Consider the following 70,569-nt stretch of genomic DNA (forward strand, 5'->3'; position numbering starts at 1 on the left):
TTTTCTTATCAAAAAATAGTAGGTTTGACATTAGTGACAAAACAATGATTGAAACACATAGTCTTCTCCAACAATCTCCCTCTTCCAATCTAGTTTCAACAATCTCTCAAAAATGATCTTTTCAATCTATTTTCAACACTTTAGTAATGCCATAATTAGAAAGCTGCAATCTAATGGAATTGAACTTAGAGAAAAAGTCTTGAATATTGTCAAAATCACATGGACTTAGATCTATAAGCTCATTCTCCAATTTGAATTTTCTTATTCTATTTGGTTTACTAAAGATCCCTTCCAATGTTGTCTAGCCATCATGTGGATGTGTGTAGGATGTAATATGATATATAGAATCATGAGAGATGGTAGATCTAAGAGATCCAAGTGCTTTATCCCTTCTATAAAACAATTTCATTCTTTTTGCAACACATGTAGTTGGTTCTACATCCTATCCAAGAAACATTCTAAGCAATCCAATACTCATCAATTAATTAGAAACTACTTGTTTCCATTCATGATAGTTATATGGAGTGAGCAATGAAACTTTTGAAAAATCCATAATGAAATCAAATGATATTGAAATAACCTAATAACTCCTTCAAATTATTGATTCAATTAAGAAAATTGAAATCCAAGTATTCACCAAGTGTAAATATAGCCAAAAAAACCTATTTCTGAAAGTGATATGTCAACTGCAAATCACTAAAATCTAATTACAAATCTAGAATGTAAAGGAAAAATCATGCACTTCCAAAAAACATTGCAAGTAAAAATATTATTACATGTGACCAAAGAAAGCCTTGAAAGGTGTAAAAAATGGGATTTGTGATTTTTAGAACAAATCAGAGATAGAGATCTAAACTCACCTACACCACTATGTAGATTGTGAAATTCTACCCTAAAACAAAAAAAAAATCTCAAAAAAAGGAGTCCATATGAGGGAGATATCATTTTTTAAAAATTGGCTTTGAAATAATTTTTACTCAATCAATGTTGCCACACCTTCAAAAATCAAATGGCTGTAGATTTGCCCTTAGATGTCTGATTGGATGAAACAAAATTTTATTTAGGGTTTTTTGGATCTCCTCTATATGATGCCAACCTCTGATTTGCACTAGTAAACTCCAATTTTTTCCTACAATAGAAGGTCACAAAATATGACTCCTAAAATCTCCTCCAAATTATGATGTCTAAATTACCAAATATGGCACCAACAATGCGTCAAGCTAGTATTTCACTTCTTAAGAAGAGGTCTTCACACAATGAAAGCTCTGATATCATGTTAGAGTTTTAGGTGACTCTACAACACCCCCATGCTCAAATGAAAGACAAAAATAACTTCCACAAGAGATTAGAAAGATAATTGCATGAAGATGCAATAATGCTATTATTGATAATAGACTTGATTCATATCTAATGGATTGATTTAAAACAAACAAAATAGGCCTCCTTATATAGGAGAGGTGATCAGAGACAAATATAAGGAGAAGATAAGCTATCACCCACATTAGGCGGAATCACATGTCCACCAAAGGTGGATCATCCTCCATTATTTAATGAAGTATATGCAATGATGAGGATGATAATGTGATATGTGCACTAAGGGTGGATTGAGATAACAACTATGACCACCTAGAGTGGAATTCTCCTAAACCATGTGTTTAATTAAGGTGAAAAATCCTAAGTGTCTCAATCACAAACTACTATGCAATGAATTATCCTAAGTAACCTTAAGTAAGTGTGATTAGTGAATATTTAATTACACCAACACAAACAAATGACAGTTCTTGGGTTAACCAAAATGTTCAAGGGGACAATCACATCAAATGGTTTGTTAAAGTAAACTATATGAGATGAGTTCATTAGTTAAACACTTTCACCCTAAAGTATTGAATATTTAAGAAAGATGGATTTCCAAACATCACTTTTAACATAACACAAGTTAGATTGATACCACCTAAGTGATAAGAAGGGATCCCAATACTTGTTCTAAACTATATCAACAAAGTAAGTCAATCCTATTTCATGCAATACTTCAATTGGCTTATTGAGTACTTAATTCAATTATAAAGACGACCTAGATCTAGATTTAATGCATAATAAAACAGAGATGTGAAATGATAAAGAAAAGGATAATTCCCTACCTCAATAAATTTAAGAGGAAATTCAACAAAATCTAGAATTTTAAAAACAACCACTATAAAAAATATAAACTAATCTAAAGATACAATTAAAAGGGAAAAAAAAAAAAAAAAACCTAGAAGCTCATTATATTGTGCATAGGTCAACTTATGACCTATACTATTATAGCTCAAATTGTAGGTTATAGGTTGATTTGGTAACGTATACCTAACTCCTGAAGCTCGATAGACTAGAAAGTTTTCCAAAAAGGGTAACCAATTTTGTTTTGCAATCTCTACTTGTAAAACCCAAAAATGTGTAATAAAGGTGTGTGTGAGAGGCTATATAAGGCATTCTCCTTAGTCAAACCCTTATTTTAGTAATTTTTACCTCCATACATGCCTATTAGAAATATTTTGTGTCACCTAGTTCTCATGAATCCTAGAGTGCAGATCTAGAATGTAAAGAGATACGACATTCTAAGAATATAACTCTACCAGTGAAAACCTTGCATGTAATTGTGCATATAAATGCTTAAAATATGAAGAGATAAATACAAGATCCAAAATTAGCATAGAAATCATGCAAAGAACCCAAGGATAAAGTATTCTCTCCATCCTCATGATTGTGTTGTAACTCCATAGTGTTCTTGAATCCATTGTTTGATGCTTGAATTAAAGAGTACAAAAGAAGATTTTCTTTAGCAATGAATGAATGAGACCAAGACCTTTAATTCCACCTTATATAATTACTCTAAGTCACATTGGGATGTCTAAGAATGCTTGTACCTTGCTTCTATTAATGCCAAATGAGGTAAATGATGCCTTTTATAGTATATTTCCATTACTACCCCTTCAAGAACAACTTTAGTGAGAAGGAAACCTTTGAAATCTAAACTTTAGAACCAAGGTGCATAATTCAAAACCCTAAAAGTAAAGATTGACCTATATTGGTATAGGTCAATAAAGTTGACTTATTCCCCAAGAAGGTTAAATTATAAGGAAATTCCCTAGCATTCTATAAATACAAAAGGTTTGGGTCTAATTGCTTTGGAGACTGAGATATTGTGAATAGCACCTAGAAGAGGATGATGCATACCTTAATTATTTCTTAAGAGGAAAAGTGAAATTAAGAAATTTGTATTAGGTACTCCCTCAATTTTACATAGGAGAGAGAAAGAAAAAAGCATAAGGTCCAAGTACAAGTGTATAATGAAAATCCACTAAAGAGAACCTAATAGTCATACATTGAAGAGATTCCAATTTAAGACACTACAAGTTCCATCCTCCAAGGATTTCCCATAATTTTTATTTTCCTCAATAACTAAGGGGAAATTATATTTCTATTTTACCTTTTCCTATTTCTTTGTCAGGGGATCTATAATTTGAAATTACAAGCCCTCATTTGGAACATCTTTGATAGAAAATGATAGAATTTTCATATAATAGTTCCTAGGTCTTTGTGTTGACAATTGGTTATATGTAGTGATGCAATTGTTGTCATTAATGGCAACACATGATGTACATACATGTAGTAAACCTTAAAAATAAAGATACTTAGCTTCTGGTACTCAGAAAATTGTCTAAGTGTGAAATTAGTTTACAATAGTAAATTTTTTATATGTAAAATGTTTTTGACATCATATTAAGGCTAGCTGTATATAACCTCGAACATCAGTAGCGACAACACGTAAAAGAGATATTCATCATTTACGAGTGAAACATAATAATGGAATTAAAGGTAAAAGAATTATTTTTTTAACAAAATAATTACTTGACCAATTGGTGCCGACATCCTAGATGTTTACTCTAAGTTGGAAAAGTATATTGTGGTAGTAGCTGACCTAGCAATTTTTTTTGAAAATGAATAGTATTTATGCAAAGGATTTCTTGCAAGATTAAGTGTGCTTTTTGATGTATGGTTTTGTGATATGAAAAGTGATATGCAAACTTTTTGTAAAGCAATAAATGCAAAGTTTTTGAAAACCTAATTTTGTGATCTGAGATCAAGTTGAGGTGAAAGATCAGCCAAGAAAGAAGATACGACACCTATATACCCAGGAACTAATTACTTGCTTGGGCAGTGAGCTCTTCCTATAATTGGGAGTGCATGTTTGGGCAGTAAGATCATCTTGTATCCATTGTACCACAACTTCTAATAGGGTTGGAATCTCCTAACAGGGATTCAAAGTCTCCTAACAGGGACACTTTATATTCAATTTTCTCATTGACTCCTAACAGGGTCCATCCTCTAACAAGGAATATATATATATATCATTTAGTGGGTATCATCCCTATCAAAGTTTTCCTTTGGCCAGGGTTTCCCTAGTTAACAAAATATAGTGTTATGAGTTCTCTTTACGCAAGGATATTATTTTTATTCAACATTACTTGTTTACTTTCTTATGCATGGTTCAAAGTAGTTAATAATATCTAGTTGGTGACAAAAGTTTGTAGAATACTGATTCACCCCCCACCCCCTCTCCTCAGTATTCCCTATTTCTAACAATTGGTATCAGAGCATAGTTACTTAGAAAAGGCCTAACAACTTGAGTAAAATCCCTATGGATATGGAACAGTTGATGAAGAACCTTGAAAAGGCACTTGAACAAATCGATCTCCTTAGTGAAGAAAGAGATAAATTGAAAGATAGATATGAAAACTCCAAAGTATGCATTGGACAATTGAAGGACATGATTGAACATCTTGAATTCAAGCCTAAATCTATCGAATATAAAACTAGTGATAATGAATATTCAAAATTGAAAACAAAGTACAAGATCCTAATGCATGAATTGAAGATTACCAATCTAAAGTTGAGTTTGAAGAATGATCCTAGAAAATTTGAATATGATTTGAAGACTAAAAATTTAGATCTTAGAGTGAGTCTAGCAAAGAAGACATCTAAATTCAAAACACTAAAATAAGATAATGAAGAACTTCATAAGTACAACACTATTGTGAAAGGTGAAATAAATTAATTCAAGGAACAACTCAAAAAACTTTATACTAGCAGAGAAAATCTTGATGAATCAATGTCAATATAGAACTACTTATGATAAGACTTGTCTTGGTTATTTATTTAACATGTCTGCAAAGAAACTTGAAAGAAAATTAGATTTGAAAGAGAAAGAGAAATCTTATAATAAAATTGAATCTAGTCAATCTTATATCAGATCTGAAAGAGAAAAATAAATCTAAGAATAAGAATAATATTGAATCTAGTCAATCTTATGAAAAATCCAAAGAAGTTGAACAAGAGAAGGAAACTGAGAAATTGGATGAACGCAAGAAAGTGAAACTCCTAAGGTAACTAAGTATGAATCTAGAGGTAATTTTTTTTCATGTAATGAAATAGGTCATATGAAAAGAGATTGTACAAATAAATCATTTAATAATGTTACAAAATTTTACTGTCATGGTATTGGTTATAATGCAATTGATTTTAGGAAACCTAAATATGACAATGATAGAAGAAATAGTAGAATGTCTTGAAAAACTAACCCTATTGATAGAAGAAAATCTAATGAAAGGACATCAAGAGAAAGTAGACCTGGTGAAGAAATAAAGAAAATCATGTGTTATAAGTGTGACAACTTTGGACGCATAGCCTAGAATTGTCAAGCACCTATTGATGAGGAGAATCCTAGAAACATAACCCAAGTATGTTAGTTATGTAACAAATTCTAACATAAATAAAGTACTATAGAATGGAAAAAAGCAATAATGAAAGGAAGTTCAGAAATGATAGAAGGAATAATAGAAGAAACTTTGGAAACAAAAGCAATAATGGAAGGAACTTCAGAAATGATAGAAGGAATCATGAAAGTAACTTTGGAACTAAGAAAAATAATGAGGAACAAAAAAATTTAATTAATGAACTTTGAGAAGAACTTAATTATGCATTTGTAAAGGGATTAGATATTTGAGAATAAAAGATAGATGATTCTGAGATAGGAAAATTGAAGTCAGTAATCAAGTTTGATTCAACCAGGTTGAATTAAGCTTGTTCACAACAAAAAAATTAGAAACTTCATTCAAAGATTGAGCTATGAGTAGCAAGGTTGAGAGAAGATGTGTTATTTAATATGTTTTGACTGTAGTTAAGCTCGCTTGTAGTTTGGAGCTTATTTGCACAAGTTAGGAAGGAAATAAGAGCTATAGTTATAATAGAGAAAGTTTACTTTGTGACAAAAGATTAAATCTATGTTTCTACAAAAAAATTCATGGAGTGAAGTTTTACAAAGCATTTTCATGATGAAAGAAAGCTATGGTGAACCTCAGATAGCATTAGAAGATCAGACAATTGATCTTGAGTAGATATTCAATTTTAGAAGTGAAATAAACAACTTTTTCAAGTTGGTGAAGTACATAATTAATTTGCAAGTTCTAGCTGAATAAATAGAGTAAGAACTTGACTATTTTTATATTGCAATCATCTCAAAAGCTAAGAGCACCCAGAAGTAGTTTGGAAAATTGATTTCATGCAAAACCTTACTCCAAAAAAGGTATTTTATCATTTTTTGTAGAAAAGTTCTTAGATATGTTTATTTTTGGTGTAATCATAAATATACCAATGGTTTAGAATGTTGAGAATATTAAGAGACCCAAAATAAAGGTTGTTCCTATGAAACCTCTAGATGGAAACTTTAATTCAGCCTTATCAATTACTTTGCACAATGCAGTTTTCTTGGAAGATGTAGAAAGCCACCTATGTAGTAAGTTCAAAACCATTAGAAGTGAGTTTATGAATAGAGATATGGAATTTTTTTTCAATCATGATATGAATATTAAGCTCGAATATGAGTATTTGAAAGACTTAGACTTAGTTAGATATCACTTCTACCATGAACTTGATATTGTAGAATGGACAGAGATCATATTAAGCAAAATTCATAACAAAAAGATTTGGATGGGAGGCAATATAGTTGACATCTTTGTGGACCTTATTCATGAGCTCACTGGTCTTAGTAAAATGGGTAGTGTACCTATTGGTGATAAACGAGTTAAGAAAAATGTTAAAAATTATACTAAGGCAGTCTACAATGGTAAAGCAATGGTGATCACCACTATCAGACAACATGATATGAGATTCTTGAGTAGAATCATTGCATATCCTATTTGTTCAAGTTCTAAAAGAGACAAGTTCCTAGTAGGCTTCATTTATATAGCTTATAAGATATATGTTAAGAAAGAACAATGAATTTATGTGAGATTCTAAGAATACAACTTCTTGAGAATTTGGAGAAAACTAATAAAACTAAGAATGATGTATTCAGCTTCTAGTCTCTAATTAATCACATTTTCTTTCATGTACTTAAAAGATTTCCATTTTTATTAGTTACCAATATTGTGAGAAGTGAAAGATGTACTATGGACAAGATAACAAATGTGTGCAGTAGACTTCCTGTAGAGAAAATCTTGGACAATAGAAATTTGATTATGAGGACATTTCAAAATGAGATGAAATAGAGATATAGAATTGCCCCTACACTTATTGATAGATTTAAGAATGATATATATTTTATGGTGGACACTGACCTAACCTATATTGAAGTAGTAGAACCTCAAGAAACATTTCTCGAGACCCTAGGTTATGAATTGAGTGATGATATAGCTAGTAGTTATATTTATTTGTTGTTGAAATCCAATATAGATCAAGCATCATACATATTTGGAATGTATGAGGAATTAACCCAGTCATCCTACTAGGCATGATTAGAAAAGGCATCTCATAAGAAGATTGCATCTATAATGAAGAAAATACTAATGAAGAAAATACTATTTGTGGCCGCTATGTCAGAAGAAGAGTCACAAGTAGTTAGACAAACAATCTCCAGAATGAAGCGAACTAGTGAACAAGGTGTAATGTATGTAACACCTTTTTTAGTTGGCCAAGCATTTGGTGTATCCATTGCAGTAAGTCCTATAAAACATGTAAGGAAAATTAGGTGTGGAAACAACTTCCTACACTAATCTCTTAAGGAAAGAATTGTGCAAATTCTTTTAAAATCCTTACAATTACAGATTCACTTTTGATAGAACAACAATATTGCAATCAACCATGAATATAAAAATAGATAGAGAAATAATGACACTTAAACACAAAGATATGCTAGTTGGGAAAAATCTTTTGGTAAAACAACCCCATCCCTCGAAAACTTGCATAATGTATTATCTTCAACACAAAGGTTACAATGCACTTGTAGTGAAAGCTCTTTCAAGACATGGAAGACCTATCCAGTAGCTACCAACAATACACTAGTGACACTCACAACTATCTATAGCCCTCAAAGTGCTTATATAATGTGCTTAGGGAATCTTCCAAAGATAGCTCTTACACATCATAGGAATCAGTAATAACTATTTTAGTTATGATTTCCTCACACATAATTAAATCTTCCAAAGATAGCTCTTACATGTCATAGGAATCCATCATAACCATTTTAGTCATGATCTCCTTACACACAATTAAATATTCCAAAGATAGCTCTTATGCATCATAGAAATCTGTCATAGGAATCCATTATAGGAATTCATCATAGTTCAAGATGCCGACACATGCAAGTGGAGTGACACATCAACATGCCAAATAGACATGTACACTCACACTTAATTACATTATTTGCAAAAAATACATTTACCAAAAAAATAATAAGAATAGGAATTATCAAAGGTTGAGACACCTTATTCCTAACAAAACAAAGTATGCCATATACCACTATATCAGCCAAGCAACCAAGTGGATCAAAAAGATAGTCTAAAAGAGTTAAGCAAAAAGCTATTGGACCAGAGAAAAGAGAGAAAATAGTGTTGACAATTGATGAATCAGAAGACAAGCAACTAGAGAAAGCCATTTTTTCCAAGCAGCCAACAAGCAAAACAAGGTAATCATAGAAAACTTAGATAGAGAAAATTAAGCAACCATTGTTAGTGAAGAAAACTTTGTGCAGATGAAAAAGTTCTATGATTTATACAATGACATTGAGAAGGAACAAATAGATATCTCTACTATGAGATATATGATTCTTAACAACTTGAAACTTGAGAGTATTAAAAGCATGATAAATCAAAAGGTTTATGACAAACTTTTAGCTAAAAAGGCACTAGTTCTTGAAGAAGCCATGGAACTTCTGAAGTCAATGCTAAGAACTATGTGCAAGATAGATAATGAAGATGAAATGAAGAAATTGATGAAGAAACTAGCACCTTACTTGTGAAGTAAGATGATGCCTTTTTTGTAAATGAGAGGAGAAAAGAATGTTATAAGAACTGAAATTGCAACAACCATCAAACAAATGATAAGTGAGTTAAAGGTAGAACCTACTACTACAGAGAAAACTTTGGAAGTATTAATAAGTGGTGATACTATGTAGATTGATTAGACAAATGTTACTATTAACATTAATGAAGATCTATTCAATTAGCTTGAGCCCCATTCTAAAAATATTCAAGATGAATTAAGATTGATTGAAGAACAGAAAAGATGGCTAGAAGAAGAAAAGAAGAAGAAAGGAGATGAAAAGAGGAAAGAAGAAGAAAAGGAAGAAAAGTTGGAAAAAGAAAAGAAAGAAAGAGAAAAGGAATAGATAGAAAATAAAGAAAGAGAAGAGAAGGAAGAAGAAGAGAGAAAATCTAAGAAAGCAATAGAGAAGAAACAAAAGGAAAATGAGATGAAAGCATCCAGCTCATCCTCTCTTATATCTCTTGCTACCCTTACAAGTGATGATGACGATCAATATAACTTGATTTCATCCTTGACAAAATTGCTTGAGAAGAACAAAAAGGTAAAAAGTCTACAAAGAGCATTAATGGAGGTGACTGATAGATTGAACAACACCCTCACATCCTAGCACACTAAAACAGATCATGAACATAGAGCTCAAGCAGTTGTAAAATCATTTGATGATGAATTCACAAATTTTTTGAATGTTGCTAAGTCTAAGGTTCAAATTTCACATGATGCTAATCTTTTTAGCACCATTTGTTAGAATATTCAAAATTATTTGCTGAGTCTTGATACTTGTATCAAGGAACGTTTAAGATGTCAATAAGTGGGCAAGATACTATACATAAAATGTACATTATCTCATTTTTTGACCAAGGATTTAGATAAAAGATTGAAGAGAAGCTGAGTGAGCTGGAAGGTCTAACCAATCAATTACAACAACCCTCTTGCAGAGTTGATGATCTTGAAGGACAAGTTGTTGGTGTTCACATAGACATCAAGAAACTAGAACTTGAAAAAGACCTAATTTTGATAAGACTATCAAAAGTCAAAGAATCTATTGCTTTGAATATATCAGTTGTTGAGAGATAGTTGGAAGAATGTGTCAAAGCAAAGGACATTTATGCAAACTTCACCTACTCTTACCTTAATGCAATTGAGATTGCATCATATGCCTTATGCATAATGCTCATCACTGTTGAAGCAACAAAGGACATTTGGGAGAAAGGTATGATTGCATGAAGATATTAGTAGCTTGAGGTAGGAAAAAAGTGTTGGATAGTAGACAAAAAACTTTTTTGACAATTTTTGGACTTTCTAACCTTTGTCATTGATGTCAAAGGGGGACAAGTTGTAGAAGAAAATTGTGTATTAAGTTATGGATGTAGCAATCATATCCAAAGGTGGAGTAATTAAGAAATTGAGCATTTATATTATGAAGTATATGTAATGTATTAGATGATAAATATTGTAAGTTTTTGTTAAGGTTTTATCACTTAGCCAATTTTTCTTACTTTGTTGCCATCAATGCCAAAGGGGGGGATCGTTAACAATTGGCTATATGTAGTGATGTAATTTTTGTCAATAATAGAAACACATGATGTCTATATTTTTAGTAAACCTCAAAAAAATTAGCTTTTGGTACTTAGAAAATTGTGTAATTATGAAATTGGTTTATAATAGTACATTGTTTTATACGGTGAATGTTTCTAATGTCATATTATGACTACTGAAGTTAGATGGAGATAGTATACATGTTGATGATGATATATATAACCTTAGACATTAGTAAATATAGTATGAAAAAGAGATATTCATGATTTACCAATGAAATAGAACAGTGAAATTAAAGGTAAAGGAATTATTTTGTTTACAAAATAATTACTTGACCAATTAAGGCTAACATCCTAGATGTTTACTCTAAGTTGGAAAAGTATATTGTGGTCTTAGCCAACCTAGTAGAAATTTGTGAAAAGGCATGGTATTTATGCAAAGGACATATTGCAAGATTAAGTGTGCTTTTTAATGTATGCTTTTGCGATATGAAAAGTGATATGTGAACTTTTTGTGAAGCGATATATTCAAAGTTTTTGAGAACCTTATTTTCTGATACCAAATAAATTTGAGGTTAGAGATCAAATAAGAAAGAAGATACAACACCTATATACCTAATGATTAATTACTTGTTTAGGTAGTGAGCTCTTCTTGTAATTGAGAGTGCATGTTTGGATAGTGAGCTCATCTTGCATCCATTGTACCACAACTCCTAACAAGGTTGGAATCTCCTAGTAGTGATTCAAAGTCTCCTAGCAAGGCCTCTTTATACTAAATTTTATCATTGATTCCTAATAGGGTCCATCCTCTAACAAGGAACATATATCAATATATCATCTAACACTTTGTACCCAACTTTGAGTTCTTTGCAATGAAATTTGGAAGGGTCTTATAGACAACAACATTTACATAGAATCAAAACAATAATAAACTTAATTTTTTCCTTCTTCACATAGTCTATATTTTCATAATTCTCAAGCATGGTTCTTATCCAATTAAATTTTTTTTGTCCAAAAAAAGAGCAAAACTTCCAATATCCAAACCTAGATGGGTGTAGTCTTATTGTCCCACTTTAGTTTCCACATTTGGAGGGAAAATTAATTTCATCCATATACGTTTAAGAAAAAAAAAAGAATTATTAGCAACTCCTCATCAAGAGTGAATTTGAACATGAAAAGGCCTCCATAAAGAGCATTGAAGGTCACACTCTCCTTCAATTTCCCTCTTTCCATTGGCCATCTCCTTGTTCTAGAATGATTTGAATAATTGAGAGGGTGGGGCTAAATCAATTATCATCAAATCTAGATGTACCAAGTCAACTTTTAACAACTAAATCAAAGTCATAAATCCACTCAACCAATATAACAATTCATCATTAATCCAACTTATTCATCTCATCACTAGCTATATGTTTAGTATATGCCAAATAATAGAAACATATAATAGTAAATAACATGAAACATGAAAATATAATTAAAAAATGTGTAATACTTGGATTTAACATGGAAACCCAATTTGGGAAAAACCACCAAGTAACATGCTAGAACTTTTCACTCTTCTCAAGTGAGCTTAGTTAAGAGCCAACCCGTTCAAGGTTACAAAAAACACTATTATGTGTGACCCTTTTAAATGATTTAATAACCCTATTAGGTGTGGCCTTATTATAGGTTTTTAGTTTATTCCATTAGAATTTTACCTTGATTAATGGATGTATAATATGATTGTTAGGTCAACCTTGATTAAAGGTTTCTATTGCCACAATGGTTAGAAAGTAAAAACTAGGTTTGATATGATTAACTACAACTCACTTTGAAAATTTAGATCTCAATTTAGCTTATTTCTAATTCATTGACTAGACCTCATCATGTTCTCCATCTCCAATCTTCTCAAAAACTCTTCAAGTAATCACACTTCATCAACTTCTCACTTTTCCTCTACAACTTTGTTCTTCACAATTTCTCCACAAATTTTCTAGTTTAATAACCAATAATCCAACATAAAACATGTTGTGTGCCTCCTCAAATAGATAGGTTTTATCTTTTTCCACTTAAACATACCCATATATCTTAGGGTTTGATTAGATTCATTAAATCTAACCATCATTTTGTCCTTCTGCATCTTTCTTGAAACTTCCCATTGAACCCTCACCCTAGATCACTTAAAAAACTCAATCCATGCATTAAATACACCATCTCATCAACCCTTGTCATTTCCACATTTTGAATCTTCTAATAAATTCAGCTCTATTATCCTCAAATCTTGATTCTTTCACAAACTATTAATTTACTATCGCTCGATCATTAGTATGTTCTTTAGCTTAGTCATTACTAAGTAGCTTGACCTCTATTGTTCTGTCTTGCTTAACTTACACTTTCTCGCTTGACCTTCACTATGTTTGGTCGATACTTATAGTTTCTCTTCATCTTGCTCAACCATTGCCATCACTTGGCTAATACTTAAGTTCCTTAATCTTTTTCTTCAGCTTTTTCAATGACCACATGATACTAGGTCAAACTTGTATTTTTCTCAACTATAATCATCACTTCTTCACTTCATTTAATGACCAACCAACACATTATCTTGTCAAATACTAATTGATCAAGTATCCATTCTAATTCCATCATAATTACTCCTTTTTAGTCAACACTTTACTAGTACATCTTGTTATCTTCTCTTTTCAAACCCTCTTCATCAATAAACTAATATGACACTCAACACTATTAGAAAATTTCTTATTAGTAAGATTTGACATCAATGAATACATAAAAATTGTTCAAATTGAATTTTTCAACACTCCTTTACTATAGTAATCATTGGATTGGATAAGAAAAAACTTCCAACTATTGTCTTATTTGTTAATGATACACTATAGTCTATCACTCGGTCTTTTTGATGCATTGAAGAATTTTGGATCCCAACATAAGATACTCCTAATATTTTTAATTACAAATATCACTAGGAGACACTCATGTAGAAGTGTGGAGATAGATCATAGACAAAACCTTTGTTCCACTACCATCTCATTATTGTGGTTGAGGTTTTTTGTAGGAAAATATTTCCTTTTTAATGAATAATGACTCTATTAATGAAAATTAAGTTGCATATTTGTTTTTGATTAAGAAAATTAGGTTTTACAGGGATCCTGAAACCCAAAAGTTCTTACATAAAAAAAGAAATACAAGTTAACAAAAGCTACCTAGCAATAGAATGATGGCTAATAGAAAGGCCAAAACAAAAGATAGGCACAAAGTCAAAAGAAAGAAACCTACAGAGACAACATAATCCAAAGACAAAACTTGAGAATTCTTCATTTACTTGCTTGCCTTTCTTTCAAGGTCATGGATGGTCTCTTTCACTTCATGGGTTCTCTGAATATCCTTTGTGAGGAGCTTCTGGTTATTCTCATAGCTCCGATCCATGTGGTTTTGGGTTATTTCTGTCATGGTTTCCTCTTCCATCTTGTCTTCATCATTTTCCTTGCCATCCTTCTTTGTGAGAAACCCCTTGGCTTTCAACTTGCCACTAAGATTGACACTGTTATCATTGAGAGAGTTCACGATAGTAAGCATCTAGTTAGCCATGCCATGGTTGAAGTTCTCCAATTTTTCATCCTTTCTTCAACCATCTTGATTCAATCCCCCTAGTCTATTGGGTTCCCTTGCTCATTCTTCTTCCCCTGGCTTTCCATCTATCTCATTCTTTCTTTTACCTCTTCCAACTCATGAAAGAGCCATTTTATAGATTAGAATTTATTTATCATACTATTTTCTTGCATTGTTGAGCAAATTCATACCCACCCCCCTCACATTGTTAGTGATGATCACTAGCGCTGGTTCTATTAGCTCTTCCAGTTGGATCTTGATCTCTTTTTCTTCAAAGATTTGGGGATTCATAGCTTCTCTAGCGATCCCCATTTTAGAGGTTCTAGCATTTAAGTTCTTCCAAATCATATGCTTGTCCTTTATTAAAACCTCACCACTTACATTTCCCTCCTCCATTTTCTCATTATCTTGCTCCTGTGGGGGAATAGAAAGGGAAGGAAGCATAAAGATCTCTGGCCCCATATCATTTTCCCCCTCCAGTGGCATGTCCTCCTCTTCATTCTTCCTCTACTTCTTTTTGGGGTTACTAACCAACTCCTCTCTAGTCTCAACATCCACCCCCTTAGACTCCTCATCCATGTCCATGTCTTCTCCTTCCTTATTGTACTCTTCTTCCCCATGAGTGGTCATTTTGAATACATGGCCCCTAGGGCTTTTCTGGCAAGGAGCTTTACTAGGAGTGGAAATTTCCTTGTCCCTCCTCCTACTCTTCTTCCCCAATGAATGATATTCTTCCTCCTCCTCCGAGCTTAAGCTTTGGATTTCCTTCTTGTCTGAGGAGAAATTGGAGCTCCCCATCTCCTTAGAAGTAGCCATAGCATGAGGCATGACTTTACTCCTAGACTGAGCTTTAAAATATTCAAAGAGCAAAAGAAGTAAACCCTCATGCAAGGTAGGGTTAGCACTAGGTTTTTTCTTATACCCTAAAATATTCTTGTTCATGGAAGAATATAGGTAAAAAGGAAAAGAAACTTTAGCTCCATAACATAAGTGATTAAGCAAAACAAAATGATGGGTTCTAACCCCATCAAACTTTGTATCTAGAGAAATAAACTCAATGATGACCCTCAGCATATACCTCTAGAGCTTCTTAATTGAATCCATCTCATAGTAAGTCTCACTTTTCACCGACTCCTTCTCTTTCGGCACGTTCTTGGTGAAATCCTTCATTGCATTCACATAATTTTTTTTGTCTTGGTCAAACTTCAAACCCTCATCAAAGATTTTAGTAACATGGGCAATGACCTTTACATTGACATGGTGTGACACCCCATCAATCTTAACCCTATCATCCTTCCAAGAATTTACCATGAGATTAGTTATCGTTGTGTCATACCCATGAACCTTGGCAATGTAGTTAGTGATGCCTCCCTTTCTGAGTTTCTCCCAAACCTTGGTTCTCTATTTCCTTTTCTTAGCCTCTCTAACTAGTTCCCTTCTACTCCATTCTCCCACCATCCTAGTAAGTTGAGTGATAGCCTTTTGCATAAACATAGTTTTATCTTCACCTTTCTTTGTCCTCTACTTACTCTGTCCAAAATCACCTTTTCTTTCAGTTCTAGAGAATTGAAAAAGAAAATAGGAAACACATAAAGTATGGTGATTAGACACCAAATACATAATCTACTGGTTCTTCCCATATTTTCCATTAATGCATTGGTTATTGCACATATTTACATTACTTTCCATAATTAATTGGGGATTTCACCCATACCTCCTTGGATCCTCTCCTGATTAATTAGACCTTTTGCAAATAATAGAATATTTCCTTTAGTGGTCCATATTGTCAGCATTTCTTTCTTGATTGCCTCATTGGAAAACCAATTAGCCACCGAGTTGGATTCCCTATACTCATGGCTGATGCGTACCCTCTCAAATTTACCAAGGGTAGCAAAAATTTCTTCCACTATGTTTGCAATGGTCCGGGCAGGTTGGAGATCACCTTTTATGCTTATGATAATATTGCTTGAGTCTCCCTCCAGTCATAGGTTTTTGACTCCCACTTCCAGTGCTAGTTTAGTAGTGTGGAAAGAAACACTAGCTTCAACATAGTGATTTGTATGGATTCCCAAGGGGTAGGAGAGAGCAGCAATACTCACACCATGACTATTTCTAATGATGCCCTCACATTCTAAAGGACCAAGGTTGCCTTTGGCCACTCTATCGAAGTTGGCTTTGTCCAACCTTTAGGTGAGAGTCTCCACTTGACCCCCTATCATTTCATTCTCATTTCTTTATCCCTATCCTTACTATTAGCCCCTTCATCAAGATCTCCACCCTTCCTGATAAGAATGTTTTCTCTCATAGTATTGTTGATTTTATCTACAATCACATTAGCAGGAGCCTCCATATCTTTAAAAATTTGATTGTTTCTTTCCTTCCATATTCTCCAGCACAAGTGGGCCAAAGTCCATACACTTATACTATGCGAATTTGTGCCTTTATACATGCTATCCCACTAACAAAAGAAGTTCAAAATATTTCATGGCTTACACTAACTAACCCCATAGTTCTTGGTGAGATATTCCTAAACATCTATGGAATAAGGGCAATGGATGAAGATGTGATTAACTACCTCCAAGTGATGCTTGCAAAGAATACATCTGTTAGTCACATATTGACCTCTTTTAGCCAAGTTATCTAGAGTAATAATTTTATCTTGAAGCATCAGCCAGAAGAAAATACTAATTTTAGGGGCAAGGCTATGTAGCCAGGCCTTAGCTTGAAAAGGTTTCCCCTTCAAGCTCTAAAGGGAGTTGTACCTCAAGGCCACCAAGTAGAATCCACTTGGACTACCCTCCCATATCAATTCATCCTTTCTACTATTCATAATCAAAGAGTTCAACATCACCATTATTGGCTTCAGATCATTCAAAATGAAAGATAGGTCTCTCCATCCTTAGTCTGTTCTATAGTCTCTTACTTTCATTCCAAACAACCTTATATATGTATTGGCCCAATTATCATATGTGGGGTTGTTAATGAGAGGGCCTTGAATCAGCCAATTATCATGCCAGAAGAGGATGTTCTCTCCATTTCCCACTTTCCATTTGGCCTTAGAATTAGCTAGGGTCCTTGCCTTTAAGATCCTGTTCCATATAACTGAGCCATTCAAGATGTCAGAATCATTAAGAAAATATCTTAGAGAAGGCCTCCTAATATACTTATCCACCAAAATATCTCTCCATTCTCCAATATTGTTAAATATGTGCCAAACTTGCTTAGCTAAAAGAGCATTATTGAGATGCCTAAGATTCCAGATTCCCATGCCTCCATAACACTTGGGTAGACAGACATTGTCCCAAGCCACTAGGGGATATCTTTTATGCTCCTCTACTCTTGACCATAGAAAATCTCTCTGGATCTTTTCCATTTTCTCAACATTTTTTCCCAAAATCCCAAAGAGACTCAAGACATATTTTGGAAGGTTCTAAAGAGTGGACTTCACCAGAAGACATTTACCAGCTTGGCTAAGAGTGGTTCCTTTATAGCCTACCAACTTCTTGTTGAACCTATCAATAAGCCTATTCTAGAAAGAGTCTGATGGCTTAGTCTCCAATGGAAGTCCAAGATAACTCATAGACAAGCTTCTAACCTTGCACCCAAGAATACCTGCAATCTTCCTTTCTCTGTCTACAGGGGCATTGATAAATAATACAAAGCTTTTTTCCCACTTAATAAGCTGGCCTATCCCCCTGGTATACATATCTTCTAATATCTTCATTGATTTAGCCTCCAAAACTGAAGCTTCTCACATTGTAATATCATCCACAAACTGTTGGTGAGTGAAAGATACATGCCCTAAAGAAGGCTTGATTCCTCTCAAGGACCCTTCCTGTCATTTTTGTTGAATCAACCTACCAATACACTTAGCCATGATGATGAATAGAATGGGAGATAGGGGATCTCCCTGTGTTAAGCCTCTCAATGGTTTGGAGAAATTAGATAGAGCCCCATTAATAATGATAGCAAGCGAAGAGGAAGAAATAAGTTGGGAAATGAGTTTACAAACCTGATGGTCAAAACCAAAAGCCTGGAGAACCATTCCAAGGAAGGTCTAGTCCATTTGGTTGTAGGCTTTGGAGAGATCCAAATTGAGGAGAAGGCCCTCCCTCTTCCCAACCTCTAGAGAATGAATGACTTCATGAACCAACATTATAGAATCTAGAATCTATTTGCCAGGGACAAATCTCGTCTGCTATGGAGAAATGATCAAAGTAAGAACCTTGAGAATTCTGGTCATTAGAACTTTCAAAATGATCTTGTAGAATAAATTTCAAAGACTAATGGGCTTAAATTGGTCCATAGTATACACCCTAGGGGTTTTGGGGATAAGAACCAGAAAGGTAGAGTTGAGCTCTTTTAGAAGATTCCTAGCCCCAAAGAATTCCTGCATCACCTTGATAACATCCACCTTAACCACCTCCCAATAAACCTAGAAGAAGAAAGCTAGAAAACCATCCTTCCCTGGGGCTTTATCAACAAGGAGAGAAAATAGAGCTTTTTTAACGTATAGACAATTTGGTATAGCTCGCATCATTTTATTATTGTGAGGTTGAATCAAATCAAGTAGAGATGAAACAATTTCCTTTTGGTCCTCCACAGATAACATAGGATCCCAAGAAAGAAGAGAAGAGAAGAAATTAACAGCCTCAATAGAAATATCATTGTCATCAGTCAAAAGGGACTGGCCCTTCTTGATACCTACAATCCTATTGTTTTATCTATGCTTAAACATGGAGATGTGGAAAAACTTGGTATTTTGATCACCCTCTTTGAGCCAGTTAATTTTGGATCTTTGTTTCTAGAAGTTCTCTTCTCTGCTAATGATGTTATGAAGATCAGAGAGAATTTCCATCTCTATGTTTGTGTTATGATCATTGTATCCTTCCTATTTAATTATGTCTTGAATGGTACAAAGTTGATCAAACTTCTCCTCCTTCACCTAGAAGATATGACCAAAATTTGTCTTGTTCTAGATTTTGATATTGCATTTTACATTTCTCAATTTCTTGGCAACCCTGAACATAGCAGTCCCTTCCACCTCAATTTTCCACCAAGAGGAGATCCCAGATAACAAGTTTGGATGGGATATCCACATCATTTCAAAATGAAAAGGAAAGTTCCAATTTGCTACAAGAGGGGCTATCTAAAAGGAAATAGGGGAGTGATCAAACCAACCTTTGGCGAGAAGGGAGAGCTTGCAAGAGAAAGAGTTCAACCAATCAGGCGAAATGAGGTCCCTATCAAGGTGGACTTGGATATATTCACTCCCTATATGCCTATTGGACCATCTGAAAACCCCACCATAGAGATCAATATCCAAGAGAGCCAAACTGTTTATGAAATTAGAAAGATCCATCTTGCTATCCATGTCTGGGGCCAAACTCGCAGATTCTTCCTCATTAGAAAGGGGGCTTTTTGAAATCTCCCATTATTATACCTTTATTAAGGTTGCAATTCTGGATGAGAGAACAAAGGTTGGCCCAATAAGCCTTCCTCTCCCACTTAGAGTTAGGGGTGTACATATTTAGAAGAAACCAAGAATCTTTACTATTAATGTGTAGAACTTTACATAATAGTCAATTAGCTTCATTATGAATGGTGGTAAATTGGAAGTGCTTATTATTGAAGAGAGTGAGTAGCCCTCTAGATGCTCCCTCAGAATTGGTGACCTCTCCATCCATTCTACTACTAAAGGATATCTTACCCACTAGATCCTTCTTCATTTTAGTTTCTTGGATCAACATAAAATTAGGTCTATGATCTCTAACCATGTTCCTTACTACCTCCTATTTATGGGCTCCATTTAGCCCCCTTATATTCTAGGATATTATCTTTATTTTTTTAACAGAGCATACCTCCTTGATGGTCCTTTGGCTCTAATTAGCCAAATTGCTTCGAGCCTCCTCTTGACTGGTTTGGCTTAAAGTCTTTCTACTTAGTGTCTTTGGTTTAACCCCAACAATAGATTTCACTTGACTCTTGGTTGCTGCTAGTGATACTAGAGAAGGGAATCTAATTTTATTCTTTTTAACCATGGTCCAAGTCCCCTTGTTTTCATCTAAGTCATTCTCAAGCCATGGCTCCATTCTTGAAATCTAACTAGGGGAAGAATTTCTAACCAATTCCAGAATCCTAGTTCCCAAACTAGGGGAAGCTAAATGATTCCCAAGAGGAGATGAGGGAGCCTACTTGGCTCCGTGAAGCACTTGAGTTTCTAGCACAATCTCCTCTTCATCTATCATTCTTTGCTCCTCCCCCATCCCCTTCAGGGAAAAAGTCCTATGATGTTCTTCAAGAGAAGTATCACAATGACCCCTTTCCCCTTTAGGAGGTGGTTTGATACTCTTCTTATTGAGCCCTTTTTGTCCACTATTTGGTCCTCCCTCCACTGCTTTGATTTAGGAATCAGCAGGAGCTGAGACCTTTGCTTCTTTTACAGGGATTTCCATAATCACCTCCCAATTCTCAGAGCATTTGGTCTTAGGACCCTTGTTATTCTTCTATTTCTAAACCTTGTTCCCTTCCTACTGAGTTCTAGATTTAGGAGAATTTTTTTCGTATTCTTTTCCTCTTTAGCCTTTGGGCATCGATTGGCCTTATGGCCCATTTTCAAACAATGAAAGTGGAAAAAAGGCATACTCTCATAGACTAGCTTCTAAACATGTGTTCCAAGTTTAGAATGAAAGCTCACTACCTTTGGCATATCCACCCCCTCCCCAACTTCAACACAAATACGAGCATATGTTAATCATCTTCTAGAAGCTATTATTGGGTCTATGGAGAGAAGTTCTCCAAAGGAACAAGCCACTCCCACAAAGACATCATCATTTTATAATTCTAATGGGAGCTTTGGAAGTCTTACCCAAACCAGGACTTGCACAAAAAAAGAATTGTTTAGGTCTAGCTTCGATGTCCACTTTAGGAGGACCAAAATCGAGCAACCTATAACCCAAGGCCCTTCATGTAGGATGTTTAAGAGGTCCTCATTGCAAGAAAAATTGAAAGATGGAAATCCTTTGAACATCATTGTGATTGTGACTTGACCTTTTAGGTTCCATTTCTTCTTCATAAAAGATCTAACAATGTCTATATTTGGCCTTTTCCCAATGAACTTACCCACTAGGGTAGAAGTCATAGAGGCAATGTTATGGTCAACAAGCTCATTTGAAATAATGATTGCACAAGTTCCTTTTTTGACCTAGAGAGCACTTTAACAACTAGAAAAGAAGACTTACCAGTAGATTTAACTCTAAATAGAGAAGACCATTTAGCAGTTTGCGCCCCAAGAAGTCCCGCCTTGGGGATTAGAGGCAACTTGCCTAGATTCTTGGAAAGGGCACATGGGTCCTCATCTCCTTTCTTTGTCAATTCTCCAATCTCTGAATCCCATTGAAGACTTATCAGTTGGTTTGACTCCCAATAGAGAAGACCATTTAGTAGTTTGTGCCCTAGAAAGTCCCACCTGGGGATCGAAGGTGACTTTCCTGGAGCCTTGCAAAGGGCACATGGGTCCCTATCTCCTTTCTCTATCGATTCTCCAATCTTTGAATCCCACTAACATTCTCCATCCCCTCCCTACGAATTGTGACCCAGGCCATGATTTTGATCCCAACCAACTAGAGGAATCCCACCCAAAATAGGATTCAAATTTTGAAAAGCCGCTCTTCCCCTCCACTTCCACTTGCCATCACAAAGTTTAGATGTTTTGGATACTATTAAAGGTGTAAAAAAACTTAGTTGCCTCTTTGTTGCACCCCTCCTCTCCAATAATTTATGGATTATGTCATTATATTTGGTAAGTCTTATATTTATACACTTTAATTAGAATTATAAGTTTCTTTCATGACTCCATTGATATCAAAATAAGAATAAAATGTCTTAGACATGAAAGATATATTTTTGTTAAGACCTGTCAACACAGTTATTGTATATTTAAATATAATTGTTTATTTAAATAACTATACAATAGAACATATTTTATAAAAAGAATTTTTAAAAGTATATTTATAAATAAAATATGATGAATATATTATTAATATTAGACATTAAAGATTATGACTTCTATTAATAGAAAGGAAACGATTTCATACATGTAGCCCAAGATCTATTACTCTTCATTATTAGAAAACAACTTAGCTGTAAATAATTCTTGCAAGGTCATCATCTTGTAAGGTGAATATAGCTAGTTACTATAAATGTCTTTAAGGTCACTATCTTGTGAGGTGATGATGGCCTATTCTAATTTTGATGCTGTTTAACTACAAATGATTAATTATTTAATAATTCTATTATAAAGTAATCAAATGAACAATACTGATTAACAAAAGTAACATGTGTATTTATGATTTTTATATAATTTTTTATATTTAAAGGAAAATGATAGGTTGGAATTAATCATTTTCCTAAAGTCTGCATGAGACAATAGTCTAGAACATAATATCATAAAAGATAACTATTAAATAACAAGAAGAAAGGTACATTCAATTAGAATCTAACAATATTTTATTAGATATAAAATATTAATTCAACTGTTAATATAAAATTAAAAAATATGGAGAAATGAAATTTATATAAAATTTGACATATTATTTTTCTTACAAATATTCTATGAAAGTTAAGTCGTGAGAATTACATTCTTATCACAAAGATATAAACCCAGTTGATTTACTCTTTAAAAGAACCTTATTCTATTTAAAAAGCCAATATGAATATATTTTGTTGGTAACAAGACTTCAAATAAACACACGTATACAAGTAAACACTGTGCTCTTCATAATGGACCAGTTCGTATCATGATTTCATATATCAATATATACTCCTGCATAATTGTCAATGAATGCCCTAAGGTTTTTCTCTGTACAGCGTAAATTACTGTAATAATCACGCCTATAATGGGAGTAAATAAACGGCCTGTAATATCTTGGATGATTGTCGTCCACAAGCTCTTCAGGAGCCCATATTTCCTTTTCATAAGGAAAGTGCACAAACCATGGAATAGATATCCGATCCTTCCACCCCTTATAAATAACCCGATGCTCTGCGCTGCGGAATCTACGGTTACTCCATGCCTTAAATTCACAAAAAGAAAAAAAATTTAAAAACATATTGAAATTTGTTTCTACATTTAATTATGTTTGATTTTATATTATATCAATGTTTTCGGATCACATTAAGAGATCAAACACAATAATATGTAGAATAAAGAAAAAAAGGCATGGGTTTTGTTTGCGAGATATAGACCTTAAGACAGTCGCCTATGTTGACAACAAAGGAAGAAGGCGTGAGCTTGATATTCAACCACTTCCCTTCGTTGGATTGAACCTGAAGACCCCATTCAAATTGGTAGAGGATTGTATAGCAAGTGATATCAGTATGCGCAAAGAGAGCCTCTTCCTCCTCTGTGGATTTTCCATTAGAGAAATAATGGAGTAAACCCATGTAAGCTAAGAACTCTTTGAATTCAGAATCATAGAAAGTTTTCACGTCCAAGCCTAGGCTCGCAAGAATGAGTTTACTGATCTTCTGTTGGAGATCAGCCATGGCAAAAGTATATTTCCCAATTGTCTCGCTGCCATGTAAAACGTTAGAGCTCAATCAATTCTAGCAAAGCCATCGATTCAAAACAGTCTAAATTCATCAATCATCAATTTGTGTTGTTTCTCTTTTCAGGTTATCTTTGTTTTAGACCACTTTTTAAAAGGTTGGTTAAAACAATTATACACAATTAAATTCAGAAAGATTAATATATGCATGTATCGAAAATGAAGGTGGATAAAACAATCATATCCAGTTCATATGTATCAAAGCCATAGATTCAAAAACAGTCCAAATTCATCAATTTGCGTTGTTTCTTTTTAAGTTGATAAAAAAATCACCCACAATTATATTCAGAAAGATTAAAAGTTTCATTTATATGCATGTTTCAAAAATGAGGGTTGGCAAAAATCTTATCTATACACTTCATATAAGATTAAAGTTCAAATACAAATCGTTAGACAGTATCAGAAGTTTTGGTTGAAAGAACACATAGTAGTATGCTTTGATTTGTTAAGACAGCTTATCTGAAATTGCACTAGTTTGTTGGTAGAAACTAATAATTAATATCATATCAAATGAACCGACTTACCAAATTAAAACTTGGTTCATAATAAAGAAAGATGAACCCTATCAGAACTTTCGATTCTCCCTCTCTGATATATTTTGCAAGATTGTTTCGTGACAGTATTTAAACTGTGTAAAAGATAACCTATCAAAATTTCTTTTTCTGAATAATTATCTAGCATGACCTAATGTTTATAATTTATATACTATTACACATATTTAAAAAAAGTGTGCGGATAAAAGAGAGATGATTGGACAGTTAAAGGAGGATCAAAGATATTGCTATAAGACTTTGATCTGCCAATTATATTGAGCAAAATTGAGCTATAACATGATTTCAGATGAACCATTTAATCAAAGATGAAATTATATTGATTTCTTCAATAAAATTGAACTATAACATGGTTTCAGATGAACCAATTAATCATAGAAAGAAAGAAAGATGAACCCTAGCAGAACTTTTGATTTTCCCGCTCTGACATATTTTGTAAGATAATTTCTTGAACTTTTGCAGAATTTGTTTTGATGTATAATTATCTAACTTGATGTTTATAAAATGTATTATACATATTTAAAAACAATTGAGTCCATGGATAAAAGAGAGATTGGACAATTAAAGCAGGATCAAAGATTTTGTAATAAAACTTTGATCTACAAATTATATTGATTTCTTCAATAAAATTGAACTCTTACATGATTTCATTGAGCTATGACATGGTTTCAGATGAATCATCTAATCAAACACCAACCAGTTAATCAAGAAAAAAAGTATTCATAACGTTAAAAGAAGAAGGAGAAGCCTACCAGAACTTTCGATTTCCCTCGTCCGGCCATAATTTGTAAGACAATTCCTTGACAGAATCTGAATGAGGCAATTTTCTGAGGCAGAAGCTCTCTTTTAACAAGGAACAACTGTAGCTCTCAAGTGGGTTTGCTGTCATGGTGGCTCTTTCTTTAACCTCTGCAGGCATCGCAAAAACTTCCTCGCTTATTTTCTTCACACTCTGGATAAGATCTATTGGAATCCCAGAGTTTACAACACGAAAGAATCCCCATTCTTCGCATGCTTGTTTCACAGTGGCCACCATGGGATGATTTTGAAGCTTGTTCAGTCCTTCATCACACTCCATTAATGGAAACTGTGAAATGTCAATCACAGGAATATCAACATCGGTTTCCTGCAGGGAAGAAGGCATGGCAAAATGAATGATCAATACAAAATTAGAAAATCTGTTGCCTTCAATTGAAACTCTTTCAAATGGATCTCAATCTTAAATAAACATTTCAATGGGTCAGCTAGTTCTATTGAAAGCGCCAGCTGTGAATGAGCGTTCTTGCGAAACTCCAAACCCACGTGATAAGAGAGATTTAAAACTGTTTTGCAGCCAATAATCTGTTTCCAGTTATACAAATGATTCTGGTTGGATTGCCGCCAAAGAGAAGAAGAAAATGGGAGTTTGGCATAACGTAAAGATTCAGAGAATCTGAACAGATAATAAAAAGCTTTGACGTTAACCACATTAGTTTGATAATCAGTGGTATTTGCTGAGTTCCTGTGCGGCGCACTGTTTTTCTTTGAGATGACATCTCATGACCTCAAAAAACATAAACAATTGTCTAAATTCTACAATTTTGCTGTCAGAATATTGTGCCCTTCTGTTTAGAAATTTCTGTAAATTTCGCAAATGCCATTCATTGGATGTTTTCATTATCATATAGAATTAAAAAGAATTGGTCAATAATCTTGTCGTCTAAAATCAATTTTCTTATTTTAATTCTTTCAAAACCGTCATCAGGTAATAAGATCATATATTGTATTTTATTGAATAAGTTTTTTGAGTTGTGTTAGAATTAAAATATTTGGTCAATATTCTTATCGTCTAAAATTAGTTTTCTTATTTCAATTGTCTCGAAATAACATTTAATTCTTTTTAGAGCAGTCACAATATTGTTGTTTAAAATCAGTTTTCTTTTTTCATTTATTTTGATAATGTCATTTATCTATTTTCTTATTGTTTTATCCAGAATGGTCAATGAAAATACCATATAAATTTTGTTATATGTATTTTCAATATATTAAAATTTTGTGATAGAAGTTTAACTATTTTGACAATGTAAGTAGTGTTCATATATTAATTTATGACTCAAATTTCAACTTTCTTAATATTGATGATCCATTGATATTAAATATAATTATAGGAATCATAATAGGCTTTACCTATGGTCAAGTATGACATAAATTATTTTTTAAAAGAGTTTACTTTTCAATAAAATCATCTTCTATAAAATTGTATTGCTCACTTTTAAATTGATTTGTTCTTCTTGAATAACATTACGAGGACCACTTGATTTCCTAAAATGGCAAAAGAAAAAATTGGTGTCTATTTTAATATCAAAAGAAATATTCACCCATTTAAAAAAAATCTTGGCAAAGGTTATCTAACCATATTTGACAAGTATTTGTTTGCCTATAAAGAGACATTACTAAAGCATTTGTCCAAAATTATTTTTCTCATTTTTTTTGACAATGTCATTTATCTATTTTCTTATTGATTTATTGGGAATAGTAAATGAAAATATCATATTATTTGTGTTACATGTATTTTCAATACATTATTTTTTTGTGATAAAATTTTAACTATTTTGACAATGCAAGTTTAGTTCATATCTTAATATAAGGCTTAAATTTCAACTTTCTTAATATTTTGTTATGATAGATTGGTACTAAATACTATTATACCCATCATTATATCCTTTATCTATTGCAAGGTGTGTGCATAAATAATTTTAAAAAATGAATTTACCTTTCAATAAAATTCTCTTCTACTAAACTATATGGTTTACTTTTAAATTATTTGATCTACCTGAATAACATTACAAGGGAAAGGTTTGTGTCAAACTTTTGGAATGACCTTATTGAATGATTTTAGAGAAATATTGGGGTTAGAAAGGCACACTTTCAAATCTGGGAGGTAAGGTGCAACTTCTAAAATCCTATTTGCAAAGAATTACTATTTTTTTCATGTCTCTACTTAAAACCCATGCTTCAATGGTTGATATGACTGAGAACATTCAAAAGAAATTCTTATGGACAAGTATGGAGGAAATTTCTCATATGACTCTTATCAAATGGGACAAGGTTTGTACCCCTAAACGTTAGGAGAAATTAGGTATTAGAAGAATAGGGCAAGTCAATAAGGCCCTTGTTGCTTAAGTTGGATGCCATTTAATTGAATATAAGAAGGAATGGGTCAATATAATGAAGGCTAAATATTTGGGAGATGCTAGTGTAGATTCCTTTCTTACCAAGTGGTGTGACCCTAGTGGTGGTTCTCCCTTGTGGAGGAGTATAACTAATCTTAATAATGTCTTTAGGAGAGGGATAATATTTTTCGTTGGAAATTTGGAGAGAGCAAATACATGTGGGAGGGCATATAGAGAAATAAATGTCCTTGAAACAATTCAACTCCTTTTCATTTATGAAAGGTGACTAAAACCTTCTCGGGACTAATGCCATGATATATCTAAGCTAGAATGGAGGCAAAGCTAAGTCAAAGTATTTTGAAGGTCTTTTGAGTCATGACTATCCCCCACTTTGATTGTTTATGAAAATAATTGAAGATGTCAAAGCCTAGATATGATTGCAATAATTTATCTCTTGATGGGATTGATAGATAGAATTTAATGAACATCTCTTTCGGATCTTTCTCTATATTTTTTTCCTAATAATGCTATGTAGGGAATTTGAGAGAAAGATGAAGTTTGGAATAACATTTGGATTCCTTATCTAATTTGAGACATTAACCATTTTTGGTGGGTTTCATCTCAAGGTAGAATCCTTACTATTGATAACTTGAATAATCATGGCTTCCACTTTGTCAGTAGACTTATCTCTTGAAACAGTAATTTTGAGTCTGTAGACCACCTCTTTTTGCATTGTTCTTCACTAATGATATTTAGCATCTTATCATTTCCTCTTTACATGTGGACTAGCTCCTTCTTGTCCTTAAAATAGCTAATAATACTATAGAGAAAAAAACCCTAGAACCAGCCTAACCTAAAAAGAAATTTGGGCTCAAATTCTCTTGCTGATGACTTAGAATGTGTGGAACAAGAGAAACAATAGAATCTCTCAGGCTTAGCAGAGAACAAGCTTAATTGTATAGTAGGTTGTTAAAAAATAGGTCAAGGAGAATGTCAATGGTACCTTTATAAAAGGGAGAATGTCAATGATAACATCACTAAAAAAGGAAAAGTGTCTCCCTCTAATTAGGATTTAAAAATAAATAAGACATGGAATATTAATTAGAATCTAATTGAATGGATGATAATATGGAAAATAAAATATTCTAGATGGAAGCCTCCAAAGGGAGCATAGGTAATATGTAATGTGGATGACTTCTCTAAAGTGAATCCAAGTAAATTGGCAATAGGGTGAGTCATACGAGATAGAAAAGGTATGTTGATTTATATATTTGGGGAAATCCTAGGGAGATAAACTAACAATTATGATGAAGATGTTGGTGTGTGGTATGGTATGAACTTTCTTACATAAGGGTTAATAAGGTTATCATTGAGGGATATTTTAAAATGATTATAGATCATCTCATGAACAGAGTTCATTATACATGGCACATCTCTAGGTTGATGGAAGATTGCAAGAGGATGCTACTATCTTTCTCTAAAGTAAGAATAATTCATAACTTACATAAAGGGAACTATACAATATATTTCATGGCTAATTAGGAACTCAATGAGAAAGAATGAAGACATGTGACCTTTGAAAAGAACCCTCAAGGGATAAAGGACATTATAGCTAATGATAGAAGAAAAGATTAGGAAGGGTTCCCATTATTAGGAAACAACTAGGATTATGATGATTATTTTCTAATGGTAGAGCATATATGCAGAGAAATAATTTAGAAGGAAAGAGGATGAATCATTTTCTTGTTACAAAAATTATTAAATTTTTTGAATATGAAAATGGTAATATATAGAAGTGTAATCACCCCATACACAATTGAAAAGTTAGGCTGGATGAGATTTTCTTAAATTAATTTTTTGTGGCTAAGAAAAATCATAATCTCGAGAGAAATAGAAAAAAGGAAATAACTTTGGATGACTTTGCTGACATGGATAGGTTTATTTAGAGAATTAATATTTTTTAAGTGACACATATTAGATACGAGGTGGTATGATAGTTTTGTTAACTACACTTGCCACTATTCAGATATTTAATGTGTAATTTTGGGCATGCAAATTTTAACATGAAGTTATATCCTCTGAATCATGAAAATTATCTTTTCATATCCAAAAAATATATCTTTTTTTAAGTATTCAAACATAATAACCATTATTTATAATATTGATAAAATCATGTTTTTTGAAAGAGATTTGAGTTCTTCCTTCATGAGACTTTTATTTTGTCTTCATAAAAGAATTTGTTGAAGTTGATGAAAGATCAAACCTATAGCTCCCAAGAATCACTTGCACACAAACACCTATCATAGAAAGAGAGTAGAAAAAGTTGTATAGGTTGGAATTCCTAGATCCATAGGTGAGACATTTTCAATGAGAAGAAAGAGAAATTTATATTAATAAAAAGTGTATGAATGAATAAATTACAAAGAGAGATCAACCTTAAAGGGGAGATCAAAACCCTAAAAAGAAAAACCTAGGTTGTAACATAATAATTAATAAAAGAATTGATTATTATATGCATAAATTTTAACTTAAGTAAAATGGAGTTAATTAGAAAATATCTAATTACTCTAACAACCCCACCCCCCACCCCCCTCCACAGACACATACTTAATATAAAATTAAATAGTAGCTAAAACCCTAGTAACTAGTACTGAAAGAAGACTTGGGTCCCAACAACAAGGCCTAATGAGGTACCTAATCATAACCAAAAGGACATGGGAAAAAACCTACTCGAAGAAGAGATGGAAAGAATGTTCCAAAAGATAGGAAAAAAAGGATGATCATGGAGAACACCACTAAAGAATGCAGCAACAAATACTATAAAAAATTTTATTTGAAGGATCTCCATTGAAATAGAACCTAACCAGGTAGAGAAGACTATAATATGCATGAGAGATCTTAGAAGACACTTCTTGAATCAAAATGAACATAAAGGAAAACAATTGAACTTGAAGATATAGATGACATGAAATACCAAAGCTTGAAGAGATGACCAATTGAACATGGAAGGGTGGAACTAAAGTAGGAACAAAAAGAAGAGTGCTTATATGGTAAATGATCCATCTCACCAAAATGTATAGGTACCCAACCACTACATGCCTAGTACATAGGAGTAAATATTGAGTACATAGATCACTCCCTTGGACCAAAGAAGCATAAGAACCAACCAAAGAACCCTCCCTAATGCATACAAGGGTGAGGTGACATATAACTAGAAAAGTGAGCCAAAAGAACAAAATTTCAGGGAACTATAATTAAGATGAATAAAATAATACATTTGTGCACTAAGGAAAACAATCTCAAACTCATCATGAAGCTAATATCACAGAAGGGAAAACTTATAGGACAAAGGAAGATGGAAAACAAAGGAAAATACATCAATCCCCCACAATACTTTAATTATAGTAGTGCATGTGGAATAAGGCAAAAGATATGGTAAATCCAAAGAAGTTACAATAATCTGCATGCATGTCCTCAAATGAAACTACTCAAATAAGAAGGAAAAACAAGGGAAATCAACTAAAACAAAAATATAGATGTAATATGATACTTTATCGCAGTGTGTTTGCAATAATGCATACAAATGATGTCTACAAAGACTAGAAAAGACATAAAGATGATATAATAGATAGTACAACCCATAAAAAAAAATCTGAAGCAATGAAATTAATCCTCAAGCCTATAAAAACTAAGATATTTACTAGAATGAAAAAATGGAAAAAATTGAATAGATTATACATGGAGTTGAATTTGGAAAAACAACTAGCATAAGTTGAAAGGTTGAAGAAAGACCTTTCCAACAATATAAATAATTCCCAAATCAGAGATTGGATGCTCAAGATATGTATCCTTAAGTGAAAAATAGAACCCTTCACTTTGACTACATTAGCATGCAATTAGACAACATCAAAAGTCCAAATAACTTGCACTATCATGATGAGCTTACAAAGATCTCTCGTAAATAGACAAGGGCCATGAATGTTTGGAGCTCTAATTCCATGTTGAAGTTGATGAAAGATTGACCCTACATCTCCCAAGAATCACTTACATGCAACCACCTATGATAGAAAGAGAGGAACAAAAGTTATGGAGGCGAGAATTCCCAGATCCACAGATGAGACATTCTTGATTAGAAAAAAATAGAAATTGCTATTAATCAAAAGTGAATGAATTTTAAATTACGTAGAGAGATCATCCTTATGAAGGAGATCACAATAATAAAAGGTAAAACCTAGATTGCATTATAATAATTATTTTAAATAATTAATTATTATATTCCTAAACATTAGCTTAAGTAAAATAATGTTAATTAGGAAATATCGAATTACTCTAACATAATTTTTCCACCTTTTTATAATATTTTATATTTTCACAGAGAGTGCCTTGTTTTTGAAGTAGTTGGTAGTAGCCAAAAAGATGGGGGCCTAACCCTGGAGTACAATGAGGCTCAAAACTAACAGTAGCTTACCTCCTAGAAGTCTATCCTATACCAACATTAAACATCAGAAACCATAATAATTTAAGAGTTGAATTGTGATTAACCACATTCCTTAAACTACTATACATAAGAAACTGAATAATAAACTGGTAGCATTTAAAAATATCTCTGCTATTGGTCCACTTAATCAACATGCTCTAGAAAAACCCCATGGGGTGTAAATTTTAGAGACAAAAACATAAAAATAGAAATAAAACACAACAAAAACTAGGCTAGATGCCCTCTTCCTTCTCTTAGATGCCATAATTCTTCTCCTTAGAAGCTTCCCCCATCCTCCTCCTCCACTATCATTGGTTTGTCTAGGATGGTTTTTAGGTAGTCCTCTGCCAAGAACCCATAAATGGATCTGGTTGTCTCAGTAATTTTTCCTAGGTGCTATTCCTCTTTGTTATCCTATAGGAAGTAGAGGGTTATGACCATAGAGTGGATAACCTTGGTGGAGAAGTCCACTAGGGTTTTGAATTTTTGGCATATAGTGGTATGGTTATCCACTAGGTACCTCATAGCCATCTCAAGGCTCTTCAACTGCATTTTGGTGTGACTATGTTTTCCTTTCTTCCTAGTAGCCTTAGGGTTAGCCTTCCTAGGAGAAGTGATGTCTTCCCCCTACTATGAGCTAGGGTAGCTTCCAGAGATCAGAGACATGGGATGGGCTAAGCTGGGGCTAGGTTTGATGTCCTAGTAGAGTCTTTTCTTTTTATCAGGTTTCTCCTCACTATTAGAGGAGCTAGAGCTGGATTAATAATTCCGAGGGGTGAGGGGGGTCTTGAATTTCTCCATCTGGACACACTTTCTAGTTATCCTAGCACACTACTTTCTCTTCTTGGAATCCAAGTCTAACTCAATAATGCTAACTTTAACCTCAGGGTTAATTTTGACCTTAACGGCATGACCTTTCTTGGGCTTCTTAACAGTAGAGCTAGGGATGGGGTCTAGGGAGATCTAAGAGGTGATAGAGGCTAGGGGGTTGAGTAGGAGAGGGGTATTTTGAGCTAGGTGCTAGATGAAAAATTTATTCATTAGGTCCTGGGCGATAAGGTAGAAAGGTTTCCCCTCCTTGTGTTTCCTTCTAGCCTTAAAGATATCATGCTCCAATGAATGCAATAACATAAACATAAAGGAGATAAGGTCAATATTTTTTAAATGATTCAAGATAGGAAAACTATAATAATATAGTACCTAATAGCAGTCCTCCAAGGTAAAGTATCTGATAATCGTGTAGAAAATGTTCTCCCAAGGCTTAGGGAGGGCAACCTATACAAGCCCACCATGCAATCTCATTGGTTCCTCCTTGTATTTGAAGAATTTTTGCAAACTTTCCTCCTCATTAACCTTAGCTTTCCTCTACCATTTCTTTCCATCCAATGGAAAATCCCTAACCCTTGCAATATTTTCTTCAAAAATCTCAAAAGTCATGACATTAGCCGTAATTTTTCTATCCTTCCAAGTTTGATAGAATTGCATTGAGATGACCTCATTATTTTTAACCATGCCCTCCATATAAGGTAAAAGACCCCCCTCCTACAAGTATACCATTTTTGCTTCACTACTATTGATACACTCCTCCACACCCACTAGTTCAATATGGTTGCTAGTGCTCATATTGTTGCCCAAGTCCATAACCAACTCCTTCAATGACATAGCTTTGCACTAGGTTTTGGAGTTGTAAAATATAAATGGAAAGCCATAATGGAGAAAATGAAAAGGCATTGCATAGTCATCATGAATTTGCATGTTTCCCAAAAAACCAAAAATCTCCCAAAATAGTCTGTGTGGACAGATCATTTCTGTCCACAAATGATAGTCACTAGTTGTACCAATTGTGGGATTAACCAACCTCTCTTTATGATCATTACAAAACTGATCTTTAAATCTCGTGGAATCCCCCCTCTATGTCCTTTTACTATAGTCATCAATGTTCTTAGTAGTCACAACATAAATGTTAATCAACATCCAAACATGCCAAAAAAATACTTTACTGAGCACCACATTCCTATGACCGCATGTAGAAAAGAAGATCTTCCACCCAATTTGATATTTCATGTGTCATTATTGAAGGTATGCTACCTTTCCGTCACTATTTGAGTTGATGCTGTCAATAAACTGGCGTCATCTCACTCTTCTAACCACATGACACCAGGGCTAGCTTTGGAGAGTGCATTGTTGATTTAGAATCTTAAACATGATTATTGATGAAGATTTTGAAGCATAATTGTCATTTATAACAAACCATTGAAGATTTATATTCATTATTAAGGATTTATACAAATACCTAAAAATAAGTAGAGAAAATAGATAATTTTATATACATTATCTATGTAAAGAATAAAATAGGTAGAATAAGCACTATTAGTAAAAAGGATGGACATGTAAAGGGAAAAAATGATAAATTATCAGAAAGTAAAGTCCACCAAGATAATTGAAGGGTGGGGGGTGAATTAGTTATACAATATAGACAAGGGAAACCCTTGATCAGAGGGAAAACCTTGGTGGGAATGATACCCACAAAATGATGTACTAATATATAAGTTTCTTGTAAGAAGATGAACTTTGCTAGGAGCAAATGAAATACATCAATACATATCAGTACCTATAAGGAGACTTTGAATCCTTGTGAGGAAATTCCAATCCTTTTAGGAGTTATGTCAACCCTTTTAGGAGTTGTGGAAGGCATTAGGACCCAGTATCGAAATAGCTTTAGGGGTAAGACCATCAAACTCACTATCTAATTGGCCTTTGTATTATTCCTTTTAGAATAATAGAAAATGATCAACTTTCCACTAACACTCTCTACCAAATATAACCACTTTGCTCAATCATTGTGCCTCTACTACACCAAATACTTCTTAGATCTCAATACTAGATCCACCAATGCACATCATAATAAGCCCTTACATATTATTCGCATTTACAACTCATTTTCTTACATAAAAAAAAAACTTACTCTATCTACAATCACAAGGAATAAAAATTTCCTTTATACCAAGTCCTTGAAATTATTTATTGACTCGACCTTGAGTCTTTCCCAATTTATAATTACAATGAACTTCATTAAGATAAAACAATACATGTTACATTACATATTTTCATAATTATATAACATTGTTAGCTCATAGTCTTCACAAATCTTTGACATGTAAAACTTTGAACTTTGTATGCTTAGTGATGTCATAATTGTGATGTATTCTATTTCTATTCAACTATGTATAACCAAATTCTATCCGTCTTAGGAGATAGAATATGATTACCAGAAACCACTTCTCATGACTGTTGTTTGTATACTATTTTCTTTAAATATTGAATAATTTTTACCCATCTTCAACTGTCAGCATGCACTCTTAACCATGCAATCAAGACACTCTATAGAACATGTTCTTAGCTATTCTTAACCTCATTTTCAATCCTTAAATTGTATAGTCTCAATCTCTATTTTCTACTCTATTAGTCTGGAGTATATTGACATCAATGGAAAACCCTTCTATGAATACAAAATATGATCACACAGGCAATCTCCCAAATTCTTATAACAATGCTAGGATACTCCTGTTACCTCTGGTTTTAGTGCCAAGGATTTAAATTTTGAAAGCGTGGCTCATGCAACGGTTAGCCTTGAATTAATATTTTAATGTTGCGACCCACAAGTTTCTGGCCGTCAGATCTAAGCAGATCGACGGTTGGCACCATCGCGCTATAAATAAAATGCACGATATTTATGATAGCGCGATGATGCCCTGAAGACACGTTGCAGAGGTGGGTCCATCGTTCGGCGGGTCAAAAAAGTTCCACGGTGCCTTGTCCGCTATGTCACTATCGCATATTAGCCAAAAAATCTCCATAGCGACATAGCACCCGGCGAAAATAGTCATGGAAACAAGTTTCAATGACCGACGTGATCAAGTGATCTGGATGGAAAATCAAAAGGGACCACGTGTAACCAGGCCAAAATTTTTGTCAGCACGACTCACACAGTCGGGGTCTATGATCTCCACCGTCGGATTGGCTTGGATCGATGGTAAGCGCCATCACGCTATGGCAAAAATGCGTGAGGGTTATGACAGCGAGATTGCACCCTGATGCCATGTGTCAGGTGGGGTCGTGTTGCAGGGTGATGCCAGGTGTGTCGACATGGCAGGCAGAAGTACGAAGTGCGATGGTCCTCTCCATCGTTGGATTGGATTGCATCAACGGATGGCGCCATCTCGCTATGGTGAAGATGTGCGAATTTTATCATAGCGACATGGAGACCATCCGCCATGTGGATCAACATGGGCCAAGTCTCACCAGGGATCGCCAGGTGTCATTCAAAGTCTGGTCATAGGTCACAGAGTATGGCAGGACAGAGGTTTCGTGGCGGCGGGCAGATAGTTTCACGGCCTAGAAGTTTCAAAACACGGCGAGATGCTATGGCACCAACGAAAAACCAATGCATTTTTCGATGGTGACATAGCGCCCAATCGAAAAATCCATCGTGGCGAGAAGCGACCAAGCACGTTGGGTCCCAAAAAGTACTTCGCATCAGCAGTCAGGAGCCCAACGCCATGGTGGCGAATTAGATGTAGCCACATATTCATCAGTGGGGTCAAGGCAATATGGACCCTCCGAGTTGGTGCTTTGTCAGACCAGGGAGGTGTTTCATTGGGCCAATAAAGAGCGACCACGTCCTCCAAGTCAGAATTCAATCAGAGTCACCAGTACATGGAAAGGTAAGATCTTCACCATCAGATCAGGGCCGATCGACGGCAGGTGCCATCACACTATAGAAGAGCTGCGCAAGTCTTATGTTAACGACATTGTGCTTGAAGGACACGCATCCTCATGGGTTCGGGGATGTCAGCGAGGACTAGTCAGCCCATTGATACGTGGCCAGTTCTTATTCATCAATACGCTGAGGGAAATGATCTTCCTTGCACACCGTCAGATCGATTCAGATCAATGGATAGCGCCATCTCACTATGGCAGAGATGCACGAGTTTTAACATGGCGACATAGCGACCATCTGCCACATGTCGGTGGGAGTCAGGTCTTACCAATTGGTGTAAGGAGAATGAATCAAATGATGACACACGTTCAACAGGCCCAGTATTTCGGGAGAAATGGCGATTCTTCACGATCGTCAGATCCGTAGAGATCTACGATTGGCATTGTCTCGCTATCGAGAACAACTCGGTAGATAACATCAGCGACTTGGCCCCCTTGCGCCACATGTCCTAGCAGGACCGCATTCCATTCTATCGGATGCGATCAGATTCAGGGTGACCGATAGACCAATAAGTTGATGCCACGTGCCAGCGGGCTCGACAATTTAATAAAGAAGGTGGGTCGCGGGAGGTCAAGTTTTTGTGACCGTCAGATTGGAAATGGATCGGCGCCAGGTGCCATCTCACCATGGCGAAGCTGCAAGATTTTTAGTATAACGACATGGCGCCCTGTTGCCACATGTCGGTGGGGTCAAGTCTCGCCAGAATGGATCGCTGAGCTGTTACCATATGTCATTCGAACAAAGATCGGTTGCCAAGGTGGCGCCAAATGTGATGGGCTCGGAATAGGAACAGCGCAGGGCAGTACGAGGCGATTCTGGTCGTCAGATGGAGACAGATCTGTGGTGGGCGCCATTGCGCTATGAAGAACTGCTCAGGAGATAGTGTTAGTGACAATGCGCCTGGATGACACGTGTCCTATTGGCCCGATCAAGATTGATGGTCGGCTGGCAGATAATATAACCGTCACAATTAGTGATAACCGTCTGAAGGGTGGCACAGTAGTTCGATGACGGAAGGTCAACCATGAGAGGACTTCCTCAGGTGGCAAAATAAAGAAATATAGTTGGCCCGCGTGGCCTAGTTGACGCGTAAGGAGCCTGGTTGACCTTTTGACTAGGCTGATTCATGAATCAAAAAATGAAGATGATCGATGTTATCTTGCAATTTGATCTTCGCGATCATTTTTGACCTACCAGGAATGAATGCCAGGCATAGGGAAACACTCCACCGTCCCAGTCGATCCATCTACTATGTCAGTATCATTCATTGGTGCCGCTCTGTCTACTCGAGGAGTTCTTTCAGTCGAATATCTGATTTGGTACTTCAGAATCATGCTCGAGTGTGATCTTTGATTGGATATTTTGGGGTTCGATGCCAGTAGGTAGGAAGAAAATGTAACGCAGAAATCTTCAAGTTATGCCTGATCTATAAAGGCAATTTTGTGATTTGTTCCCAGGGTCGACTCTTCCTGATTTTCTCTACTACTGCTCGCGGATTTGTAGTATAAAAACCCCTTTGTCTCTGAGTTAGATAACATCCTGTATCATCTCTTTTAGCCATCAATGTGCATATGCATTGTTTTGCCTCTCATTGATGCATTATTGAGATCAGTAGTCCATATGCCGTATCTATCTTTGGCCTATTGAATAACATACAAGTGAGATCTCCTTTCCCTGGTGTCATTTAGTTAGTTTCCTGATCTGTATGTGATTATTGATCGATATAAGTTTGGATGTGTATGACTTTTGGATGTTACTCTAGTTCTGTAGCGCATATATGGGCAGAAATGAGTCTGAACACTCTATTTTGGTGTATCACCGCCTTAGATTAGACTAGGTAGATTTGCTTTATTGTTCTCTTTCTCCCTTTTCTTCTGAGAATAGATAGGTGCACCCTGACAGTAAGAGGAAGTCGGCCTTCTCCAGAGACTCAACCTCGTAGTTCAAGTCCCACAGCTTGGAGGTTGTTTCCATGTTTCACTAGGTTGTCCTCGCGCATAGGCCTTGGACAAGGGTGCAAACCTAAGTGACAACAACTCCCACATAGGAAAATTATCATAATTTATGCTAACAATATCCTTCCTTAGTATTGATGGAAATATAGATGACAAAAAAATCTAAGTTCAAAGAATGCTAAATATACCAGTCTACTATAACTACTGCCACTGTTGTACTTAGCTCCACTATTGTAGTCATCCTCTTTTCAAATCATCTTCATAGATCAAATTAATCTCTCATAGAAATATCTCTCCCCCATTGATATACTTCCACTAGTGACATTAAGACTATCTCTATTGAATATTTTTTATGTACAAATCTTCCCCATTGACATCAATAACAAAGGCATCATTATATCAATTTATTGCAAAAATATCTTCACCACTCAAGATTTCAAATATACTAATGAAATACTAACTACTACAAGTCTTTCATGATTCAACTCAAACACATATACTCTAGGTTTGTAGAGAAAACATAAACATCCAATTCAAATAAACAATAGTGAGTTGTACCACTGGACTGATGCAATCTCTGCACCATCTACTCTAAATTAAGGAGGAGCATAACCACATTTGTACCTTTCAAATACTCAAAGGTGTCCTTTGGTAAAGACTTTGTAAATATTATTTCTATCTCCTCCTTTGTATTAACATACTCTAGTTTTATCTCTTTCTCTGAAGCCTTCTCTCTCATAACATGATACTTAATAGATATGTGCTTTGTTTTAGAATGTAACACATGATTCTTAGCCATACTCACCGTACTTATGTTGTCACAATGTATGACATGATGCTGGAAAACTTCAATTATTATTAGCCTCTTTAAAAGGAATTCATGTGTTTTTTTAATCTTTGTTTAATATTTCTAGCATGTTTGTAGATATTATTGAGAAAATTCAGCGAAATTTCTTATGGACACAATTGGAGGATAAAAAATAATTAAGCCTAGTTAGTTGGGACAAGGTGTGTAATCCAAAATCCAAAGGGGGTCTAAGTCTGAGAAAAAATGGGTATTCAAACAAAACCTTTATGATTAAGGTTGGTTGGAGGTTGGCTCAAGACTCAGTCACTTGGTGTTGAATTGTGAGAGCTAAGTACTTGGACTCTAGACCTTTCACATAGGCTCTCTTTGGGGAAGGTCTTTCTGTTGGCTCAAGCATATTGAATAATATCATCAAGATAAGAAAATACTTAAGGAGGGAGATTAGATGGAGCATTGAAGATGGTAACCGAATAAAATTTTAGAAGGACAAATGGATTGGAGAAACTCCTTAAATAGAAACAAAGCTTACTACCTTAAATGAGAGTGGGAAGATCGAGATGGGTGAAAAGGTGAAGAACCACATCCTTCACAAAGAGTGGAAGATCTTCAAAATGGATAACCTCACTAGGAAGGAAAATGTCTTATATGAGGGCTTTCATGCTCTCTTGAATGAGATTCATATCCACTCCTTTCCTAAGATGGATGAAATAATATGGGATAAAAATTCAAGTGGGGAATTTAGTGGGAATTTGGCATACACTACTATAATTGGAGAGGCCAAAGTTTCAAAGTGGAAGAATGAACTTGGCATTCCCGCTTTCTTCCAAAAATTAATTTCTTCTAGTGGTTGATTATGCATGATAGAATCCTCACCATTGAAAATCTTAAGAGGCATGGTTTTCAAATGTACAATAGTTGTGTGTTGTGTTTCAATGAAAAAGAATTTTTCACTCACCTTTTTATCGACTGCCCCTATTCTATTCAAGTTTGGCAGACTATATTTAAGCAACTAAGAATATGAAGGGTCTTCAATTGTGATGTTTCCTAATTTATCCTTGGATGACAATGCCCTTTTATATTAGTACCTCATAAAAATGATATGGAAGCTCATTCCCCCTTATATCTACTAGAACAAATGGAAAGAATAGAAAAACATATCTTTAGAGATACTAGTACCCCTCCAGGAGTGGTTATATTCTAGAAAATCTGGAAGTTTTTGGAGAAATGATGTGGAAGGACTAGCGCTCTTGTGGGGAGTGGATTTATCTAGTAGCATGGGAATTCAAAAATTTCTTGTGGAGGGAGATTCTCTATTAGTCATTAAAGTTTCCAAGGGGGATATTATGATGAGATGAAATACTACATCGATTATCAGAGATGCCTAGTGTATCCTCAATGATCTTAATGATTTTAAGATACAACATGTCTATAGGGAAGGAAATCAAGTGATTGACAGCCTAGTTAGATATAGACACAAAGTCATCAATGCACAAGTGTGGTGGAGTAAGAAATATCTCCCATTGGTAATCAAATTTCTCATTCAAAAAGATTCCTTTTAATGATGAAGTGCAATTTGTTGATGTAAGACAAGGATAGTCTGATCATGATAGGCATAGTGATGGTTATTAGCATGACCACTAGTTATTTAGTATGTTTAGTGGGTTGCATCACAATGGCATTAATTTTGGAAGATCCCTAATCTATAAACAAATGTGGTGCTACCTTTAGCAAAAAGTTGATCATAATTAATGTGATTGGAAATGAAAAGCCCACATTCAATGCAATATTTGGGACCATTTTTTGCATCACCTAAGAGGGATTTCAAAATCTCAAGACTAGGCTTCAAAATAAAATAACATAAATATTATGAGCTAGAAATTTAAGAGTAGTTATTATCCTAACTCAAAACCCATGGAACCTATCTGACCTTTATTCGGTTGGCATTTTCATAACTTCAAATTTTATTTCTTGGCATGTGAGGATTCAACTTTGGTTTTTTCTAAACACCTTGTGGAAGTGAGTGGAGTGTATGGTAGTTGAGCTTAAGGAAGTGGAAGAACATTTCATTGTGGACCTCGATGAAGAATAAGTGGTGGAGGGAGAAAATTTCAGAATTGAACTACCGAGAATTGAGAAAAAGTTTAGAGAAGACAAAGCTTCTTGGTCACATTTGAAGGAAAGTGGATTTATCCCTTTTATATAATTCATCAAGCACCATGATGAGAAGGTTACCTAGTAGTTTGTGGACTCATGGAAGAAGCACTGGGTTATAGTTGATGGGATCTCTTTTGAAGTCATTTAAGATTTGATAACTAAAACGAATGGCCTATCGATGGAAGGAAAATCATGAAGGAAGTAGGCTATAGTATCAGATGAGATGAGCCTCAACAATTTCTTTCACTTTGACTAAGCCCCAATCCATCTTTGTAGTGAGTTTGCATGGGAAAAGCTTCTTGAACCAATATTTTTAGGGAAAACAAAGCTTCTTGGTCACATTTGAAGGAAGGTGGATTTATCCCTTTCATGTAATGCATCAACTACCATGATGAGAAGGTTTCCTAGTAGCTCATGGACTCATGGAAGAAGCATTGGGTTATGGTTGATGGGATCTCTTTTGAAGTCATTGAAGATCTAATAGCTAAAATGAGTGGCCTATTGATGGAAGGAAAATCATGGAAGAAGTAGGCTATAGTAGTGGATGAGATGAGCCTCAACAATTTATTTCACTTTCACTAAGCCCTAATCCATCTTTGTAGTGGGTTTTCATGGGAAAAGCTTCTTGAACCATGGGATATGGTCTTCTATGTCATAATGGGATATTGTTGTCACTTAGGTTTGCACCCTTGTCCAAGGCCTATGCGCGAGGACAACCTAGTGAAACATGGAAACAACCTCCAAGTAGTACGACTTCAACTATGAGGTTGAGTCTTTGGAGAAGGTTGGCTTCCTCTTACTATTAGGGCGCACCTATCTACTCTTAGAGAGGAAAAGGGAGAAGGAAAGCACAAAAGCAAATCTACCTAGTCTAATCTAAGGAGGTGATGCACTAAAATAGAGTGTTCAGACTTCATTTCTGCCCATATATGCACTACAAAACCAAGATAACATTCAAAAGACATACACACCCAGACTTATGTCAATCAATAACCACATATAGATCAAGAAACCAAACTGAATAACACAAGGAAAAGGATTTCACTTATATATTATCCAATAGGCCAAAAATAGACATAGTATGCGAGCCACAGATCTCAAAAATACACCAATGAGAGGCAAGACGGATGCACATACACATTGATGGCTGAAGGAGATGATACATAATGTTATACAGCTCAAAGACAAAGGGAATTTTACACTGCAGACCTATGAACAGTAGCAGAGAAATCAGAAAGGAGTCCCCTTTTTTTTTTTTTACAAAAACTACAAAATCTACCTTTATAGTTCAGGCATAACTGAGATTTTTTGCTGCTGAAATGACCCTGTAGCTACCTGCCATTAAGTCCTGCGGAGGACAATCATGGGAATCTAAGAAAAATCTGATCTTTGTTGCAAAAGGTGTCTCGAGAGGACTGAAAATGACGCCATCGATGTTTTGACTGGGTAGATGGATTGACTGAGATGGTGGAGCGTCTCCCTATATTTTGCATTCATTTCTGGTAGGTCGAGATTGATCATGAAGACCAGATCGCACAACAAAATTGATCATCTTCACTTTTTAGGTTCATGAATCAACGGGGGCAAAAAGTCAACCTAATTTCACAAACCAACTAGGCCACACAGGTCAATTGCTTCTTTTCATTTTGCCACTTGGGAAGTCTTTTGTGGTTGACCTCCTTTTATTGAACTAACTACGCCACCCTTCAAACTGTTATTATTAACTGTAACGATCACACTAAATGTCAGCCACTAACCGCCAATCTTGGCCGAGCCATCGAGACACATGTTAGCAAGGCGCTATGTCGCGATGGTATCCGTCGTGCAGCTTTCGATGGTGAGATAGCCCCAACCATTGATCGGCCTTAAAATCGGATAATCATGAAGACTCATCGTATCACTATGCTATCCTTACCCCAAGCCCATCATATCTGGCACCACCTCAGCAACTGCACCACACTCGAATGACACTTGGCGTACTTTGGTGAGACCTGGCCTTGTCGATCCATGTGGTAGATGGGTGTTATGTCACTATGGTAAAGACCGCATAGCTTCACCATAGCGAGATGGCACCTATCATTGATCTCAATCAATTTGATAGTGAGCAAGATAGATTGTTCCCCTCAGTGCATCAATGAATAGGAACTGGCCATGTACCAACTGTCTAACGGATCTTCACTGACATCGCTAGACCCATGAGGACACGTGTCCTCCAGGTGCTATGTTGTTAACAAAAAATTGTGAGTTTTTTGATGGCAACATGGCACCCCACCAGTATTTCTAACTTCTCGGCCTGCGAAACCGACCGCTCGTCGTGAACATTTCCATCGGTGACACAACCTGCCCACCGTAAGACATTTTCGTCAGGCGCTATGTTGCTATGAAGATTTTTTGACCAACACATGATAGCGACATAGAGCCCATGGTGCCGTGGAACTTTTTTGACCTGTCGAAACATTTCTGCCTGGTAAGTTGGACCCATCGGACACGTGTCCTACGGGTGCCATGTCACGAACATAAATCTCATTCAGCTTTCGATGGCGAGATAGCGCCAACCATCGATCTTTGCAGATCTAACAATGGAGAACCTATAGGTTGTAGAAACCATGTTATAAGGCTTAGGTATTAAAATAATATTAACTTTGGGAATTAGCCATTGGACGGGCCAAACATTTGAAATTTGAATCTTGGCGGGTGAACAAATGATAACAAATATGTTACCATGGAGAATAGAGTCAAGGTCTATTACTATTACCAGTTTCCTATACTTAACCATTTTTATAACAAGGATTGTATTTTCTTACATTTTCTCCTTTCACATTCCATAGAGCAATACATGTGGAACATTAGGAGGAAACATGATGAAACAAAAAATTACTTTGTTTATCATCAAGCTTTGATCTTCAATCTCTTTAAAGTTTACAAAGGTCTCCACTCTCAAATCCTTTGGTTGAACGCTTTGCCTTTGAAAATTTCTAACCATAGTTCTTCTTCCCTCTCCAAACCCATAATTTACCCCACTATCTTGGCTGGGAAAATCAAGAAGGAAAAAATTGAAATTCTGAACATTGAGAATACTGGTGTCACCTCTAGAAAGGGAATTAATTAATCAAGCAAAAGGATAAGGGACAAAAAAAACCCTGACTACTCTTGGCATGTAAAAACCAGAGAACTCTGGAAAGAAGTCTAGCCCCAAACCTAAATGCATGGCAACTAGAAGGAATTATGGGGAGCAAGAAGAGGAATAAACTAACAATGAGGATAAGAATGAGGATGTTATGGAAGAGGGTTAGGATAGTCCTTGCATTCCAAGGTTTAATACACATTCAAAACTTACACAAAAACTCCAAATTCTAGACAAGATGAGAATGTTGAGGAGGAGGGAACAATCACTTTTCTGATTAGAATGGGTAACTTGGGCTGCCATACCTAGGAGGAGGTCACTAGGGGAGATGGGGACCAAAATAATGAGTTGGGGGTATTACACTCAAAGAAATGATGCCATTATGGGAACATATGAAAAAGTTAAGGGAAATCTAGAGGTGGAGAAGTTGGAGAGTCTATTTCCCACTTGATAAAATAGAACACGGACCTAGAGGATAAGTTGGGCAAGGTGGCCAATTTCTAAGTGTGGGTTATGGACCCCATGACCACTACCCTCTATCTCATGGAAACTAACAAGGATGGTGAAACTAAGGACAAGGAGGTGGTGATTACTAACTCCTTATATGGCTTCGTGGCCAATGATTGGATTTTCTTACTCTTGGAGAACTTGAGGAACTAGTGATTGGTTACCTCCTATTGGTATGATTCATATTCTTTCTTTTTTTTCTTATGGTAGTTAATTACTTGCTTGGCCTTTGGAATTTTTTTTTTTTTTTGAAGCTCGACTAGTTTAATGGAGAATGTGTATCCTATGGCCAAGGTTATTTATAATTTTAATACTTTTGTGGTTTATAGTAGTACTTACTTTACTATTTTTCTTATGGGTAGCTTTTTGATATTTAGAAGGTGGGTTGGGTAAACTAATGGTGATGACTTTCAACTGATCTTCAATTATTTTTTTATACTATTGTGGATCAGCCCTCATTTTGGTTGCTTCTTAATTTCAAAAAAAATTTCTTCCAATTTTTTTGAAATGATTCACTAATCATATCTCTTTTCACTTATGTTACAGACCTATTTCTTCTCTCATCTATACCATTCTATTCAGACATTTTAGGGGGTGAAAGTTGTCTCTTAAAACCATTGACTTCACAAAATTTGTTGATATCATTCAAGGTAAACTGTACACCTCTATCAGATCTTAAACACTTAATCTTTAATCTATATTCATTTTCAACTATGTTATTAAACATCTTAAACTTCTGAAATGCTTCATGCTTTTTTCTAAGAAATGTTACCCACATCATCCTATTAAAATCATCAACAAGAATCGTAAAAAAACTTCCAGCCTAGAATTCTCTTATCTTTATAGGACCACTTAAATATGTGTGAACAATTTCTAATGTCATTTTTGTAGTGAACTTCTTCCTAGAAAAAGAGCTTTTCTTTTGCTTAGCTATAACCCATTCCTTGCATAAAATTTTAGTAGGTTTTACAATTTTAGGAAAATACCTAACAAAAAATATACTTATTACTTTTACAATATTAACAAAAATGATATGATGAAACCTTTTTTACCACAATCATCTATTACCAACTTTAGCAACCAAGCATATCATCTTGTAGGATTGAGCTGAAAAAATTTGCCTTTGGATCTTGTGTCAATACTGATTATCTTACAATTCCTATACTTGATGATACATTATCTTCTCTGTGAACTATAAATGATATCCCTTATCAACCAATTGTCCAACACTTAAAATATTATGTTTTGGTCCATCAAAAAAATAAACATCACCTGTGCTAGTTTTACCATCAAGAGTAATAGATCTTATTCCCTTAATATGACAAGTCACATTATTCCCAATTGTAACAATTCCTCCATCATAATTGTTGAACTCAACAAAATTATTCATATCACCAATAACATGATGTGAATAATCATTGTCTATGATCCAATCATCTTTCTTCTAGACTTGTGACACTGTAAATATTTCTCTTGTATCTTCCTTTTTGAGATTTTCTTCTTTTATAGAAACAAATTGTATGAATTTCATATAGCTATGATACCATGTAAGAATTTGGTATAGCTCCGATACCATGTAATAATTTTCCTAAGGTAAGAATAAAATTCCAAGATCTAGAAGCTCAAGAGATAGTACAAGAGAGACAAGATATGATCAAATGAGAATGGATTAATCAGATAATTGGATGAATACATCATAGAAGTGTCTTGTATATAAAGGAAATTGATATGTCTAGGAGCCATACAAGAGATAAGAATAAAAACTAAGCACATGTCTACCAAGAGTGGATTATCCTTCAATGTGCATGAATGTAGATGTAATAATGAGAGGATAAGAATACAAAGGTGTAACTCATAAAGAGATGTAGTAGACAACATGTGCTCAATTGGAGTGTAAACTATTGTGTTGTCAACATGAAAACTCATATGAATATGCAAACTCCTAGGTGTCTATATGAACACTAATATGAATATACATTAACCTAAGTAAACTTAAGTAAAGTTTAAATAGTAAATACTTATTTACACCAACACCCCCCAAAAAGTGAAACTTAGGGAAATGTGCTTAAGCTCACAAAAGCTAGATAATAATGTAATATGGGTCCCAACTACTAGGCCATGTTAGGTACCCATGTACAAATTGCAAGTGCAAAGGATATGCAATGCAATCTCTCATAGAGAGGAGAAAGAGGAAAAACCACACGGGAAAACCTCCCTCCAAAAAGAGAGATAAGTGCCAAGAAAGAAAATGAGAGAGAAGAAGACCTCATGTGAGGAAAATATACCCCCGATAAGAAAGAAGAAGAGGAAGATAGACCAAGTAGCCTTCCCTCAAGGTAGAATGTACACCAATAGAAGATGCTCTAGGACTGATGTAGAAACTACTCCATGAGTGTAGAACAACATTCCTCCCCTTAGGAAGAAATAGAACCAAAGGTGTATCAATGAAGCCTATCCCATTAGTAGGAAGAAACCTCAAAATGTATGGAATCTCTAAAACCTACTCAAGTGTCACCATGTCAATATTGAAAGTTGCCTCCTCCAAATCATGTCTACTATGTTACTCTATTGAAAAAGACAAATTAGGATCAACCAAGGATGAATATAGAACATGTTTCAAAGACTCAAGTGTCTCCTCTAAAGGGAAAGTGACCTCTTCCAACTATTATTTCAAAGGATCTACCATCATATCAACCTATAAAGATTGATCAAGTAGAGAATGAATATTATGGTTAGAGTGTTCCCTCATAACAACTGGAAAAAAAAACATCTTCACCAAAGAGAAGATGAATGTCATGAATAGTGTCTCCCAAATTTGCAATGTAGGACTTCATAAATAAATTTTAAATTTCTGTCAGGTAGTCATCCCATGGAATTAAGTTTGGAGGACAATAAATATCCGGTTGCACTAAATCATGTGAATCCATGATTGTGTAAATACAAGCATCATCAAGAGAAACAATAGATGGAATATCAATAGGAGGAGAAGCAATGGATGGCTCAAGAACTTGATCACATATGAGAACACCCAAGTTCAAATAGCCAAAGTTCTCCTCAAAATATTTTGAAAAATCACTATCATTGTCATGACCAAATTTTGAAAAGTAGTATAGTGAAGATGCATGATCAACCACCTGTGTAGCAATGATTTTTCTAGTCTCCAAGTCTTTGATAAAAACTAAATTAGGTGTGAATTCCACTATCCTTCTTCTATCTCCATGACTGAGTTGATAGATGGAAAGAAGATTATAACTTAGGAAAGGTACATACAACACATCTTTGAAGTATCCCTCCCTCTTTATCAATAATATATTTCCCAATCACATTCATGTAAGTATGATTGCCCATCAAAATAGGTGGAGTGTGAAAAGGATCAAATATTGAAAACATAGACTATGAAGATGCCATATGATGAGAAGCCCCTAAATCTAGAATCCATATCCTTGAATCTTGACTTGAAGTAGCTACTAAGGATTGACCTCTACCCATGTGATCCTTTCCTTTATCAAAATTTGAATTTGAAGAAGAGAGTGAAGTAGTCATTCTTTAAGGTAGACTAATTTGATTATTCTTGAGAAGATTCTTGAGTTCATCAATTTCCTTCTTGTAACAATGATGTTCTTCATGTCCATTCTTTTTGCAATATGCACAAGTAAGAAACTCCTTGTTATTGTTGGAAAAAGACTTGCCTTATTTGTGAGGAAGATTGTTATGTGGAGGAAGATTGATATGATGAGGTAGATTGATGTGTGGAGGTAGATTGTTGTGTGTCATCTTGTGGCTTAGCCTTCCATTTCTTTTGCTTCTTGTTGGAACTTTTACCACCTTGATTCTCTTGATTTCTCTTATTATCCACCAAGGCTTTGGACTTGGAAGATTGGAGAATTCCCATACTCACTAACTTTTCATGTTCTAAGACCAACATTTCTGAAAATGACTCAAATAATGGCTTAATAAAGGTACTTCCTATTGTTAACTTGTGAGTATTATAACTTGAAACAAAAGTTGCATATTTAGGAGGAGATAAGTCATCACATGTTTGACCAACTTTTCATCCTTGATGTGTTCACCACAATCCTTAAGTTGTTCCCTATACATGTCTACTTGGGTAAGATAATATTTTATCGGGTCAAAATTCTAAGGATCCAATTTGAGAAGACTGTCCTCAATGGTGTAGGCCATATCTTAATCTACTATCCCATACAATGTTTTAAGTTTATCCCAAAATTTGATTGGATTGGTAATGTTTTTGATGTGATATTTGATAGGTTCTAAGATATTCTTTAGCAAGGTTCCTAAGGCCATCTCTTGTTTGGATTCCTAGTCTTCTTTACAAGACTCATCAAGTTTCTTTACAACGTGCTAGTTACATAACATAGTAAACCTTTTTCAATTAATGGTTCCTTTATCTTTTCTTTCCAAGTAGCATAATTATGTGGTGTTAATTTAGAAAAAAAAAACCCATAATTTAAAATAAAGAGCAGAATATCAAAGATACAGAAGAACACAAGACACCCCACCACCCTTTTCACTCAATCAAAGAATCATCACCCTAAAAAAGATGATTCAACACTTTATATTTAGTGTATGCATAATTGACCACTTGTCAAAATAGACAAAAGTGGACTTCTATTTTTTATTCTTACAACAAAAAATATGAAGCTATATATGACTCAAGAAGATAAGACACAATACCTCTTAAGGATCTTATCAATTGCAAGTGCCAAAATAGGCCAAAAATGACCAAATGATGAAAGTACTATGACCACTCAAAATTACTCCAAACTGATAATACCATTGGAAAGTAGAAAAAAAATATAACACCTAAATATGTATCCATAGGAGCTCGAATGAAGCCTCTGAAGTTGTAAAAATTAGGATTTTCTATTCACAAAAATCTTCAGGAAAAAAGATCACAAACAACATGCACCAATGCTTAAATCCCAAAATTTTACCCCAAAGAAAAAAGAAATTCTTGGAAAAGGGAGTCCATATGAGGGAGATATCACTGTTTGAAAATCACTCCTATAATTATTTTTCCTAAATCAGTGTCATCATACCTCCAAAAATCAAACGACTCTAGATTTATCCTCAGATGTCTGATTTTGATGAAACAAAAGTCTATTTGGGGGTTTTTTTTACCTTCTTAAAGTGATGCCAACATCTAATTTGCACAAGCAAGCTCCAATCTTTGACTTGCAAAAAAAATCTCTCCAATGGCTATCCAATGAAACTCCTATGGCTTTGATACCATGTAAGAATTTTGTATAGCTCCAATACCATGTAAGAATTTGATATATCTCTAATACCATGTAATAATTTTCCTAAGACAAGAATGAAATTTCAAAATCTAGAAGCTCAAGAGATAGCACAAGAGAGACAAGATATTATCAAATGTGAATGGATTAATTAGATAATTGGATGAATACATCATAGAAGTGCCTTGTATATAAAGGCAACTGATATGTCTAGGAGTCATACAAGAGATAAGAATAACAACTAAGCACATGTCCACAAAGAGTGGATTATCCTCCATTGTGCATGAATGTACGTGCAACAATGAGAGGATAAGAATACAAAGTTGTATCTTGTAAAGAGATATAGTTGACAACATGTGCTCAATTGGATTGTAAACTACTATGTTGTCAACATGACAACTCATATATGAATAGGTAAACTACTAGGTGTCTACATGACAACTAATATGAATATGCATTAAGTTAAGTAAACTTAAGTAAAGTGTAAATAGTAAATAATTATTTACACCAACACAAATCCTTATTCATCATCACTTTCTCTCTGGACTCTTTCATCTAGCTCATCATCATCATTTTCATAAAAACATTCTCTAGGCTTTATAGAATTGAAATTACTTTTGTACTTCTTCACTCTTTTAGAACATTTAGAATCATACTGCCCAAATTCATCACAAGTCTAGAATTTAAATATTTTCTTACCATCTGGTTCTCTTCTCACAAGTAGGGAAATTCCTTCTTCAATCTTTCTATCTTGTTTAGGTCTTGATCAACTATTGCTAGCATAATCTCTACTAGTGCTTACACTCCTAGATAGGGTAGGAATAACATTAGTGTTCCAAAGGTAGTCTCCAATCTAGGAAATGTTAGAATTACAATAGGAAAGATAAACTCTTGGGGGGGGGGGGGTTTGTGTGTGAATCAAACTTTAAACTTTGACCCATAAAAATATTCACCATACATCCATCTCATTTATTCAATAAGTAAACTGAAATACCATGTAAAGCATATACATCTATAGTATGTAAACAAGTAAGAATTGACACATATATGACAAACGATAGGATTACCCAAAAACTCTCCAATGAAAAGGTAAAATTGTGGTGGGGATGACACCCACAAGTCTTCACTATTGCAGTAATAAAGTGTATCCAATTAAGGTTATAATGTTTGATCATGAAACATGATCTACCCTATAAAAGGTCTACCATGTTAAACGCTTACAAAGATTATTAGGTCTCACCCTATTAAAGGACTTCAACACCCTATTAGAAGCATGCCTAGTTAAAGGATTTCAAACTCACAATTAAGTAAGCACTTTGTTAGAGGATTTCAATACAACTTGTTAGGACTACTCTATTAAGAAATTTAACTGATTCACCTTTTAGAATGTCTCAAAAATTATCTTGTGATTAGAACTCTAATGCTTGATGAAAGGTCACCTTTATTTTGCTATGTATTTGATCCTTTTTTATCAGATGTCCTTCCGCTATTCTCCTTTAACTGATTCTATAATTCAATTTAGATCATAATGGCTTGATCACCATGAATGTCCTAGTTTTGACATGCAAAAACTCTCCTTTTTCATTCATTCATTCCCTTTTTTCTAATAATAAATTATGGTTTTATCCTTCTTAAGAAGATCTAGGTGACTTAGGGTTAGTATGAATCAACAACTATGATTCATCCATATTACCACTCAAAAATTCCCTTTATCTAATTGGGTGCATCTAATACATAGGGATTCTCAATTAAGATTTCTCATTATAACCAAAATATCATAATTCAATCCTTAAGTTAGCCAAAAAATGGTTTACATAGTAGTTTATGCCATTACAAACAACTATGACAAAACATTGTTACTCAACATCTAAAGTTCCTAGTGCTTGACATATACTATGACGTCAATGCTATCACTTAGCATCTGAATGACTTTGCATGCACTACTTACTTGGCTCCTAAAACACTCAACACATACTATCTGCTCAGCACTTGAGTGACTCGGCATACGAGCGACTTGGCACTCACTATTTACTCAACATGCTCTAACTTATATTTTGCGCTTGACATATGTTACTTGTTCCGAATGAACTAATTAAATTATTTAAGTGTATAGACACTCACTTGTCAAACCCAATCGGATATTAACAATCTCCCCCTCTAACATGAGTTTCAAAAACACTTGGTTATACATTTATATTTTTATTCTTATGAGCATAATATAAATAATTGTTCATCTTCTATATAAAATGTTATAATTCTTTAGAATAATTGAGGAGGGGGGGGGGGGGGGGGGGGGGGGGGTGAATCAGTTATCCAAGGTCCAATGCCACTTTTTCTCCAAATCCTTAATAGCACATAACTGAAACTATCATGCATGCAATTTGAACATTTAAACAACTATGAAAAGTAAACATGTATCACACCATAAAACTAAGAATTTGATAACCCAGAAACCCTCTCGAAATAAGAAGGTAAAACTGGAGTGGGGATGATACCCACAAAATAACTAAGCAATTGATTTTATCCAGTTTTGATGTTCTGCCCTGTTAAAGGCTACAACACATTGTTAAATGGCGACCTTGTTAGAGGATTTCACCATACTGTTAGGAATGGGCTTGTTCAAAGGACTTTGAAACATTCACTTGGAATTTCACCCTGTTAAAGGATTTACAACATGGCTATTAAACCAACCTAAGTCCATAGGATTTATTTTAACTATTACAATTTCTAGAGAGTAACAATAATGGATTTTGATCTGATACAACTTACAACATATCTTGCAGATTACAGATCACGCTTCAGTTCAATCCTTTGCCTAGCTTTAATCACTTCAACTTTGTAAGCTTGTCATCTCAAGCTTTGTCACCTTGAGTCTTCTTACTCATTATACTAATGCAATCATATCTATGGTCACTTATCGAAGCAGAGTATCTGTGCTCTCTTCCACCTTAGCACCTTCTTTAGCACTTCATAGCTTCATGCTCGACCACCACACTTTTTTTTTTCTTCGTGACCTTATGATTCCTTAAATAGAAATCTGGAATACCTTTCCTGCTCGATTCTCCCTTTCCAACTTTAGGGTTTCAATAGGTTAGGTAAGATACAATGTATCTATCCCATATTTTGCTCTTATCTAGAAACTTTGTCTAGAATCAAATTGTATTTGTCAAAAATGATTTACATAGTGTTCTATGCCACCAACTCATCATTCTTATCTTCTATTTGATTCCCAAAATTCTAGATAACAACCATGTCGGCTCAAATCTTGCGAATCTTTGATTTTCAAAATAATGCAGCGACTCGACATTATTGTTTTACTGATGCTTGGCACCTAAAGAAATTTTGTAAAACTCGGCTCTTGAAATTCACTCGGCATTTCAATATCACTCAGTACTTATATCTTGCTAGGCACTTGAAAACTTACTCAACACCTATTTCTTGCTTAGCAGCTGAAGATTGCTAGGCACCTATTTCTTTTCTACTACTCGGCACTTGATCTTCACTTGGCACCTGAAGACTGCTCGGCACCTGAAGATCACTCAACACTAACTAGCTTGCTTGGCTCTTTCTAATGAACTTAGTTAGGCTTTACAAATGACTTAGCTAGACCTTGCATCTTTGATGTGTTTTAGTGTGCCCACTCTCTATGTCTGTCATCAATGCACTATTTAATCAATGGCTTAGCTGATCCTTATACTTCATTACAACATCATAACTTCAACCTTTCTTTAGGTACTCTAGTTACATCTTATTGATTCCCACCTCCTTGTCAATCAACCAACTTATAGTATTTGGATCACTAAAGCAATTGTCATTCCTACAAGTAGCAAGTTTGACATCAATGACAAAACAATGATTGAAAAAATTATTTACCAATTCCATTACTCTTTACTCATGAGCTTTTCAATCATTTCCAACAATCTCCCTCTTTGGCATTGATGGCAAACCAAACTGATCACTTGATCAACTTAGTTACCACCAAATTTTTTTGCTACACTCTGCTTCCTTCTTGACTATTGCATCCTTTATTACTGATCTTATATATCTCCATATCTTTACCTTTTAGTTTCTCATAAATCTACCTCTTTCATATATATCTCCATATCTTTACCTTTTAGTTTCTCATAAATCTACCTCTTTCATATATATCTCCCTCTTACTTTGTATTGATTAGTTTTTTGCATATATCTGCCTCTTTGACATAAATGCTAAAGATGTAACATCTTTAACATGTGAAATATAAGCTTTTCATTTCATGTTTTCTCCCTTTGTCACCATGCTTGTGACTGATTTGGAGTTTCGCTCCTGTCATCTTCTGCATCATTCTTCTGATATTTCAATGGTTTGTTCCTGTTGATGCAGGGTAGCTTCTTTGTTGCTTTAAACTGCTTGAGTTAGGGGCATTATTCCCAACTTTCCTCTAAGATATTCATAAGCATCCTTGGGCAATAGTTTGGTGAAGATATATGTAGTTTGTTCCTTTGTGTGAATGTACTCCATCTTCACTTGTTTGTCTTCTACCAATTCTCTGACATAATGATACTTGATTGCAATATGCTTGGTTTTTGCATGCATTACTGGATTCTTGGAAATTTTTATAGCACTTGTATTATCGCAATACAATATCATAGGTTTGGTTACCTCTTCTTTCATTCCTTTCAATAGATGTGTGAGCCACACAATGTTTGTGCAATTGACTTCTGCTACCACATATTCTGATTCTGTAGTGGACTAAGATGTGCATGTTTGCTTCTTACTAGTCCAAGTAACTAGTCTTTTACCTAAAAATAATGCTCCTCTACTTATGCTTTTCCTGTCATCAATGTTGCCTCCCCAATCTGCATCTGTGTATGCATTGAGCTCAAACTTTTCATTCTTTTTATAATATAGGCCAAAATCATTAGTTCCTTTGAGATACCTCATTATTCTTTTTACTACTATGAGATGATTCTCTTTAGGATTAGCAGAGAATCTAGCCACTATTCCAACTGCTAATGCTATGTCTAGTCTACTATGTACAACATGTTGTAGTTTTCTAATCATGGATCTACACATTTTTTGATTAACTTCAGCTGATACATCATTTTTGGATAGCTTATGTCCTATTGCCATTGGTGTGCTAACTGGTTTGGAGTCTTCTAATCCAAACATTTTAAGTATCTCTTTGATGTACTTTGATTGTGTCATCAATATACCATGTTTTAGTTGATGTACTTGCAAACTAACAAAAAAATTGATTTCTCCAAACATAGACATTTCAAACTCATGTTTCATTTTGTTAGCAAAACTTTTGCAAAGCATTTCCTTTCCTCCAAACACTATGTCATCCACAAAGATTTCAGACACAATAATATCCTTACCTTCTTCTGATTTGATGTACATATTACTATTATCATCAGTTCTTTCAAATCCTATTTGTACTAGATACTTGTGAAGTCTCTCATACCATGCTCTAGGTGCTTGTTTCAGACCATAGAGTGCTTTATGTAGTTTACAAACCATATCCCTGTTGTTCTCATCAAAAAATCTCTCTAGTTGTTCAATATAGACTTCCTCTTCCAATATACAATTCAGAAAAGCAGACTTTACATCCATCTGATAGACTTAAAAACCTTTATATGCAACATATGCAAGTAGAGTTCTTACTCCTTCCATTCTCACAACAGGGGAAAATGTTTCCCCATAGTCTAATCCTTCTTCTTGAGCATAACCCTTACATACTAGTTTGGCTTTGTTTCTAGTAATCTCACCATTCTCATCTAGCTTGTTTCTAAATACCCACTTGGTGCCAATCACATTCTTGTCAACTGGTTTGGGAACCAAACTCCAAGTTTTGTTCTTCTTTATTTCATCAATTTCTTCTTCCATAGCTTTATACCAGTCATCATCTTGTAATTCATCATACACTATCTTAGGTTCAAATCTTCTTAATAGACATGATTCATTTCTTAGTCTATTCCTTGTCGTTGGTCTTGCATCTTTGTCACCAATTATCTATTCAGCAAGGTGATGCCTCTTCACATATTTGGAAAATCTTGGTTATGCCCTTGTTTCCATGTTTGATCTTTTAGATTAAGGATCACTATGCACTTCGTTGTCAGGTAGTTCTACATCTCTGTCATGTGTACTGACTTTAGAGTCAGAATGAGCATTTCTTTCATTCTACAACTTGACTTCTCAATGCAGCTCGACATTCACTGGTTGTGACTCGGCTGAGATTGAAACTTGTTGTTGAATCCCAATTTGATTGGTAGTATCCTCATCAACAGACATTGCTTCATAAGAATACACAAAGGTTCTATAGTCATCCATTCTCTTTGATTTTTCAACTTGGACATCTGCATACTCATCAAAGTTTACATTTGCAGTTTCCACAATTTTGTCAGTGTTAGTATTTAAACACTTGTACGCTTTACGTCTGGTGGAGTAACCAAAGAATATGCCTTCATCAAATTTTGCATCAAATTTTCCATTTCTAGCATCTTTAAGGATAAAGCATTTGCAACCAAATACTTTGAAATGCTTTACATTGGGTGAGTGACCATACCATAATTCAAAAGGTGTTGCACTAGTACCTTTCTTGACTTGTACTTGGTTCAGTGTATGAATAGCCACACTTACAACTTCTCTCCAATATTTTAGAGCAACAATCTTTTCCATCATTAATGTTCTCGCACAGTCAATCAAAAAACTATTTCTTCTCTTAGCAATTCCATTTTGTGGGGGAGTTCTAGGAGCTGATGTTTGTCTCTTGATTCCTTTGTCTTTGCAGAATATCTCAAATTCATTTGATGTGAATTCACCACCTCTGTTTGATCTTAGGCATTTCAAACTCTTTCCTATTTCTTTTTCAACTCTAGCCACATACCATTTAAACATTTGAAAAGCATCAGATTTTTGCTTTAAGAACATAATAGTCATCATCTTGGAATAGTCATCAACAAACAACATTATATATTTATCTCCTTTGTAGCTTTGAACTTCTACTGGACCACATAAGTCAGTATGGACTAACTCAAGTACTTCTTTAGATGTATAGTTTTTACTCTTGAAACTTGACTTGGTCATCTTTCCTAGCTGACATTGTTTGCACATGATATTGTCAAGTTTCTTCAGTTTAGGTAAGCCTCTAACTTTCTTCATTTTACTGATACTGACTAGATTATCAAAGTTGACATGACATAGACTTCTATGCCATAATCACACATCATCAAATTTTGCAACAAGACAAGAAGTATTTTCTAGATCAAGATAAAACATATTACTTCTTTTTTGATCTCCTTTTCCTATCAATCTACCATCAGTATCATAGATTTTTGTAGTTTTATTTCCAAATTCTACTTTGCACCCTACATTGCCTAACTCTGAGACACTTAAAAAATTGTAGTTTAGTCCTTCAACATAATATGCATTATCACATTAAATTTTCTCTGTAAGATTAATGGAACCTTTTCTTTTGATTTGACATGGAGCATCATTACCAAATCTAACACTATTTCCATCATACGGAATAAAGTTAACAAACTTACTTTTGTCTCCTATCATGTGATGTGAGCATCTGATGTCTATGATCCATCTGTTATTCTTGTTCATACATGTTACCAGTGTTGTAGGCTCTTCTTCATCAAATTGGTCCCTCATGGCCACATAAACAACTTCATCATCATTATCATCAAAATCTTCTTCAAAAACATAGCACTTCTTGCCTTTGTCTTTGTAATCTCTCTTATCATCTTCTCTTCTATGTTTGTACTTGTTTCCTTCCTTGTATTCCTTTTTCTGTGTACACCTTGCAGTAATATGTCCTACTTCATTGCAATTGAAACAAATGATAGGCAACTTACCTTTGAATTTTCCTTTGCCTCTGTGAAATCTTCTAGCTAGTAAAGCTTCCAATTGTTCCACATCTTTCTCATCAGTGCTACTATCACTGGATACATATTTCATCTTTCTTCCCTTCTTTGATTCCACCTGATCAACATCTTTCAGTGATAGCTTGGCCTTGAAAGCAGATTCAACATTCTCAGGTCTGTAGTTTTCAAAGTTAGATAACTCAAATGCAGTGAGTCTACCCACTATACCTTCAAAACTTAGATTGTTTCTTAGCACACATCTTAGCTCTTGTATAGCTAATACTCTAATTGCATAGATAGGGAGCAAGATTCTTAAAAACTTAGTATCATCATCTAATTGACCACTCAAACATCTTATTGCACTTACCACTTCCTTTATTCTAGAGGCATACTGAATAGCATTCTCACTTTCTTCCATTTTCATATCATCGAACTTTCCTCTAAGGCTTTCTCTTTTTGCTCTTTGGACATTCTGATCTCCTCCATAAATATCTAATAGGGCTTTCCACATCTTGAATGCAGTGTCACATCCTTTGATATCATCAAATTTAGCATAGTTGAGTGCAGAAGCAATTTCCAGCATTGTCTAATTGTGTTCCTATTTTTTTTTCAAATCTTTTGCAGTAAGAGTACCAGTTGGATCAACATGTTCAGTAACAATTGAATTTTGGTCATGATCTCCTATGGATCCAAGATGTAGCTTCATCAAGCTTTTCCATGCAACAAAGTTGTCTTTGTTGAGTTTGGGAACTTCTCTCTTAGGCATTTTGATCTTTTCTACTTCCAGTCCCTTTAAACTAAGCTAGCAACAAAAATCTAATACCAATTGTTATAATTATTTAGAATAATTGAGAGGGGGGGAGGGGGGGGGGGGGGGGGTGAATTAGTTATCCAAGGTCCAATGCCACTTTTTCTCCAAATCCTTAATAGCACATAACTGAAACTAACATGCATGCAATTTGAACATTTAAACAATTATGAAAAGTAAACATGTATCAAACTATAACACTAAGAATTTGATAACCCAAAAATCCTCCAGGAATAAGAAGGTATAACTGGAGTAGGGATGATACCCACAAAATAACTGCACAATTGATTTTAACCACTTCTAATGGTCTACCTTGTTAAAGGCCTGCCTTGTCAAAGGCTACAACACATTGTTAAATGTGACCTTGTTAGAGGATTTCACCATACTATTAGGAATGGGCCTAGTCAAAGGACTTTGAAACATTCACTTGGAATGTCACCCTGTTAAAGGATCTACAACATGGCTATTAAACCAACCTAAGTCCATAGGATTTATTTTAACTGTTACAATTTCTAGAGAGTAACAATAATGGCTTTTGATCTGATACAACTTACAACATATCTTGCAGATTATAGATCACACTTCAGTTCAATCCTTTGCCTAGATTTAGTCACTTCAGCTCTGTAAGCTTGTCATCTCAAGCTTTGTCACCTTGAGTCTTCTTACTCATTATACCAATGCAATCATATCTATGGTCACCTATCGAAGCAGAGTATCTGTACTCTCTTCCACCTTAGCACCTTCTTCAGCACTTCATAATTTCATGCTCGACCACCACACTTTTTTTTTTCTTTGTGACCTTATGATTCCTTAAATAGAAATTTGGAATACCTTTCCCTCTCGATTCTCCCTTTCCAACTTTAGGGTTTCAATAGGTTAGGTAAGATACAATGTATCTATCCCATATTTTTCTCTTATCTAGAAACTTCGTCTAGAATCCATTTGTATTTGTCAAAAATGATTTACATAGTGTTCTATGCCACCAGCTCATCATTCTTATCTTCTATCTGATTCACAAAATTGTAGATAATAACCATGTCAGCTTAGATCTTGCAAATCTTGAATTTTTAAAATAATGCAGCAACTTGACATTATTGTTTTACTGATGCTCAGCACTTGAAGAAATTCTATTGTGAAGAGTGTGATATATTCTGTGATATAGAGTATAGGATTACACAATTTGGTGTACAAAGAGAAAATGTCCTCTAGTACCTTCTTCACACTATCTGTCTTATTTGCCAATGCAACCCATGTTAGTGAAATATCACTAGATATCTTCTTATTCACTTTATTTTGAAACTTCTTCTCAAATAGTTCTAATAATTTGACATTAGTATCCAGGTCTATATCACTTACTTTTTCCACTATATTGGTCAATTTTTCAATAATTGTCTTTGTTTCATCTTCAGTAGGCATACTGAATGCATCTAAGAAAATATCTTTGATCTCAATCAAAGCTTTCTTATACCAATGCTCCCTTCTAAGCAGTTTTTGATGTTTCTTCCTTTCTAGGGCCTCTTGTAGTGTAACCATCCACTCAATTGTTATTTCTACATAAAAAAACTTAGGCAATACAATTTCTTCATCTAGGCTAACATCTCCATAATGAATTACCTCTTCTTCCTTAGATGAGCTACAACTTGGCACTACAAATTGCAATGGTGTTGCATCTATGCTCGACCTCTAAAGACCTTGACTTGAAGGAATTCTAGGTTCTGGTAATGTCACCAATGCTTGAATTGCCACTAGCTCCTTCATTTTGGGTTTCAAGTTTGTCTCTTTGAACTTGTCCTTTTCTGCCTCTTTGACTTTAGTTTCACCTTAGTCTTTTCCTAGAGTACGGGTACATCTGCGTAACATATTTGACTTTATGTCCCATCATTCATTGGTGTTTCCACCTTATCTTCTCCAACTATCTCAACCTTGTCTTTTTGAGGTTCTTATACATTATCTGAGACCAGAGTGCCGTCCATGAATGTACTAATAGTGCATCTTGCTATCTCCTTCCTTTGATATACAACTAAGGGTTTTAAAGGTTGTACACTTGTGACTTGAGGAGTGATTATAGGTAGTTCTTGTCTTTTCATTTCCTCCCCTACAGTCATAGACTCTAACTTTTGAATTTCAACTACACTTACCAATATAGGGTTGTCACATAATTTGGCTTGTAGCATAGAATGGATAGGTATACTTTTCAAATCTTCCTCTATTAGGGAATTGATGTTTAGATCAGTACGATCAAAAACATCCTTTACTGTGACAATTTTAGTACTTTCACTTATCACTTGTGGAGGGCTGGCACTTGACATTTGTGTATCTTGTACACTCTATTCTAGTTGTTTCTCTTCCTTAGATGTTGCTTGATCATCAATATTCATGTCAGTGCCTCCCATAACTATGCCTTGATCTTTATCATCTTCTTCATCATCTCCTACCTCAATAGATTCTTGCTCAGTATCTTTGGCTATGGCTAGTCCATATGTAATCTTCCAAATTATTTTGGACTTATGAAAAACATCCTCTATATTATTCTATAATATGCTAAATGCCCTATACTTAGGTACAAATCTCATAGAATATTTCTACATGGCTTTTGACATTTCATCCTTGTTGATTTCTAGCATAACTTGAGTGAGGGCTATTTCCTGAATTTGCTTCTCTATGTCTAAACAATAGTGTTGTTTCTGCTCAACTCTATCATATAAACTCTTAGGTATAGAGTTGACAATTTCTAGAGAATCTTTCTTAAAAGTAGCCATCATGGCATATATTGGCTCCTTCACTTGATTTATCTCAATCTTTTCAATGTTATCAAATTCAATGTGAGAGAAACGTGACAAATCAACATTGTATCTAATGTTCTCATATAAATTATCTAGGTTTGAGGAGGGAGTGTGACTCACCACTTGGAATTGGTTGTCATCAGATTCAACCTAAGAAACATACTTTCTTCTTGGTTTTTTTTGTGCTCCACCTTCCTTCTCTTTAGGCTTGGCTACCTCTTTAGCCTTCTATGTAGTCACTATTGTTCTAGCCCTTGTGGCAGGTGTTGTTGGTTTAGGCTAACTAGGTTTTACAAAGTTATTTGGTTTTATCATTGCTTGTGGTTTTGTCTTTCTTTTACTCTTGTCAATAGGAATAGGTGCTTCCTTGACTTCTTCTTCCTTGACACCTTGTTTAGTTTCTATTTCCTCCTCTTGTTGATCCTCTCCTTGACCTTGTGTTAAAGTAGATGATGCTTGAACCTATGTGTCCTCTTCTACTTCTTCATCTTCCTCTTCTTCCTCTTCCTCGGCTCCTTCGCCAAATTTTTCTTTTAGTTTCTTCACCAATTTTTTCTTCTTCTTTATCACAAAAGTAGTCTTCAACTCCATAGTAATATTTGATTTGGCCAATTCATAATTTTTGAATGCTTTGACTTCTTTGTCCACTTCTTCTACAAGTAATGTTATGATTGCTACAGAGGCCTCATCAACATTTATCTCAATAACCTAATGGCCTTAGCCATCTCACTCTAGAATTTATGCTTGAACATATGTGTGAACAATATCAACTAGGAAGAAAACATCATCATAATGTTTCTCCACTAATGAGTCTAGTATCCTTAATCTCTTCTTCATAGATTGTTTGAAATCTTCAAAATAACTAGTCATTACTAACTCAAAGTTATTACCTAATTGTTCAATAAATTCTCCTATCTATACTGCATTTGATCTATTTGTCTTCCATGCAACTTTACCAAATGTAGGAAATATATTCTGCACATAGAAGAAAATACATACCAAAATAGATCCAAATTTACACTAAGAACTCTTTATTTTCCTTATAGCTCCCATATTTTCAATCAATTTTTGCAGCTGCAACTTAGCAAGATCATAAGTATGATCTCTCTTCATGATTTTCTAGCCCATTTCCACTACAATGCAAGATACATTGTTTAATCTACTTTACTAATAAAACTTGTGTGCCATTACCCTCATTGCATAAGCTATTAGGGGATCTATGATTGTATTAATGGTCATTCCCCTTTTATTCCATACACCTTCTATATTCATTTTCAATGACTTCCTTTGACTCACTTCTCATAGTCTTTGATCAATCTAGGGTTGGATACCCTGTTACCTTATGAAAAACTTTCTTTGTAATTTTAATCAGCCCATTCTCTAACCATATTGAGCTATCATAAATTCTTCTTAAGAAAATCTTAATCCACTCAGTTTTGAAGATGTTTGGAAAATTCAGGGCACCAGTTAATCCTTTCTTCTTGACAATATTGTATTCTTCCTTCAATGCTCCATTTTGACATAGTTTTCCATATTCATCTCTAATTTCCATGTCAGCTATGCTTCCAATCTTACAAGTATAACAATTCTCGACATCTTGAATCATCGAGACTCACGATGGTATCATAAACAACACACTAGATTGATCCTTCTTATACACTATATCTAGAATAGCCTTGAAAATAGGTTGTTTGATCTTCTTGATAATAAACTAAACATTTAAAACCTCTTTTCAATCTACACCTTTCTCTTTAGAAGAACTAGATGCCATTTCATATATCTAGGGTTTGTGAAATTTTAAAATGTGCAGCTTGGCACACAGTAAATACCTTACAAAACCTAATGAAATGGTGTCAAACAAGCATTTAAATCTCCTAAAAATGCTTGGATGAAATTCTCCAAATCACCTTTAGCTCTTCATGTTCTTTCTCAAATTCAAATGATGTTAAATGAGAAAAAATCAATCAAATAGCCCTTAAAACACTACAATTAATGCTAAGTGCTTACACAACTGTAAGCTCAACATCAATTGATTTTGACTCACTCAATGTCCACATGTCTTTCCATTCGCTTGACAACTATTATGAGCTTAGCCTTAACTAACTAATTTCATTAGCTCAACATCCACTAACATTTCACTTGGCAACCATAATAGACTTTTCATGTTCAACTTGTAATCACTTTTGAAATGTGTTCTAATACAATTCTCAAAAATATGTCCATACTCTTGATAGTAGTGACAACTATACCTTGTATTATAATCCCAATTATAAGAGTTGGCATTGTTCTTTATCTTTGTCTGCTTGTTTGATGACTACTTGGGTTTGGATCTGCACTCAGAGGTCTATGTCCAGACTTATGACAGTTATAACAATACCCTTCAAATCTTTGAGTGTGCATGGTCTTGGTTCTACATTCATGTGCCTAATGACCTTGTTTGTTGCACTTATGGCAGTGACCCATGCTCTTCTAATTAACATTCTAAGTTGTAGTCTTTATCCTACACACATTAATGTAATTTTGGATGATTCTCCTTCTTTAGTACTTGTGTATCCCAGTCTAGATGTATCATTCTTAGATCTAGGAGACCTCATCAATTGTTCAAAGTACTTGACAACTTCATTTAGTTTATTGAAACTTTTAGAAAAACTCCTTTTCCCTTTTTAGATCATTGTTTGGCTATCCATTCTACAACTTAAGTGTTTTTTATCTCAATGTCTTTACTATTTATTTCATGATTACCAATAATGACTTGATTCATTGTTTTTGATTGCATGTGAGGAATTCTCTTTACTTCTGATGATTTATTTTCTAGTTTGTTGGTCAAAACTCTCTTGTCATCTTCAACGATGACTTTATCTTCCATAGCTTTCTTTCTTTGTTCGGTTAACTCAGATAGTAATATGGCTTGTTATTCTTGCTCTATTTTGAGATGTTTGATCTCTTCAACTAGGATTTTGTTCTTTTCCATTAGATCTGCAACTACTACATCAAATTGATTAGAGTTTCCATTTTCAAATAGCTCATTAGTGTCCATCTCTTGGTAAATTTTGTCATTCTCCTCAATAGAAATTTTCTTCCTTCTTCTCAATGATTTCTTTAGATCATTTCTTGGTTCATTCAATTGATGTAGAATGAGTTGCATTTCAATCTCCTAGTTCTCAATAACTTTTTCCAACTTGTAGACTTCCATTTCCAAGATCTTTCCTCACAACTATTAGGCTTCACTTTTAGAGAACTTGGCTCTGATACCAATGATTGGAATTACAATAGGAAAGGTAAACTATGAGAGTGGGAGTGGGTGTGGGGAGTTGAATCAATACTTGAAACTTTAACCCATAAAAATATTCATCATAAATCCATCTCATATATTCAATATGTAAACTAAAATACCATGTAAAGCATATACATCTAAAGTATGTAAACAAGTAAGCATTCACACATATATGACACAAGATATGATTACCTAGAAACCCTCCAATAAGAAGGTAAAATTGGGGTGGGGATAAGACCCATAAATCTTCACTGCTGCAGTAATAAAGTGTATCAAATAAAGGTTATAATTTTTTATCATGAAACATGATCTACCCTAAGAAAGGTATGCCTTGTTAAAGGCTTAAAAAGACTATTAGGTCTCATCCTATTAAAGGATTTCAACACCCTCTTAGAAGTGAGCCTAATTAAAGGACTTCAACTCACAATTAACTAAGCACCTTGTTAGAGGATTTCAATACAACTTGTTAGGACTACTTTGTTAAGAGATTTAACTAATTAGCCTTTTACAATGTCTCAACAATGATCCCATGATTAACACTCTATGCTTGATGGAGGATCACCTCTATTTTGCTATGTATTTGATCTTTCTTGCTCAAATATCTCTCTGTTTTTCACTATTTCCTTCCTTTATTCTCCTTTAACTAATTTTGTAATTCAATTCAGATCATAATGCCTTGGTCACCATGAATGTCTTGGATTGCACATGTAAAAATTCTCCTTTTTCATTCATTCATTTCCTTTCTGCTAATAATAAATTAGGGTTTTTTCCTCATTAAGGAGATATAGGTGACTTAGAGTTAGGTATGATTCAACAACTACGATTCATCCATATTGCCACTCAAAACTTCCCTTCATCTAATTGTGTGCATGTAATACATAGGGATTCCTAATTAAGATTTTTCCTTATCACTCGAATATTGTAATTCAATCCTTAAGTCGGCCCAAAATGATTTACATACTAGTTTGTGCCAATACAAACAAGTATGACAAAATTGTGTTACTCAAAATTTGAAGTCCCTAGTGCTCGACATATACTGTGACTTCAATGCTCTCACTCAGCATCTGAATGACATTGCATGCACTACTTACTTGACTTCTAAATCACTTGGCACATACTTTCTACTTGAGACTTGAGTGCCTTAGCATATGAGTGACTTGGCACTCATTATTTACTCTGCATGCTCTAACGTATATTTTTTCTCGCATATGTTACTTGTTTGGCATGAACTAAGTAAATGACTAAGTGTATAGACACTCACTTGTCAAAACCAATATGAGATTAATAGGCTAATCTCTTGACTATTTCAAAATTATTAATGTTGCTTCCAATATTTGAAGAAGAGTCTCCCTAGGGAACTTCTCTAAACAAGGTATTACTTTCTCAATCATCTCCAATGTTTTCTTGAATGGTCATGTCAAAGTTTTCAATGTTTTCCATATGATCTCATCTTCTTCTTTAGTTCCTTCACAAGTCTTGATTCCTATTTTTTTTGATATTTTGCCAATATAACTTCTTACAGATTCATCTTCCATGATTTTACCTTCTTGGAATAGACATATCTAATTTTGGAATATAACCCTTTCAACATGTTTATCTCCTTCAAAAATAGAATCCAGATATTTCCAATTTTTACTAGATAACCTCAAAGATTTTACTTGATTGTACTCATTTTCAGGAAGAGATGACAAAAGTGCTTCTCTACCAAGCACGTTATACATGAAAAAATCTCATTTAGCTTCACTACATTTTTCAAGTTACTTTCTTCAACCATGTTCTTCCCATTATTAGTTATAAACCAATATAATAGACCCATGCATAACATATGCCTCTTCATCTTCTCTTTCCAACTATCATAGATAAATCCATCAAACTTAGGGCTTCCTTTTCTAAAATGACCCACCATTGGTCTCCTTCATTTGTTAATCTTTTCCTTCAATAACTTGATTATCTTATACCAATAATTAGAAGGTGGTGTCCACACAGATACCTGAGAGGGGGGTGAGTAAATTATCTAATCAATCCAACATTTATTAAATTTATTAATTCTCAAATATGTGATCAATATAAACATCAACTATAACAAGATATGCATACAGAATAACACTTGATATGTTAACTAGGGAAACCCTTGATCAGAGCATAAACCCCATGGGGATGGTACCCAAAAAATGATGTACTAATAAATAAGTTTCTTGTAAGAGGATATAATCTCTTTGGAGCTAATGAACTATATTTACTACACATCAGTCCCTATTAGCAGACTTTGAATCCTCGTGACAAGATTCTATTCCTATTAGGAGTTGTGCCAACCCTATTAGGAGTTATAGAAGGTAAAAGAACCTACCGTCGAAACAACTTTAGGGGCAAGACCACTAAACTCATTATCCAATTGGCCTTTGTATTATTTCTTTTAGAATAATATAAAATACAACTAATCTCAAAAAATCATAGTCTTGCTCTTTCCTCTTACCATTCCTTTTCCACCCCAAACACTTCTCAGATCTCAATACCAGATCTATAAACTCGCATCACAATAATCATTTTGATCATTTACTCACATGTATCTTACACTTATGATTCACTTTCTATCTCAAAAGAATCTCATTCCCATTTTTCATACATCCCCACAAGGAAAATATCTTTTCTTTATACCAAGTCCTCAAAATAATTCACTGAGTCACCCTTAAGGATTTCCCAATTAAAATTTCAATATGACCTCATTAACATAACACACTACATAGAATATTTTCATATTTACCTAACACTTTCATCTCACAGTATTTACAAAACTATAACACTTGCAACTTCAAACCTTGTAGATTATTGACATCATCATCAGGATGTCTTCTATCTTTGTCTAACTATGCTCAACTAGATTCTTTACCTGTAAGGAGATATAATCCAAATTCCAGAAACTACTTCTCATGAGCTCTATCTATAAAATATCTTCTATAAATCTCAAATAATTTCTACCATTTTCACTTTCTACATGTTCTCTTAGCCACATCATTAAGGCACTTTGTAGAACATGTTCCCAACTACACTTGATCTCATCTTCAATTCTTGAACCATATAGTCGCAAACACTATTTACTACTCTATCAATCTTGTCAGTATGTTGACATCAATGACAAACATAGTCATGAATGCAACACACAACCATGCTAAGAATTTCTCCAAATCTTCAACAATTCTAGGATACTCCCTCATTGGAATACCATCCACATTCATCCTAACAGTTATACCTATAACGGTGTAATTAATTAGGTATTCTTTTAACCAAAATAAATAGTAAAATCATCCATAGAATAGTAACATGAGTATTTATCTCATGGAAACTAAATTTGGGCAAAAACCACGATGTTATAAAAATGATCAAAAATATTATACTCTTATGGAATATTCTCTATTAGGAGGTTTCCTAATTAAGGGTTACAAACATAGTTATTTTTACCTTGTTACATACTTTCTTTTAGATTTGTTAGGATCTTTACCCTACTAGGAGTAACCTTGCTAAAGGATTTCAACACTCTAAACTAAGAAAGACACCTTCTTATAGGTTTTACAAAAAACTGATTAAGGACATTATTTCAAAGAATTTTAGCTACTACAATGATAAGAAAGTAACATTAATAAAAATGATATGTTATTTTCATTGTCTTTCTATATTACATCTAATAAAGCTCTTCAATATAAAACCATAATGTATTAACTATTCTTTTATGATTGCAACACTCTCTCCACTTATGTACTCTGATTGCTTTGTCCTCCTCCTCTCAAGGGATTTAGGTTACTGCAATGGTAAAAAAGTAACATTAATAAAAATGATCTGTGATTTGCATTGTCTTTCTATATAAGATCCAATAAAGCTCTTCAATACAAAAAAAAAATAAATGTTCTTTTACAATCAAAACACACTCTCCACCTATGTACTCCAAGGGGGAGGGGCAGTAATTAGTAATCACCAAATTAACAACTCACAAAGTGTCTATAGATAAGATTTAGTTCTAAGTTCTATAATGTTGTAATTAGTTAAGTGTTATTTTAACCAAAATAAATAGTAAAATCCTCCACAAAATAGTAAAACCAATATTTATGTTGTGCAAACTTAATTTGGGTGAAAACTATGCTATGAGAACAAAGCTCACAAATGTTGCACTCTTCTAGAATATGTTGGAAGTCTTATTCCAAAGAAAGATGCCAAGAAGGTAGAGCAAGATAGGGGAGGGGTGAATTGGGATTTATAAATTTTTAACTCTTAGAAAACAAAATAGATTGACAGCATTCACTCCTAATCCATATGATATCTTAGATCATTTACCATGTAAAACTATAAAATAGATAGATAGCTATGCATAACATTCATCAACATACATGTAACAAAAAGATTTTGGTTACCCAAAAACCCTCTAAGGTGATGGTAAAACTAGGGTGCGGATGACACCACAAATCTCCAATGATGTGTCAATAAAGTGTGCATGTTAGGGCTATAATTTTTATCACTTCTAATGATCTACCCTATGAGGGGTCTTCCCTATTAAGAGCTTTACAAGACTATTAAGTCTACCTTGATTAATGGAGATTTAACTAGGTGTATTAAAACCACTATTTTAAGATATTTACTCTAATAGATTGATTATAATGTCTCAATACCTAATCCTTCAATTAGCACTTGATGCCAGATTACATATCTCCTCTTGTCTGAATTGATCTCCTTATCTGATTCACTTTGTTCTATCCTTCATTGCCACTACTAGGTTCCCAATCAAACTTATACTTAATTCACTATTTTCCTATCCTTCACACACATACATGATCATCCTTTGTACACATAATGATTTAGGGATTGTCCCCTTCTTAAATACATAATTGTGGAAGGTTCTAGACAAAATTAATGATCCAAAATTCATTATTTTCTCACTTAGTCCATCTAATTTTCTGATTGGTTATTCTTCCTTCCTAGGGATTGATTTCCTC

General features: G+C 34.4%; 1 protein-coding gene across 1 annotated transcript; it reads right to left on the reverse strand.

Moving 5' to 3' along the window:
- Window positions 1–23,167: 23,167 nt before the first annotated feature.
- On the reverse strand, window positions 23,168–35,991 carry LOC149543681 (taxane 9-alpha-oxidase-like). The gene is made up of 5 exons (XM_089795826.1): window positions 35,947–35,991; window positions 25,960–26,178; window positions 25,410–25,783; window positions 23,745–24,072; window positions 23,168–23,572 (listed from the first exon to the last, which is right to left on the reverse strand). Exons 1-5 carry the CDS (start codon window positions 35,989–35,991, stop codon window positions 23,303–23,305), a joined length of 1,236 nt encoding a protein of 411 aa, XP_089651952.1. The 3' UTR covers window positions 23,168–23,302.
- Between the last annotated feature and the right edge of the window lie 34,578 nt (window positions 35,992–70,569).

The sequence above is a fragment of the Cupressus sempervirens genome, chromosome 8, assembly GCF_028749045.1.
Source record: "Cupressus sempervirens isolate cs-2001-9-10 chromosome 8, ASM2874904v1, whole genome shotgun sequence".
NCBI classification, from domain to species: Eukaryota; Viridiplantae; Streptophyta; class Pinopsida; order Cupressales; family Cupressaceae; genus Cupressus; species Cupressus sempervirens.

Excerpts from the sequence above, each read along its gene's own strand:
- LOC149543681 (XM_089795826.1), bottom strand. The coding sequence starts at position 35,991 with ATGGTGCCAACCGTCGATCTGCTTAGATCTGACGGCCAGAAACTT. Across the intron at positions 26,179-35,946 it reads GATCTGACGGCCAGAAACTT|AAAAACAGTGCGCCGCACAG; the intron begins GTGGGTCGCAAC and ends GTCATCTCAAAG. Across the intron at positions 23,573-23,744 it reads ACATAGGCGACTGTCTTAAG|GCATGGAGTAACCGTAGATT; the intron begins GTCTATATCTCG and ends TGTGAATTTAAG.